The following is a 60,948-nucleotide window of genomic DNA, read 5'->3' on the forward strand; positions in this document are numbered from 1 at the left end:
TTTTTTCTGGTAAATAAAACAATAATACAACAATATTTAGTTTCTCCTTCACTGCTTCTATATATTAGCTAAACCCTGATCTATGTCTCTATGAATTCATCACACACACACACACACATATATATATATACATACATACATACATACATATTATATATAGATCGATTGAGAGATAATGGAAGGAATTAGGTCAATGAAGAAGGGCTCTAAGAATGATAAAGAAGCATTCCATGTACTCCACAAGGTTCCTTCTGGTGATGGTCCTTATGTCCGAGCTAAACTTGCTCAGGTATGCCCCTCTCTCTCTCTCTCTCTCTCTCCCCCCCCCCCAAAAAAAATTACCACTCTTAATTAGAGCAATAAATATCGAATGGGTTGTCTCTAATTTCTTTTAATTGTTTTGGTGAATGCATAAATATCATGAACATCTTATACACTATATCTTATAACTTTTACGATTTAAAGCCTCAAGTACGTAAAACAATTTATGTATTCAACACCTATTTGAAAACTCTGAATTTTTGCTTATTTTTAACTTTTTTTAAAGCATTCGTCACCTTGTAGGTACCTCATGTACGTCTAGGAATTCCTCGCGCGTAAGCCTATGGTCATTTTAACCTCAACCTTCACTTATTTATAAGGCTATTCTTAAATTGAATGATCTCATAACTGTTCTAAAATAATAAATCATGCATAGGGGCGCTAAATTTAAAATTTTGAGTGCTTGGAATTATAAGTGAATTTAAATGACCAACATTTATTACTGCATTTCAAATTTTCAAACTGGTCTACTATAAAGGTCAACAATAGTACTCAATAACTCTATGGTAGAGTAAATCACGACATTTGAAAATCTTCAAATTGATTCTACCAAAAAGGTCAACGATAACTGGCAAAGTAAATCATTGAATGCACGTACCTCATATCTCCAGACAGATTCTCCCATAGAGGTCAATTACAGTCGATAACTTTGTTTACAATTTTCTTCGCACTTTGCTCTCCAAAGAAAGACACTTCTAAGAATAATAATGCATGGTCTGGATACACGAGAACCAAAAACGAAGAGTTTTCCCCTTTAATTTTTTTGGGCCCCAATAACTCATCAATTGAAGATATATATAGGTGCATAATTGTCTCTCCTATTCAAAATTTTCGTTATATATTGAGCCCACACATATTTATACTATATCTTCTTTCTAATAGCGCCTACCATTCTTATCATATCATCTTCTTATATGCCACTTTTGCAAACCCATTACTTTTTAGCTTATTCATGGAATCTCTCAGGTGAGATATACATATGATCCACTTTAATATTTCAATTGTAACTTAAATCTTCAACTTGATTTTAAAAGGTGGACAAAATATGATCACATTGACCTAAAGTTTAGTGATAACTGACAACACACTCTTTTATTTTATGGTTGTTATGGTTTGATTTGTAAACTTCTCAATTTATTAGAATTAATTAAGAACTGCAAATGAAATTCAGGAGCAATTACACCTACGTGCAACATGTTTCTTCAATATGAGTAAGTGTCCACTGGTAATGAAGTAGATGAGTAACAAAAGGAATATAATATAAATTTTTGTGTATAATCATGAAATAGACTTAGAGCACGCATAGACCGTTATATATTATTATGGAACTCTTTGAAATGATTTTATAAAATATGTATATCGTGCTTCTATATATGTACAATTATGTAATCTCTTGGTAAAGAGAACTTACTTTATACTTTCTTTTTTTTTTTCCATTATTTCATGTATCAGTCAATCTTATTATTATTATTATTATTATTATTATTATTATTATTCAAAATAATAAATAAATAAATTGCTTGCGATCGATCATGAACTCAGCTAGTTCAAAAGGATCCAGAAGCAGCAATAGTATTGTTTTGGAAGGCTATAAATGCAGGAGATAGAGTGGAAAGTGCCCTTAAGGATATGGCAGTGGTAATGAAGCAATTGAATAGATCTGAAGAAGCTATTGAAGCTATCAAATCTTTTAGGGTTCTTTGCTCCAAACAAGCCCAGGAATCACTTGATAATGTTCTCATCGACTTATACAAGGTATATATATATATATCCACATCTTTATTAATTAGCTATACGTAACATCATATGCAAAAACACGTATATACATAATGCATGAGCTCGGTCAGGTCCCCACCTGCTGTAGATGTATACATTTTCTAACACATTACACGTCTTTAATACATTATATATGTCTTTCAATACATTAAATTTAACTAAACTAAGTCGATGTAGAATGTTAAAAATAATATAATTAATGATGTCAAAAAAGTGTTCATCATACACACACAATTCACTAACAATACAATTTGGATTAATTTGTAGAAATGCGGCAAAATAGATGAACAAATAGCATTGCTAAAGCAGAAGCTTTGGTTGATCTACCACGGAAAGGTCTTCAATGGAAAACCCACAAAAACAGCACGTTCTCGTGGCAAGAAATTTCAAGTTTCCGTCGGACAAGAAACTTCACGAATGCTGGTACACTACATTAACAGCTTTCAGTCTTTGTTTATTCGGGGTTTGTTTTTTATTTTTTAATATGGCAAAATATATAATAATAATAATGATAATAATTTAGGATTAATTCTTTAGTATATATCTACATTGGTAAAAGTTGACGTCATTAGCAGATCATATGATGTCATAAGATGTTAGTACTTTTATTATTTTATCTGTCTCAAACCTTCACTTAGGGTTTGAGAGTTAAGACTCCTGATCATTAGGGGACGAAGAAAGGTCAATAAACAAAATTTGCGAATATAGTAATAATCTTACATTTGTTGCATTCTATTGCAAGTAACTATTGTTATATTAGCAAGTTCGGCTTGTAAATTGTAAATATTGCAGGGAAATTTGGGCTGGGCCTATATGCAGAAAACAAACTACGTGGCTGCAGAGGTGGTGTACCGGAAAGCCCAAATGATGAACCCCAATGCCAACAAGGCGTGTAACTTGGGCCTATGTCTGATCGAGCAAGCCCGGTACGATGAAGCCCGGTCAATTCTTGAAGATGTATTGCAAGGTAGACTTACAGGTTCTGATGATTTGAAATGCAGAAATCGGGCAGAGGAATTGTTACTGGAAGTTGAATCCAGGCAGCCTCCTGAAGAATTGTCAAATTTTATGGGGCTTAATCTTGAAGATGATTTTGTTGATGGGCTTGAAAAGTTGATGAGTGAATGGGCCCCATTCAGATCCAAAAGGCTTCCCATTTTTGAAGAGCTCTCACCATTTAGAGATCAGTTGGCCTGTTAGGGTTTTGTATTTTTTTAAAAAATAAATAAATAATATGTAAAATGCCTGTAGTATAAGACTTTCTTAGCTGTTTTTTTTTTTTTTTTCAAATAGGGTGTGTTTATTATATATGTGGTATAAGATTGTTGCATTACTAGAAAGTTTTGGTTAATCAAAATTAGTAGTGCAACCTTCCTTGAAATTGTAATGGTTCATAACCACGATCAGTAAAAAAATGAGACTTTTACTTATCATATGTTAATTTTTCAAAATCAGAAATTTATTTTTTAAAGTGAACATGACTACTCTTCACACATATTGTGACACTGTGGATGGAGCCGGATCTCTCAAGTCTTGAGCTATCCATAGCACTTCTTTTACTTTTTCTTCCTCTAATTTGATTTATATTTTTTAATATTATATTAAGAATACTGTTATACTTGAAGATGATCCATTTTTTCGCTATTTCAATCAGGAGCGTCTAACAAAAAATTTTAATTAATGATAAATAATTAAGGCAATCACTGTGTAAAAATATGATTTGAGACTTTTATAATTTTTCTTATATTAAAGGTAGTGGACCAATTGAATATGTTAAAATAATATAATTGTCACCAATTACATAACTATAAGAGTCCTTGTCGGACTCTGTTGATTGAAGTAACTACAAAAATAAATCAATTTTTATAACATTACTTGTGTGCATGCCTTAAAAGTGGCTTCTAAGTTTAGTAATAAAAAAGTAGTACAAAACACACATGCATGCGCGGGCACACATATATGCACACATACATGCTTAGTTGAAAATAGTTATTCACTCCCGGCCGAGTCCTCAACCGACATGCTTTTTTAGTGTATAAAATACGCTAGTAACGTAGCAACAATGTATGCTAAGCAATATATGCTATAAATGTATACATGCATGCACGTACAGTAGTAACAAAAATAAAAAATTTATTATTATTAATATGTGAACGAGGATCAACGTTATTAACTTAATTTAATGTAATAATGTAAGTATATTACTAGTAAGGTTGTTAATTAGTTAGGACCACAACAACATAGCTGTGATTGTTAATTTGTTGCGTAAGACCAATGGGAAGGACACTCTGTCGACAATTAATTAAGGAGGTATATATATATATATGTATAGTCATTTGTTAATTAATTGCTTTCACTTACAGGCCAACACGTGTCCAATAACGAACGTGTTAGAGCTGTTGGTTGATCTGTCTTAGCGTAAACCAAGAATATTCAGTTTCTTGTTTTTTTTGCCGGTAAATAAAACAATAATACAACAATATTCAATCACTTTCTCCCTCACTGCCTCAATATGTTAGCGCAGCCCTCCTCTCTCTCTCTCTCTATGAATTCATAGAAAGAGAGAGACATTCATAGAGAGAGAGAATGGAAGGAATTAGGTCAATGAAGATGGGCTCTAGGAAGCAAAAAGTTGCATTTCATGTACTTTACAAGGTTCCTTCTGGTGACGGTCCTTATGTCCGAGCTAAACTTGCTCAGGTGTGTCCCTGATCTCTCTCTCTCTCCAAAATTATTATTCTAATTTCTTTTCGTAGTTTGGTGAATACATACATATATATCATGAACATTTCATGTATATCTTATTACTTTCACAATTTAAAGCTTCAAGTATGTAGTAAAACAATTGATTTATTCAACACCTATTTGAATATCTTATTTTCAACTTGTTAAAACATTTTGTCTCGTTGTAGGTACGCCTTCCTTGTACCTGCTATACATATAAGAATTCCTCCTTATTTCAATCTCGACCTTCCCTTATTGAGTAATGCTCTCAAGAGAGAGTGATGAACTATCTAAATTTAACCACAAGATTTATGCGGTTTTTTTAGATCTGTAAAGATTCAAATGAATTATTTGATATATCTTTCAAGTCATTGATTAAAATGAAAAGTACGTTCGTAGTGAGGGAGCTCTCCGAAGAGTATTACTCGTCCTTAATTATAAGGCTCTGCCATCTTAAAATATTTTTAAATAGAATGATTTTATAAAGGTCCATAAATAATAAACCATGCATAGAACCGCAAAACAAACTTGAATGTTCAGCATGTATCGCAGACTAAACCGCCCCATTTCAAATCTTTAGACTAATTCTGCAATATAAGTCAATAATAGCCAATAACTCTTGCTTACAATTTTCATCGCACTGTGCTCTCTAAAGAGCAACTCTTCTTAAATTCACTCAAAAAGTGTTGAGTTAGTAAAATTTCATTCTAACTAACAATTCTTGTGGTTCTACGCGGGCTAGTTACGAGAGAATTCCCCCCCCCCCCCCCCCCCCCTCTCTTTTTTATTTTAAGTTTCCCCGCTTAAGTTTTTTTAGGCCCCTATTACTCATCAATTGAAGATAAATAGGTGCATAATTGCCTCTTTTTATCAAAATTTCTGTTATATTTTTTTTGGAAATAATTTCCGTTATATTTTGCCATTCTTATCATATCATTTTCTTATATGCCACTTTTGCAATCCCTTTACCTTTTAGTTTATTCATGTAATCTCTCTGGTGAGATATACATATGATTGATGCACTTTATTTCAGTTATGATTTAAATCTTCAACTTTACTTTAAAAGGTACATAGAGAAAATGTGATTACATTGAGCTAAAGTTTAGTGACAATTGACAATACCATCTTTTATTTTATGGTTGTTGAAGTTTGATTTGTAAACTCCTCACTTTATTGGAATTAATTAAGAATTGCTAACGAAATTGGGGACCAATTGCACCTACTTGCAATATTTTTTTTCAATAGATCATATTCTACCATTGTGAAATGCATTCTCAATAGTGAATACTAGACAGGGATAAATTGATATTTTTGTGTAACAAAGTGTTGAATATGAGTATCTTACTCGTAATGAAGTAAATGAGTGAGAAAAGAATATAATGATAAATTTTCTGTATAACTTACCAAAAAAAAATGATAAATATTCTGTATAATCATGAAACATACTTGAGCATGCATAGACTATTATAAACACTTTATGAAATGATTATATAACATATGCTTGGGGTATCAAAAGGTCTTTGGCATAGTGCTATAAACATCCATCCTTAGAAAGGAAGGAGGGGTTCCCCCGCGGCCGGGAGGAGGGGGAATCATGTATAGGTTACTTCTATGTACAATTATATATCCTCTTGTTAAATGAAACTTATTTTATGTTTTTTTTTTCTTTCATTGTTTCATGTATCAGTCAATCTTGTTATTTATTATGATTTTTTTTTCAATATATATATATATATATATATATATATATATATATATGAATTCAGCTAGTTCAGAAGGATCCAGAAGCAGCAATAGTATTGTTTTTGAAGGCTATAAATGCAGGAGATAGAGTGGATAGTGCCCTTAAGGACATGGCACTTGTAATGAAGCGATTGGATAAAAGTGAAGAGGCCATTGAAGCCATCAATTCTTTTAGGGTTTTTTGCTCCAAACAAGCCCAGGATTCACTCGATAATGTCCTCATCGACTTATACAAGGTACATATGGACACATTCACATTTCATATGTAAAGACATATATATATATATATATATATATATATATATATATATATATATATACGCATTAATATATTATCCTAATAATATGTAATGGTTTAATTTGTAGAAATGCGGCAGAGTGGATGAACAAATAGCATTGCTAAAGCATAAGCTTAGGTTGATCTACCAAGGACATGTCTTCAATGGAAAACCCACAAAAACTGCACGCTCTCATGGCAAGAAATTTCAAATTTCCGTCAAACAAGAAACTTCACGAATATTGGTACGTACATTACACTAAGGCTCCATTTATTTGGATACAAAATATATTTAAAATGTTTTGGTGTTTGGTTGTTGTAAAATATTTATGAAGAAAAAAAAAATTTAAAACTTAACAAAAATAACTTACTCATATAAATTATTTTGCATATCCCACCCATTAAACTCAACCTAGACCTTTGTCAAATGTCAAAAATTTAAAACTAAAAAAATATTTTATATCGAAACAAATGAAATTTATTATAAAAATTCATTATCCAAGAAACGGAAAATTTTTAAATTATTTTGTAGTTTGGTTAGTGTGAACTGAAAAGTTTTCAAGAGAGTGATATTCTCGCAATTGGTTGATTTTCCTCAAAATGTTTCTTCATAAAACACACAAAAATTTCAGTGATATTCTCGTGAAAATTGTATCATTATATCTTAGTCTCCAATTATACCTTTGTTAGTTATTTCTCTTCCTTCTTTTTCAAATTCACAAAAGGAGCGACTTCTTTTTAATGAATTAGGACTCCTAATTAAGTTACAATTTTCTACATTTTAAATAAGGAATCTATATATATGCACACACATATATTTTTATTCATAAAATAATTATTTATAGTTTTTATTATACTTGTTGCATGATGTATATTACTTAGTATTGAATTCATAAAGATAGTTTTGGCCTATAAATCATTTTCTTTTCACTTTCTTGCTAACTAAACTAATGAAACGACATTTTCCCACAAATTTTTTACAAAAAAAATCATGCTAACCAAATGCATGATAGAAATATAATTTTCTTTTCTTTCACTTCACTTTCTTTTCCTTTCACTTTTCACCATCAATTTTCGACTAACCAAACGGACCTTAGGGTGTGTTTGGTAGGGTTGATTTGGAGGAATAGGGAGAGAAAAGAAAAGAGAGGATAGTGTGAGAGTGTGTTTGGGTGGATAAATTGAAGAGAAAAGAGAGGATAGGGAGGAATAGCTATCCCTCCCTATCTCTTATATGCTTTCTCTCCCAATTTGAGAAGATAGGGAGAGAAAGGATAGTGGGAATAAGTTGTAAATTACTGATACCAAAAATACTTTTTACAAATCAACATGCTAAAAAATAATTTCATTTATGTCCCAATTATTGCATAAACCTAAAACTAAATTTTCTAGTAATAATGAGTACTGTGGATGCCAATGTGGGAGAACATAATGCACTTTGTTTCCTTACCCAACTGCTCATTGCCGTTGTGGAAGCCCCATAAAATATAAGGTGAAACTGGAAAATAATAGCTCTGTTCCTCCAGTTGGAGGGGTTTTTGTGAGACACCTCTCGTTTCTTGAAAACTGATGACTTTCAAGTATTGCCCTTGTCCATTATGACTGTCTTAACCTTTGCTTAAAGAGCTTGGAGTTGTGGACAGAACCACAATAAAACAGAGATGTATAAAGATAGGCAACGATGAGGTAATTAACAAATTGTTGGAATATTAATTTTCTTTTTGGTGACCTGCAAACATGTTCTTAGCCACTTTAGGTAGTCAGATTTTGATAATTGATTGAGCTTTTGAATCTGACTGAATTGGGAAGGGTTTGGAATGTTTAAATTATAGAATCATAGTACTAACTTATCCAAAAAAAAAAACTCTATTTGTATTAGCAAGAATTTATTTCCCCCCTTGACTAATTAGCAATAAACATTCTCTACACACTAAATTGTTAATTTCTTTTGTTGTGCTTAAATTAGTTTCGAAAAGTTAGTTTGGGTACTATAATTGTGATTTTATTGTTTAATGTATTGTTTTTATTTTTTAGTTTTGTTTTTACGCATTGCATTGAACTATAAAAAAGAAACAAGATTTTAGAAATAGATAATGTATGAGTGGTAATGAAATGGTAGGGCGTTAATTTAGTCACTATCCTTTCTTTTCTTTTCTCTCCTCTATCTTATCCAAATAAGAATAATTATCCTTTCTTTTCTTTTCTCCCCTATCTATCCAAACACGAATAGAAATTATTACTATCCTTTTTTTTCTTTTCCTTTCTTTTCTCTCCTAACTAATATTATCATTTTTTTTCTTTTTTCTCCCGTTTATCCAAACACACCCTTAAGTATCTACAATGGTAAAAGCTCGCATTAGCACGTCATAAGGCATGACTCTATGCCAGCTATGAACTGGGAGAATACAACACTATTGTTATATCTTAACAAGTCGGGCTTGTAAATTGTAAATGTTGCAGAAAAATTTGGGCTGGGCCTATATGCAGAAGACAAACTACATGGCTGCAGGGGTGGTGTACCAGAAAGCCCAAATGATCGACCCCGATGCCAACAAGGCGTGTAACTTGGGCCAATGTCTGATCAGGCAAGCCCGGTATGACGAGGCCCGGTCAGTTCTTGAAGATGTGCTTCAAGGTAGATTTCCAGGTTCTAATGATTTGAAATCCAAAAATCGGGCAGAGGAATTGTTACTGGAAGTTGAATCCCGGCAACCGCCGGAAGAAGTGTCAAATTTTATGGGGCTTAATCTTGAAGATGACTTTGTTGATGGGCTTGAAAAGTTGATGACTGATTGGGCCCCATTCAGATCCAGAAGGCTTCCCATCTTTGAAGAGTTCTCTCCATTCAGAGATCAGTTGGCCTGTTAAAGTTTTTTCTTTTTTCTTTTTTTCCTAGAGAGGAAATTTTGGCAAGTAATTGAATATCTGTCTTATCTTTTTGACACACTAGAATAAACAAACAAAAATTAATAATAATAATAATAATAATAAAGAAGTAGTGTATGAGAATGAGATTTAATTGTCACCATTTGCTAGAAGTTATTGTTGTAGAATTTTGATTATATATACATATATATATATATATAATCAAAATCATACATCCCAGTTGGATCGAGAAAAAATAAATAAATAAAAATAAAAATAAAATAAAGAATTCAACTTATTTCCATGGACTCATATTTATATGAATAATTGACAATAATTTATGGGATAGTCTTACTTGGTAATATTTTGGACCATGAGATTGAGAAACTAAACGCGTCCAATCCAGTTTTTTTCAACAAAACTATGTCTTCTTGAAGAATATGCCAACAATTTTGGTAAAAGAATATAAAATACAACAATAATAAATATAAAAAAAAGGACAATGTATATTACCCAACATGCAGAATGGAATATTTTAATATAATCAAGCATACCTTATAACGATGATACATGTCATCTGCAACATCCCCGTTACTGCGATCGAATATTTTTTTTGCCAATGACATCATAATAATATTTTTCAAATGTCATCTAGGAGAACTTCTTTCAATAAAAATTTCTACTAGAAAAGAAAAAATCATCAATTTCCTTTCACTAAGGAAATTGATGTAATATTACAAGTATAATTTGGAAAGATAATTTGAGATTTCTTATTTTATAAAGTATTTTGAAATGTAATAAATCACCAAATAATGTAATATGTTACCCAAAAAAAATTAATAACTATTTTTATATTAACAATAATAAATATTTGCAAATGATATATTATCAATTGTAACAAGATTTTAGAGATACAAAGAGTTAACAAGAATTGTTGCATTTAATTAACAATACAAACCATTTTTAAAAGCAACCGCACTCATATTTAATTTTTAAGAATTTCCATCACAATGTATTTTACTATTTTGCTAAGTGTAAAAGGTTCAACAGAAGACTTTAGCTAAAACCATATACTTAAATATTATTTTCTTTAGTTTATTTTATTATTGCTTGTAACCATTATACCCTAAAATTTTAGCCGATTGTTAACTTATTTGTCTTTAATTGGTCCCTCATTGAGGTGTTATAATTTGGCATGGTTCATAAAACATATCATTCATATTTTGGTGGGCACACACAAATTGTGCGCGGAAACATGTAACATGCAAGTGAATAAAACTCTCTCTCTCTCTCTCTCTCTCTCTCTCTCTCTCTCTATATATATATATATATATATATATATATATATATATATATATCATGTTGCAAACAAACTTTGAGAATTGGTGCATTTAATTTTAGAAATATTGATGCACTGTTATAATAAAATGTAACATTTATATTCATGAATGTTGCAGCGTCGAGAGATATAAATATGATGTATAAATATTATTATTATTATTTTTATCTATAATGTATTATGATGCATTATAACCTAAATAATACTAGAAGTAAAAATATTTAAAAATAAAAATAAATAATAAATTGGGTTGCACAAATGATACTTTAATAAAAATAAAATGAAAAACATAAATATAAAAAAAAAAATTACAAAAATTTGAATATACTACTTCATTCGTTTCATAATAAATGTGCTCATAATAAATGTGCTCATAATAAATATCATATCTGAATAATCGTGACTCATATTTAGTGATCCAAACATAACACTTGGCATGGAAGTCCAATTTTATTATTGGCACATCTACCAACCTCAAGATCAAACCGCCCACCGCGGCCAATTTCGACGTCCATGAGCCGCCACGCTTGAATCGTCACTGTCCATGTGCACTTCATTTTAATATAGCAACGACCATCAACCAAACAATCACAAAATTCTCACCATTTGAGTCTTCGCAATCCACTTTCGGAAAAATCGTATCATACTGGTAAACATTTTTCGTCCATTTGCACTCCAAATCTCAAGCACGCACGTATTCTGATTGAAAAGCGCACCAAACCCTAGCCCTAGCAATTGACAAAAATGGCAGTGAAGCAACCTGTGATAATCACAGACAAGCACGAGATGAGGCAGTGGTCAAGATCCATGAGAGCCCAAGGAAAGACCATTGGTTTAGTCCCCACCATGGGTTACCTCCATGAGGGTCACCTCTCACTCATCAAAGAAGCCCATGACCTCACCCAACTCATTGTGGTTTCAATCTATGTCAATCCAGGTCAATTCTCTCCCTCTGAAGATCTTTCCACATACCCATCTGATTTTAATGGCGATATCAAGAAGCTCGTGGCTGTTCCTGGTGGTGTTGATGTTGTTTTCCACCCCCACAATTTGTATGACTATGGAAACAATAGCAGCAGCAGGATTGGTGGTGGTGGTGGGGTAAAGAGAGAAGAGAAGAGAGAGAAAGTGGTGTCCTGCTTGGAGGAAAAGGGATTGGGGCATGAAACATGGGTTAGAGTTGAGAGGTTGGAAAAGGGTATGTGTGGGAAGAGTAGACCTGTGTTCTTCAGGGGAGTTGCTACTGTTGTTACCAAGCTGTTCAATATTGTTGAGCCTGATGTCGCCATGTTTGGCAAAAAGGATTATCAGCAGTGGCGAATTATTTGCCGAATGGTCAGTTTTCTTTATCTGTTTGGTAGATTATAATTTCATTGTCATTGTCATTGTCATTGAAGTTTATAATTAGGTTAATTTTGTATAATATTTCAACTCAATCTAGTAATTGGGAATTTGGTAACCATAATGTTCATTTCTAACTAGGGTCCGCCTGGAGCAACAGTAAGGTTGCCCCAATCACGGTAAAGCTGCATACATAAAACCCTTCCAGACTCCACAATGGCGGGGCCTCGTGCACTAGGTTAGCCCTTTAATATTTATTTCTAATTTCAGAATATTAAACAGAAAAGAAAAATAGAATCTGATTTGCTGGGCTTCTGCAGTTCTTTTCTTCTTCATGTTCTGGATACCTAATAGTGTACTAAATCCATTAAGAACACAGAAACGAATTAACAAAGTTGTAAAATAGCATTGGGAGAATAACATTCAAGAGGGTTGTATGATTACCTTGATGTACTTAATTATGCTGTAAAAGGGTAATTTAGATAGTGGGATGTAGTTCTTTGTCAGAGAATCATTAAAATGTTTCTCATGCTTTCAGATAATAAAGAATTTTATCGGATAGAAACGGGATGTTTTCTATTCTATTGGTCCTTTTTGTTCATTTCCGGAGTGTATACTTTGTAATATTCTATCTCAGATTGGGTTATTTGAAACTTTTTTATTGTTGCCTGCAACTTTTGTTGGTATCTGTGAGGACCATAAGCCTAAAGCCAACATATATAATGTACAATGTGTATATTTATATGTAGATGTATATGCATGTATATTATCTATGTATGTAGAGCAACATGTGATGTTCCATTCCATTCAATTATCACATGGATTTGTTGGTCTGATGGACTGGCAATTATCCAATATTCACATTGATTTGTGATTTCAGTTTCAAAATTCTATTGAACTGTTAAGTTTGGTCCTCCATTCTGTGCATTATGTGAGATAGTTTCCTTTTTCCTTCTTTTATTTCTAATAAAGTTGCTTAGATGCATTCTGCATTTTGCACTTTGCCTCACCCATACTTGGAAAACTAAAGCTGAACCTACAACTTGATTTGGGTTGGCTTAGGGTTTGAGTTACATAAATAAATTTGAGCTTTGTTTGGAACGGTTTCTAGGTCCCTGGTTCAGTTGATGTTTGATGTTAGGAGGATTCGATTGAAATTATGATTCACCACCTAGTGTTTTGTAGCATAGTGATAAATGATGACATTTCTCGCCATCTTCAGGAAGAAGGCAATGCTTTCCTATAGATGGACTTTTTATTTTATCTATTGATGACACATTGACAACCATTAACATGTCGTCTCAATGGTTCTCTTTCAGGTTCGAGATCTTGATTTTGCCATAGAAGTGATTGGTTCTGAAATTGTACGAGATAATGATGGTCTTGCAATGAGCTCCCGCAACGTGCACCTCTCTCCTGAAGAGAGGGATAAGGTTCTCTCATTGATACTTACTGACTTCTCTGTTTCACACAAGATTTAGAGATCTTCTCATTAATTTTTCCTAATAATTTATTGTTTAGGCATGCCCGCAAAAGCAAGTGGATACATTTAAAGTGGTTGTCCAGTTTATCTTTTGTTATTCTCCGTCGTGTAGATCAGAAATTATCATCTTCAAATGCTTATATGTTATTCTATATGTTCAATTCTTTTCTTGTGATCTACTCAGAAGTAGCTCAATCAAATTTAGGTCATCCAGAAATTGTTTAAATCTGCCAAACAATTATTTGAACAACTTATGCCATTTTCTTACAGGCGTTGTCAATTAACCGGTCGTTGTTGAAATCTAAATGTGCGGCCGAAAAGGGTCAAGTTAACTGTGGAGATTTGAGAAACTCAGTCATTCAAGCCATACAGGAAGCTGGTGGAAGAGTTGATTATGCTGAGGTAAGATATGAAGCATTTTTCTTTTGCTTGTGTGCATCTTGACCTGATTCAGATGTATTTGAAAATAAAAAATTCATTTTGTTTTTCACGTTCTATTACTTAATGGAACTTAGTACATCAAGTAGTCAGTTTGAAACAACAAAAATAATAATAATAATAATAAATTTGAAGAAAATATATTCATCTTTTTCTTGAAGAATATTCATAGTTGTTTTTGTTGAATGACTCCAATGCATACAAGAAAGATCTGTCAATATAGCAAATACACTTTCTTCTCTTATGTGTGCTGTTTTTGTTCTATTTTGCCTTCACCACTTGAGATGATTGTGACTTTTTCCTGGCATATATTAATATTTTTGAAATTCGAAGGGAAGGAAATTGTGGTCTTATTAATTATCTTTGGCCAGCAGATTGTAGATCAAGAGTGACTTTTTCCTCGCATATATTAATATTTTTAGAAATTGGAAGGGAAGGAAAATTTGGTCTTATTAATTATGTTTGGCCAGCAGATTGTAGATCAAGAGAGTATGGAAGCAGTGGAGGAGATTAGGAGTCCAGTTGTTTTCTGTGTTGCTGCCTGGTTCGGAAAGGTCAGGTTGATTGACAATATGGAAATCAATGTATGAATGGTACCATGTGATCGAGATCAGTTTCATGCCCAATTCTTTTTGTGGTCACAATTTCGCATTCAAATGTCAGAATCCCTTAGCCACACCCATAATCGAATTGTATTTGCAATAGTTGAATAAATCCTGTCACATCCGCTGGTTTCATCATTTTAATATTTTTAAATATAAAAAAATTATTACATTTTTCTACAGCAATGGCTTGGGTTATGGATTGCAAAACACTTGGTCCGTGACAATACCACCTAATGACTTAAAATTTTGGATCAGATTGCAAAACACCCAACATGTGACAATGCATTTTCAAAGAGGCAACTTGTTTGTCATGTGTTTTAACTATCCAAGTTTCATCAGTCCATGTTTACAAAGTTGTCCTGCTATTGAACTGGCAACTTGTTTATCATGTGTTAAAATAAAAAAACCATCCAAGTTCCATCAATTGATGTTTACAAAATTGTCCCGATATTGAACAAGTATGTTAGGATGTCAGGCCAACCTGGAAGCATATATTTTCACCAAACTGTAAAAGATTCTCTCAGAATAGACTTGGGAAAATGCTAGTGCTTACCTATGTATAGATTATATATTATCTGCTAGAAGACCATGTAGTGCTTACCTATGTATAGATTATAGATTGGACTTCTTGTGAGTCCTATTGACAACCTTTCAAATAAAGGTGTTAAGTGCCATCCATCAAAGAGTGATTAAGGGCAAATAAAGATTGTTCATATTGGAACTCCAATACCATTGAAGATGTAAAGTCTCAATTGCACAAACTAGATGAACATTGTCTGACAAATACAAACTATAACAGAAGGGGAAAACCGTGTCACAAGAAAATATATATATAAAGGTAAACAAACACCAAAAAAATTATTATACCGGAGAGAACCAATTCACTATTGACCACAAACATCCTAATCAAGCATGAGAAGGCTCTCCACACGCTAGCTGCATTTTCCCCCACCACAAATAGATAAAACTATTATGAGAATCAAGGCAATGAGGATACCAAGAACGATCAGCTTTATCTTCATATTCTGGAACCACATCTTTCTCCGCATTTGGGTTCCTTGTGTCCGGAAATCTTGTGCCTGCAACATCATTAACGGTACATATTTACATTACATCATCAAACAAATTCTAGAAAAGGATTGAATTTTGATAATGATTAACAAAAATAATAAGAAGAAGAAGAAGAAATAAGAAAAAGGTAAGAAGTTCCATGATCTGAGATCACTACCGAGTACTCAGTGTTACCTGCAACAAAAGTAATAGGCCACCTAAATCAACTTGGGTGTACTACAAGCCTCAAGTCTCAGTTGATAATAAACAAAACTAACTGATATTCATATCATTATAATACCATCTCAATACTTCCATTTTGATTCAATAGCCAAATATCCCTAGAGATTGTTGCCAAAATTTTCTCCTTATTTTATTTCTGTTTATAAACATGACCAGATGGCATCTGGTTAAATCCAGATAAATTAGTAGTGTGCCTCGTTTAAAGTTCATCTGCCTAGCTAAATTTAAGTAAGACTGCTAAATTCTAAGCCTTAAAAGAATATTGTTTTGCATCAACTTACCTGAGAGCGAAGGTTTTCTGTTTTATCCACAAGAAGCTCAATCTTCTCTCCACGATCAAGAACCTGCAAAGTGCATATCGATAAACTTCCTTAATATCAAATCATTCACCATTTCCAATTTCCACAGTTGTTATGATCGCATGACTTGAAGATATGTTATACTCAAATTAGCTATTGTTTGAAAAGAAATTTTAGATTAGTTGTTGCATTTGACGATCAACGACTACATTAGCTTCTCCTAACCTTCTCAATATTTTCCATCATCACTCCTTTGACTTCTGAAACCTGAGCCTTCACTTTTGCAAGCTTACTGATCTCCTCTGGATGATCCACACAATACTGCATGTGCTCCTTCAGTTTGGGCCTATATTATTAACAATAATGCAGCAGTTAAATTTGCAACAGAGAAAAGGCACACTCAGTTTCAGAAATAGCCAGCAACAACATATGAGGTGGTAAGGGAAATAAAAATTACCAAGGCCTCTCAGTCTAATGCTCTCTCCTCTCCTTTCAGATTTATATACATATAAAAGAAAATAAAAATTACCCGAAATCCTTATTCAAGCTATTAGCAACAGCTGTTGCGGCCTTTCCTCCACCATATCTTTTAGTAAAATCCTCCTTAACTCGCTCAAGAAGTGCCATCGGAAGCTGTCTGCCAGCAGACTCCACCGCAACAACACAGTAAGCTGTAAGATTCAAAAGATGAAGTTAGTGTAAAAGAATTTAAAGTACCCAAAATGGGAGCAAATAAAGTGATTAAAAAAGCCCCAAAACATCAAACTCACATGAATCAAATTCATAGTTTCTATTGTTCGACCCAACACAACATGACAACAAATTTTGCATTATTTACTCTAACAAAAGTATCAGGACATGTTAATTTTTAAGTAGTTTTCAAATAAAAGCTGGGATTATTGTTTGTTTGTCAAAAAAAAAATAACCAAGAGGTTGTCCCCTTCCTGCAGTAAATCTTGTCCTGACATATACACTTCTTAAATATCAATGAAAAACGCCTAGGAGATCAAACATACATACAAGCCATGCATTATTTGTTGGAAACAAATTCATAACTACCTTTGGGACCTTAAAACAAACTTTGAGAAGGAACATGTCGTGCGGCTGTAAGCTGCTTCTTTCAGGTCAAATGAAAAGAAACAATGTACAACTGAATGGCAGATAAAGATTCTGAAAAAGAATTACCATAGGGCCATACCAACCAATGAAGAATAATTTCACACCAAATGTGCATAAGTGCACATATACACACAAAGCACACACTGCTATTTTATTTGGTTCTTCTCCAATTATTGAGCTTCTCTTCCCATAACAGACAACAAACTTGTTATAAGGAGAACAAAAGAGTAAAACTAACATAGAGAAATAAATATATCTTCAGAAGAATAGCATCTTCGACACCCATAATTACATTTTTTACCATTTTGGGTTAAAACAGCACAATATGAATCAATATCGGATAAACACACACACATACAAACCTCATCGCTACAAGAAAAAAATAATAAATAAATAAAAATAAAACATAATTGCTAACGATTCCAGCATATGTATATCGGATACTTGGTCTGGCTTCTTACTCTCGAAAGAAAATAGAATCATTGAGTGGCGTCTTTGTATCACGACCCAGTTCAAACATTGATGTCCTTCGACTAGAGTTTGTTGATTTAGTCCTCAAGATTTAAGTGCTCAACTTCTATAGTTCAGACTGCTTCCTCCTATTTTCATTTCTTAACTCATACTTAGAGATCTCAACTAGGGTACCTCGGTATTAAGAGATAAATCAGTAAAAAAAGTTCTTGACCAGTTGGAAAAAACTAAACCACAAAAGACAATTCAGTCTAAGTGTATACTCAAAAGAATGTCAACTGCATATGAAGATTACAAAACCAACACTTTTAAAAGTTATAACTTAACATATACATTTACAAATTCACCATAAACATAATATGCAACATTACATGCATTAAGAAATATAAATGTAATGTAACATATATATATATCAACGTCACTTAAATAAATGGCTAACAAAGATCAAACGACCAATCTACCAGCAAATGATACAACTCAAATGAACGGACCTAAAAACAACCCCCTGAAATTATTCATACCTGGCTTCTGTTTCTAATCTCATCAGAATGTTTGTTGAGCAATTCATTAATTAGCATATTGAACCAATAGATCCTTGCTGGATTATTGTGAGGCAATTAAGCATTTGACATACATGTAAAAATTAATTTCAGAATATAAAACTGAGAAGTTAGCATGCCCAATGCCTAAATCATAATATCAGATTAAATAGCCCAGATCTCATATACTAAAAACAGAACCGGTATCAATTGAAAATATAGAGACAGTATCTGAAACATTCATTAGATTTTGAGCCTAAGCAAGGATTTGATTACTCTCCCTTTGACCATCTCCTGTCAAATCTCAGAAGAAACACCGAACCAATCAACAGAACACACAAATAAAGAAAGCACTAACACTAACCATATTTGCTAAAAAGAACCTCGGAATATCAAGCTCGTAGTGATAAAAACTATATTTCAGTATGCTGCTTGTAAAACTGATCTATGAAACCAATTATTATAAAAACAAAAATAAAAAACCGAAACAGAATTGACTAATAAAGTGTGCATATATGGTTTAAAATATACAACAGAAAATATAATCACTACCATTGCTATTGAACGGAGAAGGAAGACGTTTTATTTTGAAATCGTCTGCACAAGGCTGCTTTAATTTTCAAGGAAAAATATTAAAAATTCAACAAAACTGCGCCAAGACAATATCTTGGAATTAGATGGTTGAGGTTCTTTGTATTTTCGAGTCCTAGTACGTATTGCAACTATAATCTAAATCTTCATTTGACCGGCTTTCCGACCCTTTTCTCAGTAACCAAACAGAGCAGATGATAATAAGTTTAAAAGATGTAAATCGGAACAATCAAACCGAAGTAATAAACAGTAAAGGCAGAGATAATCACGAACTCGATTAAAAGATTCTAAAAATATGATCAGCAAATCATAGATATAACCTATGATCAGATCAGAGAACATGGTGAACACACGGATCAGAGAAAATGAAAAACGAAAAATCTGATGAGGACTCACTGAAGCCTTCTTCGACGAGGTAGTTGAAGGTGTGGCCATCACAGTTGTAGGTGAACTTGTTGTTGGTCGCAGGGAGTTTCTGGAGGCACTGAAAAGCGATACTCGTGAAATTTCCACTGAATTCGGTGTATTCGGCGAGGATCACCGTTCCTCTGGCCACGAAACTGTAGATCAACGACTGCTGCCCCATCTGTCTCGCACAAACCCTAGATTCTAGAGAGAGAAAGTAGAGTATAGAGAGATAAAGGGAAATAGAAGATATATGTAGAAAGAGAGAGAGAAAGCGTGACGATTAAGGGACGACGACTCTCGATTGAGTTTGATTTTGCAGAGAGAGAAAATAGGTTCTAGAGAGAGAGTCGCAATTTCCTCTGCTTTTTCCTCTTCCCTTCCATATTAAGCTGCGTAATGTCTTTTCTTCTATTATATTCCTTAACAACCCATCTTACTCTTGTAAATAACGGAAATGCCAAGAGTCCAGTTCACTTGGAGGATTTATTATTATTATTTTTGTATATATAATACAGTACTAATATATATATATATATATATATATATATATACATACATATACACACTGCATACAATGCTAATTTTTTTCTTGTTTAAAAATTTTGAAGTCACTAATAAAATAAAAAAGTGAAGGGAGGCAAAAAATAATAATAATAATAACTACAACTCTTTTATAAGTATAAAATGTGAAGGCTTTAGATTTAATGTTAGGTAAAGGACAATTTCTTAAAATGTGATTTGCGGGTCATGTCTAATAGAGACATTTGCATAACTTGAAAATAAAGTTTTGATTCAAAATTCTTGGTAAAATGAAAATAAAATGATTACAACGTGTAAACACCTGAATATTTTAAGAAAATGTTTATTATTCTTTGTATTGCATTTTTTTTTTTTTTTTTTTTATGTTTTCTCATATTATTATAATTTATGGTAAGACAAAAATTCAGGCGTTGACCATAATTTTTGACCTGTCTGAAGCCAAGGTAGTTCTGGAACAGCTAGCTTTGAATTCAATTTTGGTCCACTCGTCAAGAATAGCAACAAAAAATTTTAACACGATAAGATCTGAAGTTTCGAGAAATACCATAACATACTTAGAACTACTCATGTTTTTTAGTAAGCTTTTTATTGCATTTTTTTAGTAATAATTTGGGATGTTCTCAAACAGTATTATTTTCTTTGAGACCAAGGGAACATATCCGACGGAATGGGAGTGCTGCATGCACTGGATGTCAAATTATAAAAGCTTTAAAGTTCAATACATATTAGAGAAAAGAAAGGAGATGATAATATAAATTATGAGATAAAATAAATAAATAAAATTTGACAATAATCTCTACTCATGTTTGAATATAGAAGGAAAAAAAAATGATAATATTTTTATTTGGATAATAAATAAAAATGATTGTAACCAAATTATTATCATAACATTTTAAATAGATATGATATGAGTGAAATAATAATTTCTTCATTAATGGCAGTTTTGGAATAATGAAATTACCCCTTAAACAATCATTTATCTCTTTTCTTCTCTTTTTTTGAGCAATAAAATATAAGCTTTTATCTCATTTTAAACAACCCAAACATAATCTATACTATTTTTTCTTTTCTTTCCTTTTCACTCACTGTTCCTTCAAATCTCTCCATCCAAATGTGCCATAAGAGATTCAAAATTGCTATTTCAAAATAAATAAATAATATAAGAGGATTGCATATGTTCGATAATAAATTATAAAATATCCTAAGAAATTCAACACCATTATTATTAACAATAATAAATAAATAAAAAATAGAAAAAGGAAACCTTAGGTTTTTAAGTTTCTCACATATTTCATATTTATATATATATATATATAATATAAGAAGATTGCATATGTTCGATAATAAATTATAAAATATCCTAAGAAACTCAACACCATTATTATTAACAAAAAGAAAAATAGAAAAAGGAAACCTTAGGTTTTTAAGTTTATATATATATATATATATATATATCATAATTGGTTGACGAGGATTTGTTGGTGAACTATTCAACCTACTATAAAATGTATATACGCGTGTATTTGTTAGTTTGGTCTAAAGGTTGAATAGTTTGGGCTGTTTGGCAATGCGAATGTCCATTATCAACTCTCTCTCTCTCTCTTTGTGGTCTTAAGATTTGAAGTGATTAAATAATTTGAATAAATATAGTTAACACCAACCTAATCCAACTTTAAAAACATATGTCCACCCACTCTCGGGCATATCCACAAATTGAAAAATGTCCAGAGTCACCTATTCATTTTACTACTTGGATTCCTTCCTTCAACAAAATTTTCCTCCCAAAAAAGAGCTCTCACACACCACCACCTCTCTACTTTTCAAGATTTCATACCATTATTAATCACAAACACACCTCTACTTTTTAAGATTTCATACCATTAATCTATGTTATAGATTGTTTTAATAACTATATAAAAGATTTTCATATCATTCATAACTTATAAATGCCTTTTTTCACTAAAAATATGACTCCTATCATAAATAAAAAAAAAGATTTGTAGATAACTACTCCCTCCATTCCAAAATTTTTATTTATCTTTTTATTTTGATATGTCCTAAAATACACGTTTTATTCCAAAAAAATAGATATATTATTTTTTATAAGAGTCTCAAACTATCTTTTTGACATTGACTTTATTGATTGATTCCAAAAAATAGATATATTATCTTTTATAAGAGTCTCGAACTATCCTTTTGACATTAATTTTATTGATTCAGATTTGAGTTCTCTAAGTTAAATATTCTCTAAGTTATTCTGTTAAATTCGCTACAGATTGACATGTAACATTTAAAATCTATTTAATGCCAGTTTAAACCACGTCCGAAAAATTTACCAAAGTTTGAAAACTGCACGAAAATTCACCATACTCTAATGATGTTTAACGTCTTTATCTCTCCCTCATCTTTTCCAAAAAAAAAAAATCATTCCCTCGTCTTTTTCAAAAAAAAAAAGATCCTTCCTCTGTCCTCTTGCTCATTTCCACGATTAGGGGGATATCGTGTCATTTGCAGCAAGTTCAACTTAGGATAAGTTATAAAATATTCAACTTAGAGGATCCAAATTGATTACATGGCGAATTACAAAAAAAACCCATTGACTATTCCTCACTTGCAAAAAATCCCCCTGAATATTTTTAGCCAAAAATCCCCCACAATTATATTGAAGAGGAGCATTCATCTCTATCTAATTTTGCGGATGAAATTACCCTCTTTAATAGGTTTTTTTTTTTTTTTTTTAAGCCTCTCAATCTCCTCCATCCCACCATTGCCACCACAACCCACCTCTGCCGATGGCGGTGGAGGAGATTAAGGTCTGCCGAGGTGGTCTTTGTCGCTGATGTCTTGTAGTCTTTTACTTGTTGGCTTATAAAGAATAGGAGCTAGTATAACAAGTGTAGCCGTGATGATGACAGCTGCAAACCGTTTCTTGGAACCCAGGATAAACCCATTTAAACATTTTCATTATCAAGAGCTAAATCATGGTTGGTTTAATGAAAAGATAAAATTGAAAATGAAATGGTTTTTGCTCTTACCTTTCTTTTGCATTTTTTTAGGCAAAGAAAAGTTTGGAACACAAGTAAAAAATAAGGGCATAACAAGAAAAAAAATTATTTTCAAAGATTGATTAAATTTAATTACCCATTTCATCTTCTAAACAAGAAAAAGTTTCATGAACCCATGTAGGAGAATGGATATCCGAGCTTACAAGACTGATAAGGAGAGCCTCAGCACACCCTTTCCCATCTGTGCCATCTCTTTCTTTCAAGGGATTATTACATATAAATGGACTTAGTGGTCTATATTTACTCATATATTGAGTCAAAGTCAATAATTTCTTTAAAATGTGTTTGACCCAAAAGCTGAGGTAGCATATAAAAAAATATTGTTTCATATTTCTGTTACCTAAAATACCCTTCTTCCTATTTTATGTGTTGCCTAAAATGCCATTTTCTACAATCATCAAACCCAAATGAAGAAGATACAGAGGGTGGCGCACTATGCCGACTGCAGCGGATGAAGCCAGTCGGTGGATCAAGGACGGAGGATGATCTGTCCGGCGAGCATGGTGGCGAGGACGGCTGCGGAGAGAACGGGGTCCGGTCGTGAGAGGAAGGCTTCGGCCGTGAGAGGAACGGCGGCCGGCAATATAGGCTATATAAAAATGTGAGTTTAGCCATGATATCCGGTGACAGAACCAAAGGAAGAAGGATAAGAGTCTTATGAGAAGATTACTGAACTTCTTTATCGCGTCTGTTACAGTTCTGCAGCAACCCATGCTCGTCGAAAATTTACTACTCTGACCAATTCTTGTGGTGGTAATTGTGATTATTAGTTGTGGCGGTGCCTGGTTCTTTGGCCTTGTATGAACTCCCTCTCTCTCTAGAAAATTTTGCAGACCAAGACACATAAATAGGTGGATTTTGGGATTATTTACATGCATACATAATTGACACCCAAAATGTGTATATCCGAGGCGGTGGTTCTGAATTTCCAAACATATTTATGAATCATAAATTGTAAAAACTAAGAACTGGGGTTTTTGTTTTGTTTGTTTATGGAGATGAAAAATAAGAACTGGGTTTGTGTGAATCAACAATTATTTGTCTTGCTGTGCTTTTTATGGATTCAATTTGAGCAAAATCAATTGAATCAAACATGGTTTATGATTTGAAAAAAAAAAAAATTCAAAAAGATATATATATATACACGCACGCATCTTCTTCCAACTCTGTTATACAATAAGTAAAAAAAAATATATATATATCAAAAAGAAACCCATTTACAGTCAAACCAACCATCTTATTAGCCGACCATAAGCCATTGCTTGTCGTCACCACACCTCCGGCCCAAGCCGCCATCACAGCCAACCCTTCCTTACTGCCATCCGAGCCAATCGTCGGCTCTGTATAGTCGGCCGCCGCTTCTCTCACGGCCGAAGCCTTCCTCTCACGACCGGACCCGTTCTCTCCGCAGTCGTCCTCGCCACCATGCTCGCCGGACAGATCATCTTCCGTCCGTGATCCACCGACTGGCTTCATCCGCTGCAGTCGGCATAGTGCGCCGCCCTCTGTATCTTCTTCATTTGGGTTTGCAGATTGTAGAAAAGGGCATTTTAGGCAACACATAAAATAGGAAGGAGAGTATTTTAGGCAACAGAAATATGAAACAGTATTTTTTCATGTGCCACCTCAGCTTTTGGGTCAAACACATTTTAGAGAAATTATTGACTTTGACTTAATGTATGGATAAATATGGAGCACTGAGCCTATTTATATGTAATAATCCCTTCTTTCAATGCTTTCAAAGACTGTTTATATGATGCTAATTGCTAAGCAGTCGAAGCACGCATTGTCGCCATAATTAGTACTATTCAATAAAGAGTTACAATTTGATTAGAAAGAACTGTATCCCTCTACTCCTAGAGAATTTATGACTGAATCAACATCTTTGGAACATGGATTTTTGCTGGTAGAAAGATGAAATGTTGTAATTCACATTTAGAGAGGTCAGTTTTGTTGTGAAGACTTTGGAATCTGGTAACACAATCCTGAGTTTGAGCTAGGTCGAGGAAGATGGACCACGAATGGTTAGCTTTTACAGCCATTACTTGGAAGATAGAGAGTAGGGCAGAGCGGTGCCGATGGGTTGTGGGGGCAGAGGTGGACTTTTCTACCATAATTGTTGTAGTGATGGTAACACAACCCATAATTGTTGGAAGATAGATAGCCATTACGGTGCCGATGGGCTGTGGTAGCGGTGGCATAGGTGGTTGTGGTGGTGATGGTGGGATGGAGATTGAGAGGCTAGAGAGAGAAAGAAGAAAAGAAAAAAAAAAAATTTGTTGAAGAGGGTAATTTCATCTGAAAAATTACATAGAGATGGATGTGTGTTAAAATGCCCTCCTCAATATACTTGAGGAGAGTTTCTTGCTAAAATATTCATAAAGGAAATTTTTAGCAAGTGAATAATAGTCAAGAGAGTTTTTTTTCGCGATTCGCCCTAGTGCATTCGGTTCATTTGTTTTTTATCAAATAAAAAATATTAAAAACTTATCCCTATCATAAAAAAATTAGATTCTCTGAGCAACTAAAAATTTTGGGACAGATGTATAAAAGAAGGTGCCCTTTTAAGTTGAATTTTTATAAAAGGGTTTTAAATAATTTTAAAAATTTTAATTATCAGAAAATTATTCTTAAAAAATTAGACCAAACAAAGCGTTAACTTCTCATTTCTTGCAACATTCAACAGATGCGAGTAAATTACTACTCTCCAAAGCATCATTATTCTTAGAATATGTGGGGCATGTGTGAATAAAGTTGTTGGGCCCAAATCCATGTTCTGAACGGACGATAAGAGCATATTATGTGGACTGAAAACGGTGAAACATGATCCATATTGTTGATCCAATTAACAATTACAAAGATCACTGAGTTGAGTATAAGAGATTGTTTTTACTATTTTAACCTCACACCAATCTTTACATTTTTTTTTTTTATGAGGGTAACATACTGACATAACATAATATTACTAGTTCTCTATTATTGGGCTTCAAACAAGCTTGGACTAAACCATGCATACTACAAGTTCAGCTGAAATCTTAGACCAATTTGCTCTATTTTGGGCTTCAGGAAACCTTTGAACTAAGCTTAGATTTATAAGGATTCGTGATGCAAGTCAAGAAATTATTATATGCTTCAGGCCTGTCACAATATATAAAAATAAATGTATCAATTTTATTTACGTAACAAATAGTTTAGTCCAATAATCCACCAAGGATCTATTGGTTCAATATGCTAATTATTATATATTGGCCGACACCATATAGTCATGTAAAATTATTATTTTTTTTATTATTATTTTTTTTTAGCACGAACTCCCCTTAACGGGACCGTCGGGACCCACCCAAAACTATTAAAAGATCACACAAAAAAAAATGTACATATCACCGGAGGCTTACATTGCGTGTGCTCACGCCCTAACACATGAAATTCAGTCTTGTAGTGTTTTTTTATCACATGAATAAAAATATGCATATTTCTAATCTCGTCTCATAGATCTTTCCGTTCCAGAGAAAAAACTGACAGCATTGAACCATTTTTGCAATTCTTTGTAAACTTTAATAAATATTGTTTGATCTTAACATTTCATTATATGTCCATAGTTCAGGTATTCTTTTCCTTTCAATCTCTTCGGATTCGTAGATGTTTCTATAACCCAGTAAATTTGTACTTCCGGTTAATTTTGAAGTGTCAGGTTATTAGACTTCAACTCTCTACGTCTATCAATCTAACTTCTAACATTTATGACCTGAATATATATATATATATATATATATATATATATATATGGGTTCCATAAAATTTGTGATCAGATCAATTCATTAAAAATAATCAACACTGGTTTACTTAACCCTAGAAAAATCTTTTGTTTATGAGGTGATATATATATTTATGGGTTCCATAAAATTTGTGATCAGTCATTAAAAATAATTAACACTGGTTTACTTAACCCTAGAAAAATCTTGTGTTTATGAGGTGGGCCCATATACAGACATGTGCATCTCAAATACATATGACAATATCTAGTGCTTGATAAATGATATACTCCGTAGTTAAACTCTTCATCGTGTGTATCGATCTTGTCCTCAACCTGCGCCTTTTTTATATACTAAATTTTACTTCTAGAGAGAGAAAAAGAAAGAGAGAGGAAGCTAAAGGGAGAAAGAGAGAGAAAGAATGAGTGGGAGTTTTTCAGCATCCCCACCATCAGCTATATATTCTGGTAGTATTCAATCAAAAACCCAAATTAGCCGTTGTATCAATCGCTCATGGAGATCCTCAGTTCCTACTCCTCCTTTGTCACGTGACTATTCTCTCTTTTCCTCAGATTTCAAGCTCAAACCTGTTAGCTTCAGGTGCAATGGCAGCACCAGACCTGGTGGCCCTGGTCCAGGTATGATTTAATTACACCATATATGTATATGTATAAATATGTTTTCACTCACTTGTTCGTGCATTTATATGATGTGCGTTTTTGTTGTAGTGTTGATGGGCTGTTTGATTACCTTCCTGGTTATATTTCATTGAACTTTGGAACCTCAGAACCGATTTTTGTTTTCTTGATAATCAATTTTTTGGGATTTATTCGTATAGAGGCATATATACAAATACTTGTTTGTGCGTTTATATGATTGTGGGTTTATGTTGAAGGGTTAGTGGGCTGTTTGATTACCTTCCCGTTTATAGTTCATTGAACTTTGGAACCTCAGAACCGATTTTTTTTTTTTTCATGATTATCAAATTTTGGGGATTTATTCGTATAGATGCATATATACAAATTCACTTATTTGTTCATTTATATGAGGTGGGTTTATTTCAAATTGCTTATGGGCTGTTTGATTACGTTCCTGTTTATATTTCATTGAACTTTGGAAACTCAGAACCTATTTTTGTTCTCTTGATAATCCAAATTTTGGATATATTCGTATAGATGCATATATACAATCATTCTTATCTGAGCTTCAAATTAGGGAGTTTACCACAATGGTGGGGCACCATCTTTTTCTCCTAGAAGTCAACTCTTATACTGTTTAAGTGTCTCTGTGGTCGAATGATGTGGCCTGTGGATTTCTGAGCATAATAAAATCTGTTTTTGATTTTCTACATATGAAGGGTCTGCAAAATTTTGGGCAAGGAGATGAGTTACCTTGTGTTTTGGGGGTGAACTCAATAAAATGAGTTTGTCATCTACCCATGAAAACAAAAAATTGAAATGGCACCTATTTAGAAGACGTTTATGAATTGAGGATGTCCTCATTGAGATTCTATGCATCACTTCGGTCAAAAAAGGGGAAGAAAATGTTTTCGTGTAGAAGCACTAGTACCAGTTGCACTTTTAGGAATGATATGTTGAACTTAGGATCATTGAAGTTCAACTTTTGAATATGTAATTTAGGTTCAACATAGAATTGTAGCTTAATGGTATGTTCTAATCAGGAAGTTGATTTTGATACTGTTATTTGATAAGGTTCGGTGAAATGAATCTTGGTGAAATGAATCTTAATGAATGATGATGTTAATCTTGCACCAATTGGTGTTTTGGTGGTGTGGAATATGTGGGGAATTAGACTTCTCATAGCTGTGACGGTTGGGACTTAGCAAGTTATTAACTACTGATAGTTTGTGAACAAGCTAAGATGTTGTATAAGGTCCACCTATGGCCTGACTTTTTCATAAACATAGTATCTTTGCAAACCAATTTTTGGGGTTAATACTTCATTACTTTGAGTGAATAACATGCAGAATAGCGCACTTGTTTGTTTTATGGTGTCATTTTATCATATATAAAATTTATTCCTGGCATGCTGAACAAGTTCTAGCAATATCTAGCTTGAGTTACTACCCAAAAAAAAAAAAATGTCTAGCTTGAGTTACATACCCAAAAAAAAAAACGTCTAGCTTCAGTTTCACTCTCTGTGCCCATTCATTCCATGTTGTGTTTCCATGTGATGTTTGACGACTTGTTTTGTTGGTCACTCGAGAAACGATATTATTAACATTGGCTGTGTTGAGATTAAGATCTCTATTGTAGCCTGATATCCTTAATGGGAAATGTTTCTTCCTTTATGTCTATGTGAAGTGTGAAGTAATAATGTGCTAATTTTTTCAGGTGAGAATGATCCTAGAAGTGTTCTGGATGCATTTTTCTTGGGGAAGGCTCTAGCAGAAGCACTCAGCGAGCGTATTGAGTCTACAGTTGGGGAGTTTTTAAGTTCAGTGGGTAGGTTGCAGGCTGAGCAACAAAAACAAGTAGTGGACTTTCAGGTACTACGTGGTTTCTCAATAAGGCTTTTAGCTTTTATTTTTATACTTTTGATTGGTAGATGAGATAGTTTCCAAGCTCCATGGAAGAATCGAATCCAATTATGCGGTTTCAGTGTTTCACTGACAACATGTGTTACCAGCTATGCCAATTGACACAAGTTTCAATCTTTTATTTTTCTTTTACTTTGACAGCCATTATCAGTTAGGTTCAACATGGTTTCAGAATGGTCTGGAGTTGTGTTAGGTATTTTGATTTCTAAATACCTGTTACTTATTATCTTTCTCAAGGTTCCGAAGTAAGAAAAGCAGTTCCAAAAAGTTTCGACTGCAGTTGTGGATTGCAAATTTTGTGTGTGTGTGTGTTTTTTTGTTTGGAAAGCAAAGTCGAGAAGATTGGCGTGTCCATTTTGGTGGATGAACCTTCCTAACATTGCAATCATGCAATGGCTAGCTATGTAAATAAAGGATTGGATTGAGTTGGATATAATAAGGCTTGGTTCTGTCCAAACTCTTCTTGGAAGTTGATGTCAAAATGAAAGTTGCCTGGGTGAGATGATTTATTTTTCCCAAACAATAAAAAATACCCAAACTCCATTTGAGAAATGGGAAAAGTAGATTTTGAAAAGAGTGCAGTAAATTTGAATCTGTATTTTATCTGAAGGATGGATATTGGATTCCTTTATTGATAGGGATTTTACTTTATAAAAAATAGGCCGGACATGCTTATATGTGTCTTTCTATGCTTGTTTAGTACATCAGGGCTAGTTTATGGCACCAGCTATCTCAAAGAGCATGTGACATACCTTTTGTTCCCTGATTTCATGCTGTCTTAGAACAAATAGGGCTGTTGTTAGAATCGACTTCTTTACCTCCAAAATCAAAGAAGTTCCTCTATCTCTCTCTCTCTCTCTATATATATATATATATATGTATGTGTGTGTATATATATATATATCCTCTTCGTATGAATTTATTTTCTGAATTTAAATGGTGTGGCTGGCATTTGTTGTTCCTCTTGTGTTGTAGATTAACTTAACAATTGTGGCAAGCCATCAACTACATTCTGTTACACCCAACATATTTGCTCATTTCACTGATTTTATCTATCTCGCCAATTTAAGCCTCAACCCACGATCTCGTCTCCTTAAAATTCATTATTGAGTCTATATCTCACCTATAAGACATACTGGAAGGGGAAGAATACGGATAAACTAACATTTGTTATTATTTGCACAAAGTTGCATACTGTACTACTAAATATATAAATAACATTTTTTGATATGTGTGTGTGTGTGTGTGTATATATATATATCCATGTATCACTCTATTTATTTATTTATTTATTTTTTAATGAAGTTTTTTTGTGCAAATCCATTACGTGAAAGGCAATTTCTGTAGATTTCATGAAATAATTGTTTATCCAGAACACATTGGTGAATATTTATGGAGTGAATCAATAGGATTTAGGCAAGCTTGGAAATAGTGTTAGATGTGGTTTTTCAACGAAGATTATATGAGAAATTGATTGAAGCAATTAAAACTACTGCTTTGAGGTCTCAACTTTTTTATCCTGTAATTTGCTTTAGTGTCCTGTTGAAATGCCTTGACTATCAATAATTCGTTCATTTGATTACATGATATTGCAATGAGTTGGAACCGTGTAAAAATATGGGAGTCCTAACTTTTTCGTTGCTTGTGTTTCTATTCAGAAGTTGAAAATCGAACTATTCTGATTAGTGAGGTAGCCATTTCACAATCATGGAAATTGATGGCTCCATTGCATTGTATAAGAAAAACTTTATCAGCTTACGTAGGGCCATTGACAGTTCCCACACCATCACCAAATGCAGGCTTTTGCATCATTTTCTTGCCCACTCCATTGATTTGTGTATAACGAACTTTTTAAGAGAAAAAGGCATATTCTGAAATAAGTTGACTCATGCAGGAGGAGGTGTTGGAAAGAGCTAAAAAAGCAAAGGAGAGAGCAGCACGTGAAGCCATTGAAGCACAAGGGCTCATTCCCACGTCATCTACAGGGTATTCATCAAAGGTCTCCGACAGTGTTACTTCAACACCTGAACCCACGGCTGATGATGCTGCTGCTCCAGCAATTTCACTCTCATCCAACTCGAATGACTCCCCTACTGAAACAAATCCAGACCCCATTATAGGGGTATCAAATGACGATTGATTGTTCATCTCCATGTATGAGCATGTATTCCCTACTCGCAGTGCATCTTTCTCTTTCCAACAAATAACGTCATCAACTGTCCCATGTCATATGCTTTTTTTCTTTCTGGAGTTACTGCTGCAGGAAAAGCTTCTTGTTAAATTTTCAAAAGATAAGTGAAATCGAAAGAAATTATTGTAACCTCGTGTCTAATGTGGATTGTAGATATATGCTACAATAGTTTGATAGCGTGTATTTATGTAATGCAGCATGGGTACAACATGAGTTTTGGTTCTATGAATATGATAGTGAGATTTTATGGGCTTCAACAAGTATTGTCTGGTTTCTTTTCTTCACAGGGTAATTTTGGCAGGGTGTCTTAGAACTTTGGTCCATCCTTGACAAAAATTGATCAAATTCTTTGATAAACTAAAAAATAAAAATAAAAAGAAAGTAAGGTTGGTAGGTCGGATAGGACATATATATATGTTGGATATAAAAAAAAAATCTGTGAATTGTTTTTAGGATTAGTTTGGTTCAGTTGTTTTTATTGCTGTGAATTGTTTTAAGAAACTGAACAGACCCCAACCCTCCAATACACTTCTTTTTTCTTTTTCTTTATTTTTTTTATTTTTTATTTTTTTTTCTCTTTTTGTGAGCTGCATAAAGAAAAAACTGAACCAAAACTCATGGTACACAAAAATGGCTACACGGTGTTAGCTCAAAACTTTTACAGAATTTAAGAGACACATAAAAATATATATTAAACGTATTATATTATGAATGACAAAATTTTTTGACTTTGAAATAACAAAGCTGATCAGTGCACAATCTGTTTTTATCACTAATCAAAATTCCACAAAATACAAAGCCATGGCTCTGAGAAGCCGAGGCAATAACAAATATTCCCTGATATTGCTCTAAGGCTACTTCTCCCATTACTCATTATCAAGGTCGACTCCAGAAATGGGCAACTCAAATCTGTTTTTATTGCCAAGATCAGCCACCTCACTGTCCTCACCAATATCCATGGCAGAACCCCTCTTGTTATAATCCACCTTGAAATCATAATCTTCGTCTAACATGGCATCTCCCCCTGCTGATAATTTATTGGCTTTTTTCCGTCTCTTCTTCTCTGCTTTCTTCAACTTGGTGTTGAGGATGCCTTCAGCAGCATATAACTTTTCATTTTGCTTGCTACTAATGGTTTTGGCGTGTGTCTCAACTGCATCTTCTTCAGAATCCATTAGCTCGTCAGCACCATCATCGATTAGGTCATTGACTTTGTCGCCGCCCTGTGTGGCAATTTGTTGCTGTGCATCATCCTGCACAATGAAATAGATTAAATTCAGGGTATATAAGTCAAGACAAGACATTGGAGAATAATAGTTGACAAATTCGGTAACTTTTTCAAGAGACCACAAACCTCGACCATCTTCTCATCAAAAGTAAGAGGGCAATTTGGAGGAACTTCAACTTGATTTACATCATCAACAGATTTAAGGCTGCCGATGTATGAAGACTCACTGTTGTAGACTTCATCAATATTGAACTCTCTCCCAAGCTCTGAAACAATTTTTGCTTCCGAAGGTTCCCCCTCATTCCTAGATGGAGGCATCGTATAGTAGGGAATTTTACCTGGCAAGTGACAAGTAGAGGGCATCGCGTCAACCAAGCATTTGTATTCCTTTTACATGAATTTTCATTTTCATGTTTTTTGTTTTGTTTTGTTTTTAACACTAAAATAAATGCCTGCTACACATACCTTCATTCCAGTCATGCAAAACAATTCTTGCAGCAGCTTCAACATCCACAATTCCACCCTTTTTGAGTTTACCCCTCACAGTAGCCACCTTCTGCAGAAAATCATCAACTGATTCAAAGCTTGGGACCTTGTACAATGTAACCAACATTCTTTCTGGGCAAAGGTTGAGAATTTCCTTCACTGCATAGCCAGTAGATTGAGGAAAGATGAGTTACCATGATTTCATGATAATGACAACCCATTTCAAGAGTCATGACAGTGAAACTCAAGAAATTACAATCTCAGAAAACAAAGCATAAAAAATTCTCAATAGTAAAATGCTTGTTATTTCCAGAGAACAAAACTTCAAAATAATTACAGACACATAAAATAAAGATATGAAATCAAGATCAGCTTTCAGTGAGATGGCTAATCATGTAACATACTAGTAAAAAGTCATCTTGCACCATGTAGGGCTCCATCACATACATTACAGATTAGACTAAGTGCAGGTCGCATCAAATAGAACTACATCATACCACTTGTTGTATGAAATCTATCACGGAATTAATCAATGCCAATTATGCCACCACAACAATCCATGATACTAGGTCAAAAGCTAGTCTGGTAATAGCCTAAAAGATAATTTAGAGTTTGCCTTGTTAATTAATATGAAAAATATATTTATATTTGAGACAAAGGTTGTCATATTTCTGAATTATATATAGCTTTATCATGCACGCCAGATAGGCAGATATCAAGTCAATTGGATCTAAGTGTTCGATTTATGAACTCATATTTCTCTTAAGGAAAATGATTTTTAGGCCGATCAGTTAAAGTGATTTGCTGGACCGACAACTTTGGATTGGTCATGTATGCAAAATATAAGGAAGTGGGACCCCCCACTCCTTTATATTTGGTAAACACATGACCAATCAAAGTTGTAAGTCAAGCAATTCACAATCACACTTCGGCCTAAGTATCACTACTCTTCTCTTAATAAAATATGAAAATCAAATATAAAATGTGACATTGGATGACAAACCGCAAGATGGTTAAAATATGACTAGGATTTATTTTTTCTTATAATAGGTGTAAATAAATGAGCCAAAATTTATAATAGGACAATGGTAAAAATAAGGTCATAGAAACTACCTGGACCAATTGGATCAGCTAACTTCTCAATTCTTTTACAATTCCTAAGAGCAACAGATGCATCGTTCAATCTAAGCATTACAACCCCAGGGCAGTCCAATAACTTGACATTCTTGTCTAACTGAACTTCTTGCATGGATCTTGTTAATCCTGGAGTAGCGCCAACATTTGCAACATGACATCTCTTCAAGCTATTAATCAAGCTGCTTTTGCCGACATTAGGCAGGCCAACAACACCAACCGTGATTGACTTCTTAATCTGCACAGTCAGTGGTATCAAACATGAAACATAATAAAGTTTGCAACAAAACAGACAGAATATTAATGCACAATCTGCGACAAATCAGAAACAATTACCTTTAAAAGCCGGAAAGAGAGCGTTTAACATGTAAACATGGTGAAAATCGATGATAACAATGACATAAAGCCCAGATAGTACAGTAAAAATTTAGATAAAAATACAAAATTTGCCAAACATTTCACAAGGTTAGCCGTCTAATATATGCCCACCAAAGAAACAAATATAATTACGAATAAAAAAATTAAAAGGAAAGAGAACTTGTACTATTGATCAATGAAAGAAATTTGACGGCAAAGTACATCACCTCAAAAGACCAAAGAAAATGATACACAACCAAAAACCACCACCACCGCCACCCAAAAAAAAAAAAAAAAGTGGTTCCTAAAATTCTTATTAAGCATATGAAATCCCTATATATTCCAAATAAAAACCCTTTGATCTTCATAGCATGGCATTCACGTAATTTTTTTCCCTTTTTTGGTGGGAGGAGGGGGGTGCATTGTACATTTCCTTTGGCTCTTAGAATCACAAGATTCTAGGTCAAATCCTCGACAAAATAGTACAGCCATAGCTCGTAACCAGATCTTCGCAAACCAATCACACTGTTATTGCAAGTGGTTCTACATAAATTACATTATTGGTGGTTGATCTGGAAACAATCAGAACATACAATTCAAATATTTTCACCAACTAAAAGAGATCTCAGTTCATTGAGGTTTAATCAGCCACATTCCAGACCAGAATGTCTTGCATCAGCAAGAAGGTATACTCAAGGACAACAAATCTACTATTCTAAAGGACTTTCAACAAGAAGATCAATGAAAATATAGTGTAGTCTATTACAAGCTAAAGAAAAAGAAAACTGAAATGCCAGAATACTGAAAATTGGTTCAATATCAAAGCGGGTCCCACTTGGAACCTTCGATCATTTAGATGAGTCCTAATTGTGAAAAGTACTTTATTTAAATTATCACCAAACACCTTCCGGATTGTGTGATGCAACTTAAACCCTTATAGCTTTATCAGTTATGCTAAAGGAAACCTAGGACTGATTCGAGGATCTTCTTCTACTTTCTTCTTTTCTTTAAATCTAGTGGCATATTTTCCAATTTTACTCACAATCCACCCTAATTTCATGATTTATAAACCTCAAAATCTACTCCATGATCATAATTCCTTTTCTGTGATACTGCCTGTTCCCTAATACCCGAAACCCTAAAATAGGCACTATCCATAATTCCAACAACCTTTCACTGGGTATCTAGCAACCTAACACATTGAAGATAAGTCCAATCATTTTCATCCTTGACCATTCAACCATAGCAGTAAGAACACCAGCAGCCTCTAATTACCGTTCAGAAAGAGTGTTAATTGCTCAAAAACATCCCACAACATCCGTCGTCCTTTCCCTACTTAAATCCCCTTTTCTTACAGCTTCACCAACAAAATTCCCTACTTTTACCAAACTTTAGCAAAATGATAAATAATAATATTAGGCTCCCAAAATTAGGCAGCATGGATGACCCCACTTAGAAATAGTAACAGTAGGAGCAAGTTAAATAAATATAGTCCACCGACATCACCCTAAAGGGAAAGAAAAAGGGGGCATTAGGCTGAGGTAACAGTAACACTGTAGTCAACACAACCTGGGACCCTATGCGATTGTTGCAAAATACATATAACTCCAAGGAAATCCAGATTAGATAATCACAAGGATCAGAATGGCTAAGCCATTTGATATCAAATGAATTAATAATGAGAATATTTTTATACTCTTGAATTTTGAGTAAAAGCAGTCAAAATTATAAAAAGACCTGACTTAACTCAGCCCACAATAATTTTTTTAATCAAGTAAAATTTCATCCAAAATGCCCAAAGGGAAAGCACATCCAAAAGAACAATTGCACGAGAGACCTTCAACAAGCTCACTGAACTCTCAAGCTATCCACAAAATTTAAGAAGTCCTCCAACGATTTCTAATACCACCCTTTTACCCCCAAAAAATAGAGAATTTTTTTTTTTTATAAGTAAAAAAAAAAAAAAAAAATTCTCTAAATTCTCAAAAAATAGAGAATTCAAAATCTACTTACCAAAAAAAAAAAAATGGAGAATTCAAGATGGAATGTTTTAACACCCAAATATGAACTTCCTCACTATCAAAGGACCTCCTATTCCTCTTGCACCACAAACCCCACAAGAAGTAAAGAGGGGATGGCCTCCAAGTATCTCGGACTTGACTACCCATTAAACAATCTCCCCAAGCCTTGAGCATGTCCCTCATAAAACCCAGCGAGGCCCAATAAAGTGATGAACACCAAAAGGCACAAAAAAGACATGGCCCACACATCTCTAGTCATCGGACAGTGCAGAAGGAGATTATCTACCGACTCCTCATCCCCTTTACACATACAACACCAGTTCTTCAATACTACCTTTTTGGTTCCAAACAGAACTTCTAAAGCATTACAAATTCATAATGGAGCTATGTAGCGTCGTAGCCAGATCATGATGAACTACAAAACTTCTGGCAAACCACAAGTTTGGGAGCTTTGCACCATACTCTTCAAGGGCTATTATTGTGTGCATGTGTGTAAAGGAGTGTCCATGACTAGGTGGCTTAAGGGATTGAGCAAGTGAGTGAGTGCTCACATGCACATCTCTATATTATACTGGCTTCCAGTCTTGCACGTGCATGCACTTTCGTGCAAAGCACAATTCTAAAGCACTTGCAAAAAAAACTAAGAGGGAATTTTCAAGGTAGAACTTTTGAAAATTCACGGAACTAATGGCAGAATACAATAACTTGAATCGAAGTAAATAAAGTTTTAAATGTACCTCATGGCTTCTTGAGTAATTTTTCAGCAATTTAATAAGAGTTTCAGCTCCAAGACAGTCACTGGTTTGCAGAATACTGCTTGATTTTGCTGCTTTTGAGGAAGATTTCCACCCCAAATTTGACCTCTGCTCTTGTGTGCTGCACTTAAAGGCAACTGCTGGTAGCTCCTCCCTGAGATACTTGAGCCATTTTTCAGCTGCTTCTCGAGGCACGAGATCTGTGGTGCAAGTGAAAAATCAACATCACTATTGGTCAAGATGATGAAATTTGTGCAACCAAATGTCTGAATGCTATACCAACGGGCCAGTGGCCTAGCGGTATTAGTCCCTTACTTTCCAAAGGGAGGTCAAGAATTCAAGCCTCCATGGAGGCATGTGTGCGTCAGTATCAACTATGAAAAAAAAAAAAAAAATTTGTCTGAATGCTACATGTTAGTCTATATATTATGGATTATAGGGTTGCATCAAGCATACGATCTCATATACTCAAAACTCTTATGGGCAACCCAAATCATGTCATGGTTGATCCTCTCACAATTATTTATTTTCTTTTCTTTACTTGTTTTCTTTTTTTGGGGGGTGGTGGGGGGAGAGAGAGAGAGAGTACCAATTTTATTAAGGAGCAACACAAGGTGCTTGTCAGGACCCGCTCTCATTACCATTTTTTCCATATCAATGCAACGGGTACCAAGAGGATCTCGAGCATCAAGCACTTCCAAAATGACATCAGATGCTTCAATGACTTTGACCAATTCCTTGTAGAAAGCCCTGTCATAATTATCTGCACAACACAAAGTACTGTTAAAACAGGGGGAAAAAGGAAGCAAACGGAGGTAACAAAACTATCAACCAAAGTGCATCTACAAGCACATGAAATTGTAACATACCCCGGCTTTTACCAATTCCAACAGAATCATCAAAAGCCTTTTCTTTGGCCAAATCTATACCATCCAGTTTGGAGTTATCATCATCCTCTAGTAAACCCAACTTTCTCTTTTGAGCCTGAAAAGTACCCAGAGTCTTAGTCAACTAGAAAGGACGTTGTGGTTTGCAGATGATACAAAAAATTCGCATCCAAAAACCGAATGTAAACAGAAAGGTGTAAAGAAGATAAGAATAAGAACAAAAAAGACAGACACTACAATTAACAATGTAACTAACATGTATGAGACAGTCCTACCTTCAGCCAAATAAACCCTGTAGCAACTTACACAAATAAACTGTGATTTGTCTAATGCATATCCAGATGCAACAGTAAAGTGCTATTTAAAGCCTAAAACCTTGAAACAATCATTGAGGAGAATGCACATTGAATCAATAATGATAGAATAAACAAATTACCATCAAGGTCATCCTGAACCTATAAAACCCTAAAAGGAGTGGACATATTAACAAAATATATATATATATATATATATGAATTTTAAGCAAAGTTTCCACCACAGTTCTTCAAATTATTTAAGATCCTAATAATTACTTTCAATTGATTTTTCATTTATTTAAGTATTTATTTTGAATTTTCAATGTTATTTTTCTTCATGTCTTGCACCACACCAGACCCTATTATGTATTGTAGGTTCAACAAACAAGTTAATTACAGTCCTTCTTCACAATGGCAACACATCCATCCCAGAACAAACCTCAACAAAAAGTGCTCAACATAAAGATTTCTTCCAATCCATCAAAGGAAACAATCAATACTAATTGCAAATTTATGACATTCATGGGTCTAATTGAGATGCTCCAGAAAGGTATAATCACCACATTGATAAAAACGGACATAATTGAATAAATAATAACACTAGTTATTAGACAATGTGTGAACCAGTACCCTCTCCTTGCGAGCAGCTTTCTTTTGCTCCAATTCCTCGAGAACACGTGCGCGACGAGCTTCGAGAGCCTTGAGCTCTTGTTCCTTGAAGGGCCAGTCATTGGGAATGCCAGGGTCCTTCTCGACCTTGGACTTGCGATTCAAGCCAAGCTTCTTGGCCTCTTTGGCCTTCTTTTTGTGGTGTTCTTTTACCTTCCGTATAACCTTGTACTTCTGCTTCAAGGACACTCTCTTACTCTTGCTCTCTGATTGTATAACAATTTAACAAAGCAGCAACACAAAACAAAATATATCAATATATATATATATATATATATATATATATGGAGATATTTATATCTATCCATACATACATAGACAAATAAAAAGGGAAAAAATAAGATTGGATTGACATACTTTTGCTCCTCTTCACCATCCTTTAAGTCTAAGGTTTAGTGCGGCGCCCTGGATTAGAAAACCTAGCCAATATTAAGGAAATTAGAACGATTACATATGAATATAGATTTAGAGCTTGAGATCATAAGATTCAGAAAATATACACACCTCAAATGAATTTTGCGGCGAGAGAGATAGGAGGCTGTGTAAAGGGCGTCTGACAACAGAGGTTTTTGCAGATATGACTGAGGTTTAGGGTTCGCAGTGGATGGTTCTTTTTAGTTAGCGGACTTTGTTTGTTTCGGTTGGGTCATGCCCATTTGACCGGTCCATTTGTTATTTGGGGACAAAATAAAAACAAGTAGTAATAATTAGTTGGGAATATGAGGGTGATGATACAGCCAGAGACCCAAAAATTATTACGGTACATGATTTGGGTCGGACCAACCCACTAGCGTAAAAAATGATAATAATAAATTATACTGTACAGCTTTTTTTAAGTTTGGACAAATTATCTGTTAATAGGTCTTGATTTTCAAAATAATAAATTATACAACTTTTTTTAAGTTTGGACAAATTATCTGTTAATAGGTCTTGATTTTCAAAATAATAAATTATACAACTTTTTTTAAGTTTGGACAAATTATCTGTTAATAGGTCTTGATTTTCCTTCTCGAGTTTGACCAAATTTTATAAAATAAAAATTTTATCTTTCATATAGAATGCAATATAATATAAAAACATTACAAATTTTTTTAAGGTGACTTTTAAACTGTCGAGAAAGAGTGGACAGAAATTATTTTTTTTTTTTCAAAAAAAAAAAAAATTAACACATATGTTTGGCCCAGAACAATGATTCCGAGAATAGATACATGTTCTAGCTAACTTCGCCACCACAGCATTTTATATGTGAACTTTGGTAATTAAGATGTTATTTAGTTTTAACCAAAAAAAAAAAAAAAAACATGTTATTTAGTGTGCATACTCACTTTTGAACATAATAAAAAAAAGTTTTGAATTTTATAAATCTTTTCCAATTGTGTTTGATAAATTGAAAAAAGTAAAAAATAAACTAATTACACACAAATTATGATTAAATACACAATTTTTTTTTTTTCTTTCTAAAGTCTACCGTAAAATTAATACAAATAACTCATTAAGCATAGTGTTGTTAAATATTATTTAAAAAAATAATAAAAAATATATGCATCTACAAAAAAATCCAAAGGATAATCACACTTAAATTGTCTAACTAACGAGGACCATTCTATAGTTTCAAAAATAACACTGATATCTCTTATTAGTTTTGACTTTAATTCGAATACGTTAAATAACTATTATAACCATCATACTTTTATTATTTTTTAATGTAAGAATATCTATTTCTTTAAAATTTTCAGTTTGTAAGTAAATTTTGAACATAATATCAATAGACAAAAATCATTTCATAATAAGTGACCTAATGGTTCAGAGTGTTATATTTAAAATTAGAGAGGAAGTCTATGTTATTTAGATAATTTATATCGGAGGTAAGTGTAATTATTAAAAAAATGAAAATAAATTTTTTTACCCACCCAATTGCCTTAAAAAAAAAATTATATAGGAAGTAAATGTAATTATTAAAAAAAATGAAAATACATTGAAACAAAAGTCGGTTATTATTAGTTTCTTAACCAAAACAAAAGTCGGTTCACTAGACGGCTATTTAACGCACAAAATTTGTACCCTCCTTTTGTATTTCATGACCTCTTTTTCTTTTCTTTTTTTCATTTTTTTTCCATTTTGTTTCCGCCGTTATATTCATAGAAATGGAGAGAGAGACAAGGGGCGACGTTTTTTTGACGCAACAAACCAGGTTCGCACATACCCAATCTTCGTCATCCCCACCATTTACTTGTTAATTGTTACTGTATTTTTTTTTTTTATTATCTAATTAATTTGAGAACCCTATAACTATAATCGCGTCGCATACAGGTTCCATCTTATTTGATGCGCATTGTCACTTGAGATGGTGAGTACTGTTGGAATAGTTTATCCACGACGAGTCCTGGCTTCAACTACAAACGCTTTCACATTTATCTTTCGATTTGTTCTCCATTTGATTTTTGTTTATTATTTCGGTGCCAGTGCTCTCAAGATTGTTCAAGAATCACATAGATTTGAATTCTCTCTCTCCTTTTCCCGATTTTACTAGATGATTGAGTGCTCATATGCCTTTCTTTTTCTTTGCTTCTTTTTCTTTTCTTTCTTTTTTTTTGTTTTTCTTTTCTTTTTGTTTTGTTTTGAAGTAGTACTTGATGTCAATGTTGTTGGTTTAGATATTGTGGAATTTCAAGATTGTTGAGTCACATTAAAACTACACTTAGTGACATGTCTTTCAAAACACAATGATGGATTTGAGCTGCTAATTATCGGTGTTAGAATAGTTTGTACTGCTATACATCAAAAAATCCTTCATTGTACGATTCTTTAATAATGGAATGTCAAAAATTATTTTGATAGTTGTGAGCTATGTTTGGGAATCTAATACTAGCATGTCTGACAAGACTATATTAAATTTTTTCGTTTAATAAAAAAAAGATTGGGAATGGTCTGAGCATTTGCTACATTTTCTAAAAGACCACTTTTCTCTAAGCATGGGGTCCTTCCCACCTCCCTTTTTTTATTTTATTTTATTTTTTTTATTTTTAGACGAATGATATTACGGCGAAATAACTCATATGTCTGTTGTTGCTTGGTTTTTTGGGCTTTGCAAACTGAATTATTTATAGTTGTTGTTTCCAGTAGCAGTTATATGTGTAGCTGGGTTGTTCGAGTATTGTTCTATTCATAAGTGAGCAAGAGAATGTGTTGATCAGAGGATAGATAATTCTACAAATGGCAAAATGTGTGTCTGTACCATCACGAATCAGCCTGTATATGCGAGAAGATCGTGTCAAAGAGCAGTGTGTTGGACCAAAATATTCTCATAGTCACATACAGAGGTTTCATTCTCTTGCTCAATCACTTGGATTCCTTAGTTGTATATAAGAATCTTGGTTACAAAGGTTTATTCTCTTGCTTAATTACTTTGATTCCTTATTTATATATCAGAATCTAGGTTGCATTGAAGAATGGGTTGGGTCGTCCAAAAACCATTGTGATTTATGAATATTGATTAGTCATAAGCATTTATAATTATTTGCAAATAATCTCTTTGATAGAATAAACAGGGATTTCCTAGCAAAGAAAAAAGAGCAGATAGGCAAGAATCGTTGCCAGTTGGTTGCTTATGCGACCATTCGTGGTAGATCATTGAACAATTTCACTTAGTACACCATTAAAGCTATCAGATAGCTTGGCTAATATTTTATCATAAAGAGGGCCCTTAGTATCACTGCTGCTGGCATGGGACCTAACTCGTGGCATTATTTGCATCAAGTGGCTGCCACTAGATTCGAATCCAAGTTCTCATGTTTGGCAGCACGAGTTTTTACTATTCACCAAGTAATGGCCCATAAAGAAATGGTTATTCTATAACTTAGTATTGTATTTTGGGGTTTAAGTTTGGTAGGTTTTTCCTTCTTTTTTTTGTCTCTTATTTTTGTATGCGTGTCATTGCCATGGACGCAAACTACTTTTTTTAAGGTGGGCTTCATACCTTATGTTACCTCCAGAATCTGAAGTATTATAAAACGTACCACTCTTACCTTTTTATTTTGTTTTTGTAGTAACAGGAAGCATTCTGGGAGCTGTAAAACTACACTCTTGTCCTGGAAGGTCCACAAACTCAGTGCTTCCCATGTTGCTAATCTGAAAGTAAAGTTTTGTCTTAAGGAGACTTCTGTGAAGTGCTATTGCTTTGGGACTGTGGTAAATTCTGATGCTGCAACTATTTCTGACTGGGTTCCTGTTGTTGATCAAGTGCTTCTAATGGCCAGTGTGTTCCTTACATATATGGCTGGAGTAATACCCGCTGAGAAGTCTCTTTTAGATTCTCGAAAGAACATCTTGAATAACAATGCGGTCCCTGAAGGATCTACCTTTTCTGGTAGGTAAGCGTAAGCATATGAAAGTTTACTAGGTGAAAGATTGTTTTAATCTAGATAATTCTCTTTGCCTAGCTGAACATAGGATTACAGTGCTTTGATTTAATTTGCATCTGACCTGTCTCTAATTGAAACTTGAGATATTTTTCTCTAATTGCAGTGCCATGAAGAATGATGAGGAGTTTGACTTAAAGTTTCCTTGGGATATCGTGAAAGAGAAACTCATGGATTCTCTAAATGCCATTGAACATGTGGTTAATCTAGAAAACAGAATTCTTGAATTTGAATCAGATCGTGTAAAGCGACCTTTGAGTTTGTATGCTCTAGCAGAGGGTCCCATGTTACGGTTGCTATTGGCTTCTTTCATGCAGCTGAGGAAAGAGGTAGGCACCGTGTTTAGTTTCTTTTCATACTATGGTTACATTGTCTCCCTTTATTATTGTTAGTGGAAATGGGCCTTTTCCTTTAATGAATTAAAAATGAGAGATTTTGAAAATTATAAACATTGAGCAATTTTGAATAATTAAATATAGAGGAAAAAGGAGATTATATTTAACATTTGAACTCATAGTTTGTTGTGACATTAGAAGATAGCTTTTGAGAAAAGTGCATTTTATAGAAGACAATGGCATATGCTTGTTCTCATTTTATTTTATTTTTTGTTGCCTTAGCTTGAGTTTATCTTGAAGCTTTCTGTTTGAAATATATATATATATATATATATATATATTCTAATCCATGCATAAATGTTGCAGGTATAGTGTTACTTTATGTAACTAATTTTAAATGCCGCTCTTCTTGTTAAACAACTCTTACTCAATTCTCAAAATAATCGGTGTAGCATGCTGCACGATTCAATTATGTGAATGATTATATGGATGGATTTTCACAAGGATGACCTGGAATTTTAATTTCAGAACATTAGGTTTATTTGGTACTTCAGACAGATTTTCTTTTCATCGGTTAATTTTCTATTCAATATACAATACCTGGTTTTACTATTCAAGTTGATTGTGTGGGCTCTGCAAGGCGCCCAAACCCTTGGAAGATTACTTAGTAATCCACGCTATTGATGATTTTGCACTTCAATTTTATACTTTCAGTAGCTTTATTACCTATTAGAAAGAAAATTTGAGCCTCACCATATTTTTCTTTGCTGCTAGGGCTTTCAAGTGTATGTAGAAAATGGCCTGGTGCAAAACAAACTATAACTTTTCAAAAATGGTTTTTATAACTCTTTGCGAGTTTAGTGGTGGTGTAAGCCATCCCAAGGATTGTGAGCAGTGAGCAAGGTTTAATATCAATATGTTTTGACCCTAAATCAATGGGTTTGGGGGTCTTCCAGCTACCATTCTACATTGTCTTCTACTTGATGCCAAATTTTTACTTTTTGCCAAGCCTTTGTTTTTTATTACCTTTTATGTTCATCTTTATTTGGCAAGGATCCATATGGAGCTCGTTAAAATAGTTTTCAATTAGTAAAACTTTGCGACAACTAGATTATAGATTACTTTAGAGACAGATTTTTTTTTTTTTTAATAATTTAATATCAGTGGTAAAAGCAATTTGGTGTCGTATAACATGCTCAATTGTTAATAGCTCATGCGAACTTGCTTGTTTAACTAGTTGCCTTCTCTTTATAGAATCGATTTATAATTTGCGAGGTTTAATGCATTTATCTTTTTAATTTATGTAGATCATGTAGTGCGGCATCACATGGTTAACATCTAGTTTGAATAAAAAATGATGTTGTGTTTTAATTTTGACTGATAAATCTTTGGTCGCCTTCAAAGCATCCTGAAAATGTTGTCTTTTGTTATAATTTTTTCTAAATGTTTTTACAGGTGGACAATATCTCAGAAAGGCCCGCTAATGTACGCATGGATGAATGGCTGACAGTTTCCTCTGAAATCATTCAGATGTCCTGTCAGCCTGTATGCATGGCTTGGCTGGAAAAGGAGATTTGCTTGAAGAACAGCAAATCTGACAAGGTTCCTTGGAAAACTGAACATATTATAATATATAGAATGTAGATGTTGCTGCAAATAGCATGTTGAGATAGGATTTTTCTCTTTGTCAGGCATTTATTTCTATAATGGTTGAGAAGTTGGATGGAGATGATATTATTTTTCAGAACATAAGAAAGTCAGGGAAGGAAGATCTTTATGCTGAATTGTTATACTTTCTTAGATTTGGTTCTCCCAGGTACATTTAGTTATGATTATCACTTCTTGTGTTGTTGCATACTAATACTTGAAAGAAAACATTGAACATAGAACTATTGGTGATAAGATCTTTAAAAGATTTTGAACCACATTCTCTCTGAGTTAAACGAGTAGGAGTAGATGGAAGTGCTTGTTACAACGTAGAAAAGGTGAATAATTGATTTTCATGTTTTCTTGAATACACACACAAGTATACATGAAAGTATGAGAAATATTTTTGGGGCTTCCGTTTGCTGCTATATTGTCTACTTTGTTAACCTTTTGTGGAAATTATTTGAAGTTTCGAATTTGGTTGGCATCTAGACGAATCACCTTAATGAACGGAAGAGATACTGTAAGTTTGATGATAAAATCTGTGGGGAAAAGCTCCTTTTAGGTTCAACCCTAATTACTTGTAGTATTGAAGATATCAGACGTCAGTATATAGTTTGTGAGCTGTAGAAGAGTCATCAGATTATGCAATTGCCATGTTTTAAAATAAAATTACTCGATCATAAGTTGAAATGGTGAGAGCACTAGTTTTGTTCAATTGGTTTGGCTGACGATTCAACCTTTGGCATCTTCTGACCAGTTCAACCCTAAATTATCGTAGTATTGAAGATATCAGATGTGAATATATATATTATGCTTGATTGCTTACTTGTGGCTTAAAAATTAAAATTGTTAATCAATTAATTGGATCAACTGGGTTCCATCACTTTTTTTATTCCACTTTTTTGTTTTTTACACACAGCTGTCATAATTTCTAGGAAGGATCAATAAAGTGAAAGAGATCAGTCACAAACTCATTTTTAAGTTCTTTTAAAATAGAGGAGAGCCTTGGGTAATTAATTTCTAAGGACTAGCGGATGTCATAGGCCATATGGTACTTGTGAAATTTCCTGTCTCATGTCCAATTTTAAAATTGAAAACATTTAACATGCTATTTGCATGGTGGATGTTATTTGTTGATGATATTGTTTTTATTGTGGAATCTAGAGCATATACAAGTGCTAAACTAGAGGTTCAGAGAGAAGTTCTAGAATCAAGTAGAGCATTTAAGATAAGTAGGATTAAAACTGAATATATGGAATGTAACTTTAGTAAAAATAAAAATAGAATTATGGATATAATAAAAATTTAGGGTGAAGATATACCGGAAAGTGTATTTTCATTATCAAGGCTAGATTATGCTCTGAGAGGGAAAAATTGGGGGCGATGTTAATCATAAAACTAAATCAATATGAGGTAGTGGAGGAGTGATTCTGCCATCTTTTGTGATCAGCGAATACGTTTAAAATTGAAAGGTAAATTTTATAAAACGACTATTAATCTAGCCATACTTTAAGGGACAAAATTTTGTGCAGCTAAAAACAAATAACTCAAAATGACTATGTAAAAAAATATGAATATTGAGATGGATGTGTAACAAGACCAAAAGAGAGAGAGAGAGAGAGAGAGAATTAGAAATGAGGATATTCGTGAGATGGTTGATAGTTTGGGTTTGTGCGGTGAGGACCAATAGCTACACCAACTAGGTAATGTGATGTGGTCCTTATTGAAAGTAGCGCTGGGAGAGAGGAAATATACTTTAAGGGACAAAATTTTGTGTAGCTAAAAACAAATAACTCAAAATGAGTATGTAAAAAAATATGAATATTGAGATGGATGTGTAACAAGACCAAAAAAATGAGAGAGAGAGAATTAGAAATGAGGATATTCGTGAGATGGTTGATAGTTTGGGTTTGTGCGTTGAGGACCAATAGCGCTACACCAACTAGGTAATGTGATGCGGTTCTTATTGAAAGGAACTCTAGGAGAGAGGAAATATAAAAACTAATTTGGGTGATGAGCTAGTTAGGAAAGGTATGGTAACATGTGGTTTAGATGATGCTATGGTCTTTAGAGGGAATGAAGGATTTGTTTAGCAATCGCAAATAGTTAGGAAATTTTTTGTTGAGTTGAGTTGAGCACGTTAAGCCTCTTCAGAAAATCTACAGCGAGGTGCTATTAAACCCGTATATGAAGTGATGACTTTTTTCACCATATTAAAACAAATGAATTCTTTGGATCTTTTGATTTTATCAACAATTTTAATCATATGTATATGCAATTATTAGTTGGCGCATAGGCTCCTGAAGTTATGCACCATTTACGAAGGTTCGAATTTGTGACAATATGGATCATTTATGAGATTATGTATAGGGCACCTTGCATGGATAGATGGATAGGTTAATATTTATGGGGAGACTACTTGGTGAAATGGTAAAAACTTGGTGGCAAGCTGGAGGACGGATGGGAGTTTCAAATTGGGAAATAATGTCAAATGTTAGGTCTATATCTCTGGTCTTCTCCTCCTACTATCCTGTATAGGTGGGAGATACATTGGGTAATGTTGTTTCATTGGCCACCTAAATGGGCATACATAGAAGAATGAACTTTGTGTTTAGGTTGGAAAATGGAAGATACGGGGTAGACATACAAGGAGAATTTGATGCGGAGTATTTGATTACAGTTGTGATCTTTGTAATGGAAAGCCATGCTTTTGTAATAATGAATATTCAGTTAATCAGTCTATTGAAGAAGTCGATAAATTTACATTGCTTAATGATGCCTCGGCCCCACCTAAGATGCCTCTACGTGCATACACTGTGATGTGTCTAATACATGTGTAGGTCAGAGACAGGGTCCAGGGAGCTCCATGAGCTCAGTGCGAGACCACTGTCTGATCTTTTGATTATATCACGGTCATTTTTGGGATCCTAGGAGTTTTGTCTTGATAGTTGGAATTGAGGGCTTGCCAAGGTTATTCCTCATTGCGGTTAAACGTCTTGGCTGGTCTTAGAGAGTATATACAAGGTATGTCAAGCTCAACATTTTCTTTGCTTTGTTTATAGGCACTCTTTTTCGCTAGATTCTCCCTTTAGTTATTTCTCCTCTAGGCATGGTTGTTAGGATCGGGATTCTATGTAGGATCAATGAGGGGTCCATAGGATCTGGATCATAGGATCGGATCGAAGATCGTGAGATTCTGAAAACTATTAGAAAAGTAACTTAAACCATCTTTCTAAATCAAATATCTTCGATATAAGTAGAGAATAAGGCTAAACAACTAATATGAGACATTATAACAAAATCAATAAACATTAAATTATACTAAGACACATGAAAAACACTTGAAATCAATTTCTTGACTTCCTAGCATAAGCATGACAATGAAACATATTCTCACAGAAGAAATTAAAGTAAAGCCTAACGAACAGAAAAAGGAAATAAAGAACAGAGAGAAAAATACAATTTATTGGCTCAATTGTCTGAGCAATTTAGTTGAAAAGTTCACTTTTTGGTTCAAAAAAGAGCCAAACGGAGATCGAAAGAACAATGGGAAAAAAATGAAATCTCTCTGTTTTTGTTTCAAAATGGACAAATAATTGGCAAGAAAATAGAGTTCTTTTTGTATCTTGTTTGAAAAAGAAAGAAAGAAAGAAAAATTAACAAGAATAAAGCAAAATAGAGGAAATTTTTAAAGTTTTGTGGCATACCCTTGAAATTCAGAGTTGGATTGTCTCTACATTTGACTTTGGGACTCTGATTTTTGTTTATATTTTTTATTTTTTTAATGCAATTAGGCTAAAGAGTTGGGCTTTATATTTAAAATGATAAAATTTATTTGGGCCTACAATTCATTTTGGAAGTAGGATAGTAGATTGGAATTTTAACAACTATGCATCTAGGAGATTAAGTTTCTTTGGCATGTTCTACATCTATTTCCGGTTGTTTTCTGTACTTGGAACCCTCATATACTCATAGGATTCATGTTCATAGTGGTCACAATAAAAGTTTTATGCTGGCTGTCAAGCTACCTAATGCAACCCCCCTCCTTTTTCCGGACTCGAGACTAGCTGTGTAAAGATGACACAGGTGGAGTTCATGTACCCGGGACTCCTATCGGTAGAAAAAATCCCTTTGCCTCATTTCTAAAGAAGAAATAGGGTGCTGTATGCTGGGGTTCTGTTATTGCCTTGTTGCCATTATTGCCAATATCTATCTCTCCCCTATGTCTGCCTTGTTTTTTTACCATAGTCTGAACTTCCAGCATCTTTATTGTTTTACTTGTAATAATAATACATCAGATCCAGAACACTACTTACTTTCAGTATGCAGTACCTTGGTAAAGAGTATAATCAATTGAATAATATTTTCGGTTGTGAACTTTGAGTAGATCTACTATTTTTATGTGACAAACTTATCCTAATTCGATGTATGGATTCTTGAACTCCATTTGTTTGCCATACTTTTAAATTATTTATTTACTGCTCCATATCTGTATAATAAATAATACCGTGTGCACAAGCCTTGGTTTGAGCACATAGCCGTTGAGGTCGAGATTATGTAAGAAATTTATTTTTCAGTGGATTCTACCAAGTCTGTATTTTATGTTTTGAGGAGAGACCTTACTGTAACTTCATCTATGTTCTAGCAGAGAGGGTTGCTGGTATGATTATAGCTTGTTTACCCTGCATGGGGTTGCCATATTAGAAGATTTGGTGATTACAGTAGCAGATGGGATTGCAAGCATGTATTTAGAGCTTATTTCTGTTGATGGTAACATGTCAAATGAAATAATTAGCCTCGGTTCGTTTTTGTGTACTTTGTCAACCCGAGCACTTCAGAGATTACGCAATGAGGTATAGCTGTTATCTTGTGGTATGATAGTATTATGATTGTTTCTTTTTATCCCATGCAATATGTTGATTCTATATCAAATGGTCTTTTTTTTTTTTTTTTCGGTGAGCCCCGGAGGAAGCTGCCAAAAGTTATTTTTTCTGGTGTCTTATTTATGTTTAGTTTCATTGAATCATCGTTGCCTCTAACTTCTCTTTGAAGTTTTTTTTTTTTTTTTTTTTTTTTGCATCAGAGCCTTAGGAGGTATTGTTGTTGGCTAGAGTAAGGTTAAAGCCAAGATTTGATTTCACAATGTACATATCCATTCAGATCTTTCAAGTGTTGAAGGAGATAATAAGGGTCTGCTTGGTTCAGTTTTCAGATAACAGTATTCTGTTTTTTGAGAACTGAAAATCTGAAAAATGTAAAAAAAAAAAGCCTGTTTGGTTGACAGTTTCTGAAAACGGTTTTCTCTGTTCTTGAAAGCTGTTTCTAGAGAACTGAACAGGACCTAAAATATCAGAAGCTTTGGAATGCGTAACTTAAAACAAATTTGCTTGTGTTTAACAATTGAAGCCTGAAATCTTTTTTCCCTTTAGAATAAGAGTTATGTGCTAGGTCTTGTGTTTTCACGTTTTTTCATGCTGTTAATTAACAAATATCTGTAGCTATTTCAAAAAAAAAAAAAAAAAAATGGAAATAACAAATTAAATTGTAGAATTTACTACTTGGAATTCTTAATTTTTGAAGACAAGTGTTGCTGTTTTGAGTTAGACATGAAGACAAATGGTATTGTTTCGAGTGAGACAATAAGAGTACATTTTGAGACAGATAACTACTACTATTTACGGATTATGTGAGAGAAGTTGGTATCTTTTTGGAGCACTGAACCCATCCCATACACATTCATTTATGAAATGGCATAAGAAGTGATAATTTTAGGGGATTGTTAATTGGTGTTACTTTTGCATATTAAGTTATTGATTAGGCATTTTAGTCTGCCTGCTTTAAGTGAATGTTAAGGAAATATATTTTCAAATTAAGATGTTTAAGAAAATATATTAACAAGCTTTCAGTGTTTTCAAGAATGGGCAAATAATTTTTTTAATTTTTTTTTAAATGAGAGAGTAAACTGGTAAATTCACAATTTCAGTTAACTCCTTCAAATGACAGGATGTACAAGTGAGGACAGTTTAATTTTCAAAAACATAAGGGAGGTGGTTGTATTTTTAACTAACGGCTTAAGAAGGTCAGTGTAAGTTTTCCATATTTAATAATTATTCATGGTCCAGGAGAAACGATCTGTAAACTTATCTTATTCGTTTATGATTTTATTCCTACGAGATAATGGGAATATTGGAAAAATAGTTTCACGTTTTAATTGGTAAAATTATGCTTCTATTAACAGGTGGCACTGAATCAGTGGTTGCATCAGAACATGGAGGCAGTTGTGTCAATGTATGAAGATCGCTTTGACCTGTGCATACTTCAGAGCCAGCTAATTGAGGAACCAAGCAAGAGCCAGACTGAAAAAATTAGTTGGTGGAAAAAGCTTACCCGGAGTAATTCTAAATCCACGTTATTGCCATTATGTTATGCTTCGATCAACTATGTCTCCATACCTGTTAAGCGGACCAGGGAATTAAGGGCCTTGACTGGCTGGTATACTTTTATCTCTTTGCCCTACATTTCTTCTATATTTGGATGCATTAGGTTGCATGTGCATGATCACCTGATACTTTACACTCTACCACACTTATTCATTTTGGCTTGACTTTTTCCTGATTTGGGCCTTAAATTGATATTCCATTGTAAAAAAAAGGGGGGTGTTCCCTGTAGCTAGGGGTGCAAGTTGGGCAGGCCCAGTCCGGGCCTGACTCTAACCCGACTTTGTAACAGCCCAACCCAGCCAGATTCCGAACCAAACTCGGGTTCTGTCTGGTGGCCCGAACCTGTCTATGTTCTCTTCCCCTCTCCCTTCTCTCTCTCTCTTTAGAACCTAAATTCCCAATTCCAGATCTCTCCTGTCAAAAAAAAAAAAATCAGATCTTTCCACGAACTTCTGTGCACCTCTTCTAATTATCCCAAAATTAATTCTTCACTTCAATACCATTATTCCACTTTCAAGCTTCCACCCTCTTTCTCTATCTAAAATTCTGTCTTAAAATTTCCACTCCCAATGAATGTTTGATGAGTTCAAGAAACAGAGACCTCTCAAGCTTCCACCCACTTTCTCTATCTAAATTTCTCTCTTAAAATTCCCACTCTCAATTACTTCTGAAAGAGTGAAAGCTTGACGAGTTCAAGAAACAGAAACCTCTCTATGCTCCTACCCATCATTTATGGCTTCACAAACACCACCATCCCAAGACAAGACACCACAATCAAGAAAAATGAACCAGGCTCACCATCCTCAAATATATAAGATGATCAATGGTGAGAAGATGGTGATGGTGGCGACGGCGGCTATGGGAAGGATTCTCTGGGGATGGCCGATGTGGGAGGATTATTTTTGACCGGCGTAGTGGTTCAAATAGTGTACCGTTCCCCATCTCTTTGTTAGGATTAAAGAATAATATGCTTTTTCAAGAACCGTAGGATCAAATGAATTAAGGGGTAAGATTTAATCTTAAAATTTAAAATATAATATAATATATATATATATATATATATATATATATGGGCAATTAGGGTTTTGGGTTAGAAGCGGTTAAAACTTTCAACCCGAGCCTAAACCGACTTCTGGTCAGGGTTGGGTTAGAATAGCTATAACTCGGGCTGGGTTCAGGTTGGGTCGGGTTGAACCCGCCCAACTTGCACCCCTTACCTGTAGCTCATAGGACTGGAGGTAGGTGGCTAAAGTGGACATGTGCATTTGGGTGAGTGTGATGGTCATTTAAATATAACTAGCAGGAAAATATGATGAACAGCAAGAAGACTGATTAAAATACAGATTCTATTGCTTTTATGAAGCATTTAGTTGGACAGCTTGTTGAGATGGTTTCATCATATTTAAAGAAGACTAAATGTAAAGCAAGTGAGGAAGTATCTGTAACAATGTAGATGGTGGAAGTTAGATTAATGACTTCACAATAAAATCCTCATTAGGAGAATGAATTCTTTTTTTGGTTAAAGGCATGGTGTCTGACGTTGAGGGGTTAAGATATTATGGGTGTACCCTTGTAGTTAAACTCTATTAGTGGTTGGGTTTCTCATACACTTGAAAAAAAAAATCCAAGGAATTGAGATAGGAAATTCACCAATGCTTCATTGGAGCTGCATCAAATGATGGAACATTAATGATACCAGCTCTTCCTATATATTTTGACGCATCATTCAACTTTCTTTTACTTATGGTTGTGAGCCCTAAGAAAATGGGTTGCCAATTATGGTTATTCTTTCTTCTGGTTGCAGGAGGTACTACTTCAGTCTCATCATTGAGTTAGCTGATATTACAATGCCATTGATTAGAACAGTTATTGCTAAAGTCAGGGATGCCATCTCATTCTTTCTAGTTTGCTTGATTGGGCGGTCTTTAGGACTCATCTACACTGGGATAAGGCAGTCTCTGCGGTGGAAGTGAGATTTACTAAGTACTCCTGTTCTTTGCAAATCTCTCATTCCATATTCTCTCTTTATTTGTCAGCTATCCAGATTGACAGCATGGCATGTGAAACAGGCTATTTTTTTTACAGGCTCATTAAAATCTTATTTTTGTGCCTAGGCCCTTGATCATAATCCATTTTTGAATTCAAACATGTCCATAATTCACGTGCATTGTCTATATCCCTGTACTTTTGTTAATTGAATGCTGGTCAATTCTCCTTTTGGTGGACTCTCTCCCTCCCGACATACATGTAACACTTGTGGTTTCCTCTTCCCAGTAAGTGAATGCTTACTGCAATGCCCTTATATAATTCAATTTGATCTCCATATTTCAGGTACCTTTAAGAGTGTCATACATTAGTATATACCTCTAAATCGCTACCATTTAATTTCTAGGCTGATTGCAGCAGGTATATTACATCATCTTTTTCATCTTACACTTAACTTTTAGATGCAAAATTTTCAAAAAAGGAAAGCAAGTCATGTTTGTTTTTGTTGTTGAGTTGGTGATGTGGTGGGCTGATGGACCTCCACTTCCCTCAATGAATCTCAATCTCTGTTGAAGATATTCTATTACATCATATTTCTTTGTATTTCCTCCTTTCTTCTTGTCTTGCTACATTTTTTTTTTCTTCTGTTTGGCATGGAGATGGAAATTGAACAGAGTGGAAGGGGTGTGAGGAATGGAGAAGGGGTATATGGAAAGAGAGGGATTTCTTGCTTTTGTTGTTTGGTTGTATATGAAGGAAATAGAAAGAAAAAAAAAATTGTACCAAGTGATTTGATAGTCCATACCAATTATTAGTTAAAAAGTAAGAATGGGAAGGAAGATGCATTGTGTTCAATTTTTGCCCAATTTTGGGGGTAAGTGAAATCTGTAAGGTCTGTGTTCCTCTATCCTCTAACAAACAGGGTCCATAGGGGCGCGCTCTTCCTCCTTTTTTTTAATTGTCTCCCTTCATTTCCTTCATTTTATCCTCTATCCCTAACTGCTGTTAAAGTCATTCCATAGCTGTAGTGTGAAAAATAGAAAGTCATTCAGCTGTCAAAAGCATCTGGGCATTACTTAGTGGCCTAGTTAGTAAAGCGTCCAACTCCCCAAGAGGGTGTACCCGTGTTCGAATCCCCCTCCCCACTAGTTTGCTGTCAAAAGCATCCTTACATTAAACAATTGTTGCATCTCTATCCTGCCCCCTTTTTGGTAATTGACTCCCTCAAGAATGAGAGATGTAATAAAATTGGCATAGGAATAATACTTATTGGATAAGTCAGAGAACAAGGTCAAGGATAATAAAATGAATAGATCAGTTGCTTCCTTTAATAAAATGCTGATGATTTCCCAAAACTTAATGCATCCATGAAAGTGAGAGTAGCCTCTTTTTGACTTGAAAGTTGTTTCCATTAGGGACAAAGTGGAATATTGTGTAGGAAGATAAGAGTATGATATTGATCAAGAAACGTTTTTGATTCATTAACAAAATCTTCCAAACTTTGATGCCTTAAAGACCAGTTTAAGGGATTTAACAAAGGTATCAACAGCTTTAAGTGATTTCTTTCTTTATTTAATTTTTTTATGAGTGAATTAGTTAGGGACATATTATTCCTAAGTTACCCTACTTGTTCATGTACTTGAACATTAAAAAAAAAAAGACGTTTTATGCTTTATTTAAACAAATCAGAGGCTCTTGTTTAATAATGGAACTTTCTGTATGCATTATTTTGATTTGACCAGGCACGAGTCTTCATTACATCTCTCTAATAAAATGACTTTCGCCTAACCCTAACAAAATCTTTCATTGGGCATTCCCAATTTACTTTGCTTTTCTCTAGGGAATGTGTGACATGCACAGGTGATAAACTTGTAATAAAGGATATAATCAAATATTAATTATAGGTATAGATGGGTGCCCTGTTATCTTAAAATTTTCCTGAGGCAAATGGTGGGAACAGAAACCTGAGAAAATGACAGGGCACATAGATGATAACACTTTTTTCAAAAGATAATAAAAAAGAAAAAAATATGTACATTTGAGAAGATAATTTATGTGCCCTACCATCTTTACATCACAATCTCTTTTGCTAGGAAACTTCTTATTAGACACTAATCAATTCATTGTGTCCGCTCTTTCCTATAAAGCAATGGCTCCCACTTTGCATTTTCCTTCCGTAAGCAAGACACTGTTGAGAAATATTTCAGGTGCTCAAATTAGTGTTCTTCTTACAATCAAATCTAGTGCAATTACTATCATTAGTTGCAGTAGTGAACGATGATCTCTAACAATCTCAATCAACAACCTTGCCGAGTGGTGCGATGGTGATGTACAACATCAAATGAATTTCAGCTTACACACGTGGCAAATGCTGGGATCCATCCGATGTGGTATAACACCACAACAGAGGATTCCAACTCGATCCTTCACAACAAATAAAGTTGGGAATGATGATCTCTAACAATCTTAGTTGATACAATGGTGATGAACCGCATCAGATAGATTTCAGCTCACATACGTTGCAAAGGCTAGGATCCATCCAATGTGATACAGCACTACAACACAGGATTCCAACTCGATCTCCTGCCACATTTTATCTTAAATAAGCACTTCATCCCTCAATTGAAATCTCTACCTTATATGCTTATTTTGAAATTTAAATATAGTGGGGGAAGACTAAGTGGGTGTTTGGGAGTGCTTCTCTATTATTGAAAAGCTTTCTATTTTAAAAAATTGTGGTGCAAAGTGTTTGATGAAAAAAAAAAAAAAAAAAAAAAAAAAAGGCTCTTAAAGATGGTAGAGGTTAGGTCTAAAAAGTGCGTTTAATTAAAGTTAAGAATCGTAACTTTTAAAACTGCGTTATGGGTAGAGATATTTAAAAAATAAATAAAAAAATACAAGTTCATCTTTATAAATCATTGAACTCAATGGAATTTTATAATATTTAATATTAGGGAATTATCATATGTTTAATGAATTATCATATGTTTAATGTAAGGGTAATATAGTAAAATAAGTAATAAAATTTCTTTAAGCAATATTATTACCAAACAATTTTAAAAAATATTTCAAGTATAAAAAGTGCTTTATACAATGTATTACCAAACGCTTAATTGCATTTTACTGACAGCACTTTTATAATAGTTCTATTATTAAAAATGCTTTTAACATTCTAAAAGCAAAGTTGAGTTTGGTACTAAAAATCTTGAACCACACACATGACAAGTTGAGTGACCTTATTTTAAGTGAATTTTACTTTGAACAGTTTTTCATTTTTAGAGAAAAATAAATCTGAAAATAATACAAAATGTTGCAAAAACAATAAGCCAAATTTTATTTTTTTTCCCAAAAAGCAAAGGTTGACAATATAGTAGAGGAAAAGAGGGACATCATTCCAGCGTAGATGAGGTATTACTTTACAAGCCAAACGGAAAGGAGAGCCCCACATTCAATGCTAAGGAATGGGTAATATCCAAATTCAATGCTAAGGAATGGGTAATATCTTTTGCATATAATGTGGGTGTGGCAACCCCTACACACACACACACACACACACACACACACACACACACACACATAACATCCTATCATTGTACAATTATGGATGAAGGAAAACTGTAACACCCCCACATTTCCCACGCATAAGTTGATCAGGCTTATACACGAAAAACGAGGGATATCAAAAACAATTGGCAATATACAAGCATGGAATACAAAATGATGGAAATAAAAGAATTTAGACAGGAAAGAAACATTAAATAATACAACATCCATCCATCCTTTATTTAATACAGTACTTCATTACAACTTGGAAATCCTACGTCAGGGATCCCTAAATATAACCCTGAGAGTTCAACGTCAAAAGTAAATAAAAACTGAAACTGAAATACTACATAAAACTTCTACCCTGCACTGGATCGTAGGAGTAGATGAGTTCGGATGATGGTCCCACACTGCTAACCTCAGCCTTGAAACGGATACTGACCGTATCCTGAAATAACAACAATGGTGGGTCAACCCCACGAGCAAGTCCTCTCTACTATGACCCAAATCAGAGAATCCAATAAATTAATCATTATGAATCGGATGAGTACTATATCTGTATACATCCTATGGGAACTATCCGATGTATAACATGACCTCAACCAGAATAGACGGTGATCACTTAGACTCACACTAGGTGGTTAAGTGTCGCCTTTCCCTACCCGGGAAATCAGCTATTATACATGGTGCACGGTACTGACAACACAGACTATAACGAACTACACAGTGATAACACCTCGCAAAGTACTGATGAATATACTGAGCATATAAATTAGGCAACACATGCCAACAATATTAAGAAATATACCGAGTATGTCAATTAGGCAACACATGCCAATAATATTAAACCACATACCCCGACAGCCACACATCTGTCTATCGCAACGAATGCATAAGGTATAAATGAGTCTAAACTTATTAGCCAGCTCATATGGTTCTATATGGCAACACATCCATATAATATAAATGCGACATAATTAAACAGTCCATTTATTTCCTGAAATGCACACAGCATAATAATCATGGTTTATATATCAATTAACAGTATAAACATCCTATAAGATATCATGGATAATTTATCTGACTAAAACCATGGCCTTATTTAATTTAACAGTAATGTTTGATACCATTAAATACGATAATAACACTATTTATATTTAACAATGTCGTTAAATAAATCACATTAGTATCTGTACTGTGAACGAGCCAATAAATGCTTAGAAAAGATTAATCGGCCATAAGAATAAGTAACGGGTATTAAAATAATAATTTCGTGGCCCGTTAAACCCGTAATTACCAACACAGTACCTAAAAATCCAAGTTTAAGGTTCTGGAATTTACAAAACAGGCCCTAGGGGTATTCTGGTAATTTCCAGCAGCTGTAGGGACCCCACACGCGCCCTCACGCGCCTCCCAGAGCCTCCCCACGCGCAGCCCAACCTTCCCCACTCTCCCACGCGCCTCCACGCGCGTCTGGCATCAGCCACGCGCTCCCACGCGCGCGCACGCGCTGCCACGCGCGCACTAAGGGTGCCTTGCTGACGTGTCACTTCCTGGTTGGTTGGCTGCATCCGGACTCCGTACTCGCGTCACACCGGATCATCTCACCCTATCTTCCCTCCATCCAACGCCCACAGATCCGGGTGTACCGCGGTATCATGGACCGCGATGCACCGGATCAATCAGACTCCACTAATGGCCAGGATGCGCGCGTACACCCTCCTATGGTGCGCCGCGTTGCACCGGATCACTCCGGTCGTCTCCCCCACTGCCGGCGACCGGAAAACTCGCCGGAAGGTCGCCGGAAAGTGCAGAAAATGCCCGGAAAAATCTAGAAAATTCTAGAAAAATCCCTAAAGTCTTATTTAATTATTTTTAGCCATTATTAATTTCATAGGACATTAAATAAATATATACCATCCTATATAATTAAAATTCCATTAATTGAATAAAATAAAATTAATAATTTATTAACCTCTAAACCTTGACTCTATGCATAAAACTAAGCTAAACAATTAATTTATTAATTCAAAGGGGAAAAGTAGATAATAACTTGCCTTTTTGGATTTAAAATAAATCCGCCGGTCTGCGCGTAGTCGGGTAAAATTGCCTACACCGGTCCAAGCTTCTTTCTCTTTCTCCTTTCCTTTCACTCTTATAAAATAGCTCTCTAGAATTTATACTTTGCTTCTAACTCCCTTTTATTTTCTTCTAAGGCAAGCTAGTTAATTTATATACAAAATATATAATATAAATATTACAAATATCTTATTTTTTCATCAACTAACCATCCTCCCAACCATATGGCTTCAATTCCAACCATAACCATTGATGCAATCCTATCCTAATCTCTAATTTCATTATGACTTTGGTTTAATACTATTATTATTATTATAACTATTATTATTATTATTACTAATATTATTATTAATAAACTTTTATTATTATTATTATTATTATATTCTTATTATTATTATTATTATTAAACTAATATAATTATTATTATTGTTATTACAAAATAATATATTATATCATCATAATACTTTATAACACAAATATAATACTCTAATTAACTAATATTGCTTAATTAAACATAATCAACAAATAAAAGTAATTAAAATAATACATGCACAATTAAATGAATTTAATAAAATAATGTAGTATGCACAAATAAATAAAATTAATTAACCTAACACAAAATTAATTTAAATACATTCTTTAAAATTACGGGGTATTACAAAAACAGCATGGTTATGTGGACCATCAAAATAGATTTTGGCCACTTTCTAAATCTTAATTGCCTGGAGAAGGGAACAACATCACATGAAGCTGATATTATTGATTGAAAAAGAATGAAAGAAAAAAAGAAAATTACTTTTATGCGTGATGCCAAATCCTTCTTTGCGCGCGCGCACACACTAGATCTTCTCATAGAATCATTGGGTGATATGTTTTGGTTATTGTAATTTGTGATTATGAACTGATAATTGTCAATAATTGATT

General features: G+C 33.9%; 8 protein-coding genes across 17 annotated transcripts; 6 read left to right on the forward strand and 2 right to left on the reverse strand.

Moving 5' to 3' along the window:
* The first annotated feature begins 175 nt into the window (after nt 1–175).
* Nucleotides 176–3,573, forward strand: LOC132269639 (protein SULFUR DEFICIENCY-INDUCED 1-like). The gene is made up of 4 exons (XM_059770888.1): nt 176–289; nt 1,864–2,076; nt 2,365–2,520; nt 2,890–3,573. Exons 1-4 carry the CDS (start codon nt 176–178, stop codon nt 3,295–3,297), a joined length of 891 nt encoding a protein of 296 aa, XP_059626871.1. The 3' UTR covers nt 3,298–3,573.
* A 1,128-nt stretch (nt 3,574–4,701) lies between these two features.
* LOC132269640 (protein SULFUR DEFICIENCY-INDUCED 1-like) lies at nt 4,702–7,104 on the forward strand. Its single transcript, XM_059770889.1, has 3 exons — nt 4,702–4,797; nt 6,633–6,800; nt 6,931–7,104. The coding sequence occupies exons 1-3, from the start codon at nt 4,702–4,704 to the stop codon at nt 7,102–7,104; spliced, it is 438 nt and encodes a 145-aa protein (XP_059626872.1).
* Nucleotides 7,105–8,742: 1,638 nt separating this feature from the next.
* Nucleotides 8,743–9,929, forward strand: LOC132268369 (protein SULFUR DEFICIENCY-INDUCED 1-like). Its single transcript, XM_059769223.1, has one exon. The coding sequence runs from the start codon at nt 9,293–9,295 to the stop codon at nt 9,707–9,709; it is 417 nt and encodes a 138-aa protein (XP_059625206.1). The 5' UTR covers nt 8,743–9,292; the 3' UTR covers nt 9,710–9,929.
* Nucleotides 9,930–11,429: 1,500 nt separating this feature from the next.
* Nucleotides 11,430–15,095, forward strand: LOC132269119 (pantoate--beta-alanine ligase). 2 transcript variants are annotated; one of them, XM_059770160.1, is made up of 4 exons: nt 11,430–12,380; nt 13,706–13,819; nt 14,140–14,271; nt 14,682–14,808. In XM_059770160.1, exons 1-4 carry the CDS (start codon nt 11,790–11,792, stop codon nt 14,697–14,699), a joined length of 855 nt encoding a protein of 284 aa, XP_059626143.1. In that variant the 5' UTR covers nt 11,430–11,789; the 3' UTR covers nt 14,700–14,808. The 2 variants fall into 2 exon arrangements, with proteins under 2 accessions (XP_059626143.1, XP_059626142.1); XM_059770159.1 differs by having other exon boundaries at nt 11,435–12,380; nt 14,781–15,095.
* Nucleotides 15,096–15,601: 506 nt separating this feature from the next.
* Nucleotides 15,602–20,023, reverse strand: LOC132269120 (vesicle-associated membrane protein 722). The gene is made up of 5 exons (XM_059770161.1): nt 19,621–20,023; nt 17,034–17,175; nt 16,730–16,850; nt 16,487–16,549; nt 15,602–15,991 (listed from the first exon to the last, which is right to left on the reverse strand). The coding sequence occupies exons 1-5, from the start codon at nt 19,808–19,810 to the stop codon at nt 15,845–15,847; spliced, it is 663 nt and encodes a 220-aa protein (XP_059626144.1). The 5' UTR covers nt 19,811–20,023; the 3' UTR covers nt 15,602–15,844.
* Nucleotides 20,024–27,280: 7,257 nt separating this feature from the next.
* Nucleotides 27,281–32,000, forward strand: LOC132269122 (uncharacterized protein At4g13200, chloroplastic). The gene is made up of 3 exons (XM_059770163.1): nt 27,281–27,627; nt 29,344–29,498; nt 31,444–32,000. Exons 1-3 carry the CDS (start codon nt 27,411–27,413, stop codon nt 31,687–31,689), a joined length of 618 nt encoding a protein of 205 aa, XP_059626146.1. The 5' UTR covers nt 27,281–27,410; the 3' UTR covers nt 31,690–32,000.
* A 396-nt stretch (nt 32,001–32,396) lies between these two features.
* LOC132269121 (guanine nucleotide-binding protein-like NSN1) lies at nt 32,397–40,202 on the reverse strand. The gene is made up of 10 exons (XM_059770162.1): nt 40,078–40,202; nt 39,931–39,992; nt 39,535–39,779; nt 38,591–38,705; nt 38,311–38,484; nt 37,704–37,921; nt 34,568–34,826; nt 33,434–33,613; nt 33,095–33,306; nt 32,397–32,993 (listed from the first exon to the last, which is right to left on the reverse strand). Exons 2-10 carry the CDS (start codon nt 39,947–39,949, stop codon nt 32,607–32,609), a joined length of 1,809 nt encoding a protein of 602 aa, XP_059626145.1. The 5' UTR covers nt 39,950–39,992; nt 40,078–40,202; the 3' UTR covers nt 32,397–32,606.
* Nucleotides 40,203–41,678: 1,476 nt separating this feature from the next.
* Nucleotides 41,679–54,642, forward strand: LOC132269123 (uncharacterized). Of its 9 annotated transcripts, none has more exons than XM_059770167.1 (10): nt 41,689–41,764; nt 41,884–41,920; nt 42,681–42,893; nt 43,620–43,943; nt 44,098–44,320; nt 45,782–45,928; nt 46,018–46,142; nt 50,625–50,829; nt 52,215–52,468; nt 54,221–54,642. In XM_059770167.1, the coding sequence occupies exons 3-10, from the start codon at nt 42,787–42,789 to the stop codon at nt 54,387–54,389; spliced, it is 1,554 nt and encodes a 517-aa protein (XP_059626150.1). In that variant the 5' UTR covers nt 41,689–41,764; nt 41,884–41,920; nt 42,681–42,786; the 3' UTR covers nt 54,390–54,642. The 9 variants fall into 9 exon arrangements, with proteins under 9 accessions (XP_059626148.1, XP_059626150.1, XP_059626149.1 ...); XM_059770166.1 differs by having other exon boundaries at nt 42,694–42,893; XM_059770169.1 differs by having other exon boundaries at nt 42,697–42,893.
* Nucleotides 54,643–60,948: the final 6,306 nt, after the last annotated feature.

This window comes from Cornus florida, unplaced genomic scaffold, assembly GCF_030987335.1.
Source record: "Cornus florida cultivar Cherokee Brave unplaced genomic scaffold, ASM3098733v1 CherokeeBrave_3.0.0_Hap2_Chr08, whole genome shotgun sequence".
Lineage (NCBI taxonomy): Eukaryota > Viridiplantae > Streptophyta > Magnoliopsida > Cornales > Cornaceae > Cornus > Cornus florida.

What these genes read in the sequence shown, in the direction of transcription:
- LOC132269122 (XM_059770163.1), top strand. Translation starts at nt 27,411, where the DNA reads ATGAGTGGGAGTTTTTCAGCATCCCCACCATCAGCTATATATTCTGGT. An exon ending in ACCTGGTGGCCCTGGTCCAG is followed by an intron (nt 27,628 to 29,343) that starts GTATGATTTAAT and finishes TAATTTTTTCAG; the next exon opens with GTGAGAATGATCCTAGAAGT. An exon ending in AACAAGTAGTGGACTTTCAG is followed by an intron (nt 29,499 to 31,443) that starts GTACTACGTGGT and finishes TGACTCATGCAG; the next exon opens with GAGGAGGTGTTGGAAAGAGC.
- LOC132269120 (XM_059770161.1), bottom strand. Translation starts at nt 19,810, where the DNA reads ATGGGGCAGCAGTCGTTGATCTACAGTTTCGTGGCCAGAGGAACGGTG. An exon ending in AGCTTGAATAAGGATTTCGG is followed by an intron (nt 16,851 to 17,033) that starts GTAATTTTTATT and finishes TTAATAATATAG; the next exon opens with GCCCAAACTGAAGGAGCACA. An exon ending in CAGAAAACCTTCGCTCTCAG is followed by an intron (nt 15,992 to 16,486) that starts GTAAGTTGATGC and finishes ATGATGTTGCAG; the next exon opens with GCACAAGATTTCCGGACACA.
- LOC132268369 (XM_059769223.1), top strand. Translation starts at nt 9,293, where the DNA reads ATGTTGCAGAAAAATTTGGGCTGGGCCTATATGCAGAAGACAAACTAC.
- LOC132269121 (XM_059770162.1), bottom strand. An exon ending in AAGCTGCTCGCAAGGAGAGG is followed by an intron (nt 38,706 to 39,534) that starts GTACTGGTTCAC and finishes GGTACTTTTCAG; the next exon opens with GCTCAAAAGAGAAAGTTGGG. An exon ending in TTGATGAGAAGATGGTCGAG is followed by an intron (nt 32,994 to 33,094) that starts GTTTGTGGTCTC and finishes TTCATTGTGCAG; the next exon opens with GATGATGCACAGCAACAAAT.
- LOC132269123 (XM_059770165.1), top strand. Translation starts at nt 42,787, where the DNA reads ATGGCAAAATGTGTGTCTGTACCATCACGAATCAGCCTGTATATGCGA. An exon ending in TCTCATAGTCACATACAGAG is followed by an intron (nt 42,894 to 43,619) that starts GTTTCATTCTCT and finishes TTGTTTTTGTAG; the next exon opens with TAACAGGAAGCATTCTGGGA. An exon ending in GGATCTACCTTTTCTGGTAG is followed by an intron (nt 43,944 to 44,097) that starts GTAAGCGTAAGC and finishes CTCTAATTGCAG; the next exon opens with TGCCATGAAGAATGATGAGG.
- LOC132269119 (XM_059770159.1), top strand. Translation starts at nt 11,790, where the DNA reads ATGGCAGTGAAGCAACCTGTGATAATCACAGACAAGCACGAGATGAGG. An exon ending in GGCGAATTATTTGCCGAATG is followed by an intron (nt 12,381 to 13,705) that starts GTCAGTTTTCTT and finishes GTTCTCTTTCAG; the next exon opens with GTTCGAGATCTTGATTTTGC. An exon ending in GAAGAGTTGATTATGCTGAG is followed by an intron (nt 14,272 to 14,780) that starts GTAAGATATGAA and finishes TTTGGCCAGCAG; the next exon opens with ATTGTAGATCAAGAGAGTAT.
- LOC132269640 (XM_059770889.1), top strand. Translation starts at nt 4,702, where the DNA reads ATGAAGATGGGCTCTAGGAAGCAAAAAGTTGCATTTCATGTACTTTAC. An exon ending in TCCGAGCTAAACTTGCTCAG is followed by an intron (nt 4,798 to 6,632) that starts GTGTGTCCCTGA and finishes TTGTTTTTGAAG; the next exon opens with GCTATAAATGCAGGAGATAG. An exon ending in TCCTCATCGACTTATACAAG is followed by an intron (nt 6,801 to 6,930) that starts GTACATATGGAC and finishes TTTAATTTGTAG; the next exon opens with AAATGCGGCAGAGTGGATGA.
- LOC132269639 (XM_059770888.1), top strand. Translation starts at nt 176, where the DNA reads ATGGAAGGAATTAGGTCAATGAAGAAGGGCTCTAAGAATGATAAAGAA. An exon ending in TCCGAGCTAAACTTGCTCAG is followed by an intron (nt 290 to 1,863) that starts GTATGCCCCTCT and finishes TCATGAACTCAG; the next exon opens with CTAGTTCAAAAGGATCCAGA. An exon ending in AAGAAACTTCACGAATGCTG is followed by an intron (nt 2,521 to 2,889) that starts GTACACTACATT and finishes TAAATATTGCAG; the next exon opens with GGAAATTTGGGCTGGGCCTA.